Below are 51,951 nucleotides of genomic sequence, written 5' to 3' on the forward strand. Positions count from 1 at the left end.
GACCAGTCGGGAGAGAACTGGATCTCAGTCCCGTTTGGACTCCCAAACGCGGCTGAAAGTTACTCCAAGACCATCTCAATCGAGTCGGCTTCAAACCACTCGGCTGAGATTGCATCTTCTCCAACGTCACCAGATCAAGATGATGGGGCTTACCCACCGATCCTGATGAAGCTCCCCGACGATTTGGCGGCCATCTCCATCACGACAGCGTCTCCATCCCGTAGGCCTAGGCGGAAGTCGGCTTCAACACCGATTTCACCTAGCTTCAGGGAAGTCGGTGTCATCCTCCAACCACTCGGCACGGTTTCGACGGATCAGCTGGATAGCCACTACAGCTCTCCCACCGTCGACTCGCGTCCCACCGACGTCGTGGAGTACGACGAGTTTTGCTCTCGCTACCACGACCCGGATCTCGACGACTTCGACGGAAGCCTAGATGACAACTACACCCCACTCTACTTTGGCGTCTTCATGGCCAATAACGAGACGGAGGAGCAACGCCAAGCCCGGGAGACCGAAGCGCGTCGCGAGACTGAGCGTCGCCGACTGGAGGAGGAGCATCAAGCACAAGAACAAGAACGGCTACGGCGTGAGCAGCAGGAGCGTGAGCGGACCGCGAAGGAGGCTGAGGATCGACGGCAGCGAGCTTTGGAAGCAGGGCGCCGAGCGCGTGAGCTCATCGGCCAACAAGATGTTGAAGGGACACCAGTTTTCCGCACCCCTCAACAGAATGCGGTTGCCGCGATCACCCTCCTCGACACCCTCCTCAAGGAAAACGAGCTCAATCAATCCAATCACGTCGTCAACATCTTGAACCAGACGAAGACCATGATTGCGGCTTCGGTCCCAGTTAACTCCGAAAGCGTCCACACGCCGACTGGTAGCCGAGTCCCCCACTTCCGATCTCATGACTACCGTCATCCAAGCCTCAGCATCACCGGCGCAGGATCTAATCGCAGGAGCAGGGGTCACGACGAGCGGTCTGTTCACTCACCTCCCGACCATCATAGGGAGCGCCGAGTGGAACGGCCTCGCTCACCGCCTCGTCGCCGCCCCGTCGATCTTCGCGATACAATCATACAGCGCCGAGCAGCTCGAGGCCTTCATCATTCGCCGGACCGCCACGACGACGACCTTGACGGAGTAGCAGCCTTCACCGACGACCTGCGTCGAGCGGATTGGCCAGCCGGCTTCAAGCCGACTGGAATAGAGAAGTACGACGGTACTACTAACCCTGAATCGTGGCTTACTGTCTACGGTCTCGCAATCCGCGCAGCAGGAGGAGACAGCAAGGCCATGGCGAACTATTTACCAGTGGCTTTAGCGGATTCCGCCCGATCTTGGCTCCATGGATTGCCCCGTGGTACAATTGGATCTTGGGCCGAATTACGCGACCACTTCATCGCCAACTTCCAAGGCACCTTTGAGCGTCCCGGCACACAATACGACCTCTACAACGTTATTCAGAAGTCCGGAGAATCCCTTCGAGATTACATCCGGAGATTTTCTGAACAACGTAACAAGATTTCCGACATCACCGACGACGTTATCATCGCCGCATTCACCAAAGGGATTCGCCACGAAGAATTGGTCGGCAAGTTCGGACGTAAGCCTCCCAGGACAGTCAAGCTCATGTTTGAAAAAGTCAACGAGTACGCCAAAGCTGAAGACGCCGTCACCGCATCAAAGCAGTCGGGTCCCGGTTGGAAGCCAAACAAGGGTACGCCGGCTACGGGAGGAGGTGGAAGTAACAATCATAAGGACCGCAAGCGTAAGCCTGAGGAACTTGTTGCAACCGCCACTCACTCATCTCGACAGCGTCCGCGCGTCAACACGTTCGACAAGATCATGAACTCCCAATGCCCGCATTATCCTAACTCCAACCACGTGGCCAAAGATTGTTTCGTCTACAAGCAGTTCGCGGAGCAATACACCAAGTCTACACGGAAGAACTCCGACGAAGAACAAAGCACGTCAAGGAAGAAGGACGACGGCGACACCCCGGCAGGATTTCAAGACCACCGCAAGGAGCTCAACCATATCTTTGGCGGCCCCCTGGCTTATGAGTCCAAACGGAAGCAGAAGTTGACTGAACGGGAGATCAACGCTGTTCAGCCCGACACGCCCCAGTATCTTCGATGGTCAGAGATTGCAATCAAGTTTGACCGCTCGGATCATCCCGACCGAGTGGTCCACCCGGGGCGGTACCCCCTGGTACTAGACCCAGTGGTCCGTAACGTCAAGCTTCGCAGAACCCTCATCGACGGCGGCAGTGCACTCAATATCCTCTTCGCCAAGACCTTGGATGATATGCAGATTCCTCGCTCCGAGCTAAAACCAAGCAATGCGCCTTTTCACGGAGTAATTCCAGGATTATCCGCAACTCCACTCGGCCAGATCACTCTCCCGGTCACTTTTGGCACTCGGGAAAACTTCCGCACAGAGAATATCAGCTTTGAAGTCGCCGACTTCGAGACAGCATATCATGCCATACTCGGACGCCCGGCGTTAGCCAAGTTTATGGCCGTCCCGCACTACACTTACATGATGATGAAGATGCCTGGTCCCCGAGGAGTTCTATCCTTACGGAGCGACATCAAGCAAGCCGTCACATGCGACAAGGAGAGTTGCGACATGGCCCAAACCCGCGAGATGGCGTCTGCCCGAGAGGACATCCGACTGGCTGCAGCCACGGCGAGCGAAGGAGAAGTACCCGCTACCAAGACTTCAAAAAGTGGAGAAAGCGAAGCCAAGACCAAGAAGATTCCCCTAGATCCTTCTGATCCTACTAAAACTGCTGTAATAGGCGCCGAGTTAGATTGTAAATAGGAAAGCGCGCTCATCACCTTTCTTCAGAACAATAAAGATATCTTTGCGTGGAAACCATCTGATATGCCCGGTATTCCTAGAGAGGTGATTGAGCACTCCTTACATGTCCAAGAAGATGCCAAGCCTATCAAACAACGACTCCGCCGATTCGCACAAGACAGGAAGGACGCGATCAAGGAGGAATTAACCAAGCTGTTAGCAGCAGGCTTCATCAAAGAAGTCCTTCATCCCGACTGGCTGGCAAACCCGGTTCTAGTTCGAAAGAAAACAGGGCAATGGCGCATGTGTGTTGATTATACTGACCTCAACAAATCCTGCCCTAAAGATCCTTTTGGATTGCCTCGCATTGACCAGGTAGTCGACTCGACCGCCGGCTGTGAGCTTCTCAGTTTTTTGGATTGCTACTCGGGGTATCATCAGATCCGACTGAAGGAATCCGACTGCTTGAAGACTTCATTCATCACGCCCTTTGGAGCATACTGCTACGTCACTATGCCATTCGGACTGAAAAATGCAGGAGCAACTTATCAACGAATGATCCAGAGATGCTTCTCAACGCAGATCGGCCGCAACGTTGAAGCCTATGTGGATGATGTAGTTGTCAAGACCAAGCAAAAGGATGATTTGATCTCGGATCTAGAAGAAACCTTCACGAGCATCCGCGCTTTCAGGATGAAATTAAACCCTGAAAAGTGCACCTTCGGAGTACCGTCAGGGAAGCTGCTTGGTTTTATGGTGTCTCATAGGGGCATCCAAGCCAACCCGGAGAAAGTTACAGCTATCCTCAACATGAAACCGCCAAGTACCCAGAAAGATGTTCAGAAGCTGACTGGATGCATGGCGGCGCTCAGCCGATTTGTTTCAAGACTTGGCGAGCGGGGGATGCCCTTCTTTAAGCTACTAAAGAAAACAGATGATTTCCAGTGGGGACCCGAAGCACAGAAGGCCTTCGAAGATTTCAAGAAACTCCTCACCGAGCCACCAGTCTTAGCTTCACCACATCCGCAGGAGCCGTTGTTGCTGTATGTATCAGCCACCTCCCAGGTTGTGAGCACAGTCTTGGTCGTTGAGCGCGAGGAAGAAGGCCATGTCCAGAAAGTCCAGCGACCGATTTATTTTGTCAGCGAAGTCCTAGCCGACTCCAAAACGAGGTACCCTCAGGTTCAGAAGCTGTTATATGGTATTCTAATTACTACCAGGAAGCTATCTCATTACTTTCAAGGTCACTCGGTAACGGTGGTCACATCATTTCCACTCGGTGATATACTGCACAATCGCGAAGCAAACGGACGGATTGCAAAGTGGGCTTTGGAGTTGATGTCTTTGGACATATCATTCAAGCCCCGAATCTCAATCAAGTCCCAAGCGTTAGCTGATTTTGTCGCCGAATGGACCGAGTGCCAGGAGGATACCCCCGCGGAGAAGATGGAGCACTGGACCATGCATTTTGACGGGTCAAAACGACTTTCGGGCACTGGAGCAGGAGTGGTTTTGATTTCCCCGACTGGAGAAAGATTAAGCTATGTGCTTTGGATACATTTTTCGGCGTCCCACAACGTCGCCGAGTATGAGGCCCTCCTTCATGGGCTGCGGATTGCAATTTCCCTCGGGATAAAGCGTTTAATAGTTCGAGGCGATTCACAGCTGGTCGTTAACCAAGTTATGAAAGAGTGGTCCTGCCTTGACGACAACATGATGGCATATCGACAAGAGGTACGCAAATTGGAAGACAAGTTCGATGGACTCGAGCTCAGTCATGTTCTTCGACACAATAATGAAGCCGCCGACAGACTTGTCAACTTTGGATCCAAGCGCGAGGTGGCACCTTCTGATGTTTTCGTCGAACACCTTTATACGCCGACAGTACCTCACAAAGATACTACTCAAGCTGCGGGCACTCATGATGTAGCTATGGTTGAAGCCGACTGGCGAGAGCCCCTCATACGATTTTTGACTTCTCAAGAACTCCCTCAAGACAAAGATGAGGCCGAGCGGATTTCAAGGAGGAGCAAACTTTATGTTATGCATGAAGCTGAGTTATACAAGAAAAGCCCTTCAGGAATTCTGCAACGCTGCGTATCTTTAGAGGAAGGGAGACAATTGCTGAAAGACATACATTCTGGGATATGCGGAAACCATGCTGCTGCACGCACCATTGTCGGCAAAGCTTACCGGCAGGGTTTTTTCTGGCCTACTGCAGTGTCCGACGCTGACAAAATTGTGCGCACATGTGAAGGTTGCCAATTTTTCGCCAGACAAATTCATCTACCAGCTCAAGAGTTGCAGACTATCCCGCTGTCTTGGCCGTTTGCGGTTTGGGGGCTCGACATGGTTGGCCCGTTTAAAAAGGCAGTCGGCGGTTACACGCATCTCTTTGTGGCCATTGATAAATTTTCCAAGTGGATTGAAGCTAAACCGGTTGTCACAATCACAGCAGATAACGCTCGAGACTTCTTCATCAACATTGTGCATAGATTTGGAGTGCCCAATCGGATCATCACTGATAATGGCACACAATTCACTGGCGGAGTTTTTAAAGACTTTTGTGAAGACTTTGGAATTAAGATTTGCTATGCCTCAGTGGCGCATCCTATGAGCAATGGACAGGTGGAGCGAGCCAATGGCATGATACTTCAAGGGATTAAAGCGCGTGTTTTTGACCGGCTAAAACCCTATGCCGGCAAATGGGTGCAACAGCTGCCATCAGTACTTTGGTCTTTGCGAACTACACCCAGTCGGGCCACAGGCCAGTCACCTTTTTTCCTTGTCTATGGGGCAGAAGCAATGTTGCCAAGTGAAGTTGAATTCGAGTCTTTGCGCTTTCGAAATTTCCATGAAGATCGCTACGAAGAGGACCGAGTGGATGACTTGCACCGATTGGAAGAAGTCCGCGAAGCAGCTTTGATTCGGTCGGCTCGATACTTACAAGGGTTGCGACGTTATCATAATCGCAATGTTCGATCCCGTGCCTTTCTAGTCGGCGACCTGGTTTTGAGGAAAATTCAAACTACACGAGATCGGCACAAGTTATCTCCTTTATGGGAAGGGCCATTTATCATCTCTGAAGTCACCCGGCCAGGTTCCTATCGACTCAAGCGCGAAGACGGTACTCTCGTTGACAACTCTTGGAACATTGAACATCTTCGTCGTTTCTACGCTTAAGCTTATCATTGTACTTCCCTATCTTGACTGTCAACATCAAGTTCTCTTCTTGAAGTTGTCAGTCGGGGGCTATCATCATAATAATGGAGTGTGATTTTTTATCAATTTAATTTGCTTACTTGGTCTATCATTGCCTTGTTTGGTTTTTTCTACTTAGTCTGCGAGGACTGAAAGTTTTTAATAGCTTCTTTGGGTTTTAGGCTCAACAAAGCTTGATAAAAACTTTTAAGAAATCAAAGACTTGGCTAGAACTATCAAGCACAGCATAAATATACCAGTATTGTACAAATTGAGCCTCCATTTGTTACATTCATACTCAGTCAGAATCAGTCCTTTCATCATCAGAGTTATTGTTGCTTGGCTGAAGGTCGTTGTTGCGGAATTGCTCTACAACGTCACTTGCAATCTTGTCAGCCGCATTTTGAGCACTACTGATAAGATCAAGAGCAGCTTCTTCGCTTGTCCCGTCTGCAAAGCCATCAATGGTGTCAATTTCAATTCTCGGGTACAAGGATTTGGTCATCGCCAATGCCATGCTAGCTCCCATACTTCCAGCTTTCTTGATATTCTTGAAGTATACATCCGGTGCAACTCTCAGCTTGTCAAAGATTTCGGTTGCGTCAAGTGCACTCGGACCACTGTTATTAAGGAACATAGCTTGGACGAGTGGTGTAGCGACATTGGCGACTTCATCTCTTGCTCCTTCAAGCCTCTTGATCTTACCAACCAGGACGTCAAACTGAGCTTGAGATTTGATTTTACGGTCTACAAAACACATTTATGATAAGAATCTGCTGCATTTAAAAGAGAGAAGTCCAGATTGTTAGCTGGCGGTACCTTCAACCTCCTTCAAGGCCGAGTCCCTTTGTGCAGCCAGTTCTATTTTGTCTTTTTTCAAGGCTTCAATTTGTTTCTCCATTTGAGCCATCCTGGCGGCTTGCGCTGTTTGAAATCCAAATGGTTGAGGACACAGTTACGACAGCGTAAATAAATGGGACAGATCTAGAGATTACCTTTTGATGAACCACTCAGCTCGAAATTTGAATCCTGGAGTTGAGCAATTCGCTCCCTTAATTCTTTTTCCGTCTTTTTGGCGTGCTCCTTGGCCTCATGTAGCTGGTCCCTAACTGCTTCAAGGGTTCCCAAATGAGGAACCAGCTTTTCCAAAGTTGTAGTCTTGGCCTCATTGCGAAGATGGATTCTCTGCATGATGGTTCATGGTTTAGTTCTGCTAAAGAGAGAACAAAGTTATCAAAGGCAGTCACCCGGAAGATTTACATTCACGATGCGAGTGGCTTCTCCAAGTACTTTCTTCAGCTGGCACACTTCTTCATCTTCTTTTTGACGATTTATGACGATACCGGCAACTTGTGAGTTCTCGTCCCACCATTTGAGCAAGATAGGAGGACGAGAGTCATCAGCCGCCTTTATGCGAGGAATTGCTTCTTCGTCATCGCCTGGTGCCCCTGATGTGTTTCCAAGACATTAGACGAATAAGTTGAAGTTATTTAAATCGGCATCACTTGAGAAGATGGGTTACCTGAGGATGTTCCTAGCTGAGCGTGAGGTGATCTTTGTTCTTTATTTGGAGACCCAATTATCGGGTCGTTACCAGCCTCTGGTCCTTGAGAAGTTGTCGTCTGCGTTTCAACTTCGGGGATTTCTTGGTCGGGACCTGCATCCGACTGGTTTCCAGTCGGGGGCTCTTGTGTTGTTGCAGTTTCAGCTGCTGCCGACTGGTTTCCAGTCGGCGGCTGGTCACTCGGATCGTCCTTGTCACCTGAAGCATGGGCGTCAGTCGGCTGGCTTTCGGTAGTCGGCTCGGGATCCTTGGATAAATTTGGCTCTGTTGCAGCTTGATCAGGATCTTTTCCAGTTGGATCTATGTCGGATGGTTTCCTGCAAGGTGTTCTTTCAATATTCAGTATTATTTCTATTAGAGAAGCATGTCGAAGGGAAATGGTACCAAGAGGTTTATACCTGGAAGATGTTCTGATCTTTGGCATTGGACGGCCAGCCAGTTTTTTTCTGGGCATGGTACGCTTTGGGGGTTTATTAGGCGAGCCCTTGTCCTCAGATTTGTTGTCATCGCCTTCATCGTTGTCAAGCACCAGTTTTCTCTTGCGAGAACCTGTCTGTCCAGTTGGATTGGAGATTTGAGGGTGTGGATCTAATCTGATTGTTGGTCCTCCACCTCCCTGAACAGTGTGTTGGCGAGGAGACCGGTGCTGAGCGATTGGGGGATCAGATTTCATCAATACATATTCCTGAATGAGATGCCTTCACGGTTAGTTAACTCAACATGAAGATAAGATTATGTTTTGATCATGGGTTGAAGATTTCCGATACACACCTGTGGAGGCGGATTGAATGCGTTATATGGCACAACCGGCAGCTGATGTGAGTAGCTGACGACAATAGCATTTGAGAAGATTTTATACATCCTCTCCTTCATGATTTTAAAGTCCAGAGAGTCTGGTTCTTCACGATTGGGATCATGCTTGCCGTCAAACTCGAATGCTGTACGGGATCTCTCTTTGATTGGTGCCAATCGGCATTTTATGAAGTGCCGAGTGATCTGCTCTCCTTGTAAGCCTTGTTCTTTGAGTTTTAACATGCGATCCATCAATTCCAAAGCTTGAGCAGCTTCATCCCCGATCGGAAGAGAGTTCCAAGTATCTTGGTACACCGGAGGAAGACAAGAGTACTCGGGAAGAGCAGGCTCAGGATTCTGAACATAAAACCAGTTCGCATGCCACCCTTTGTTTGAGGTCTTGAAGGGCATAGAGAAGTATTTCTGGCTCAGGGTTCCCCTCAACTGAAATCCTGCCCCTCCGACTACACATGGCTTATTCTTGTTCGGTTGGGGCTTGAGAAAAAAGATCCGGCGGAACAGAGCGAAGTAGGGTTTAATTCCCAAGAAGGCTTCACAAACATGGACGAAATTGGCGATATGGACTATGGAATTTGGGTTTAGGTGATGCAAGCTGATTCCATAGAAGTTTAATATTCCGCGGAAAAATTTCGAGGTCGGAAGAGCGAAGCCGCCATAGAAGAAATGAGAAAAAACTACGACCTCGTGTGTATCGGGGGACGGAAAAGCCTCACCGCACGCTGGCCGCCACCCGATGATCTCCTTGGCAGGGAGAACGCCGTGCGCCACCATCTCCTTCAGGTTCTCCTCCGTCACGTCGGATGGCGCCCATTGGCCTTCGAAGCTCTCTTTCTCTTCCGCCATTGATTTTACCCGAATGCGCTGATTTGATTTGAGGGATGGCTAGGGAGAGATGAGGGATTGAGGCGGTGGATTACGGGAAGGATTTTGATGCACTTTTCGAAGGTGGATTCGAGCGGAATGGCGAACCCTAGTTTGCCGGCGCAGTTCTTTACTGTAGCAGGGAGTGGGGAAAATGGCGAGAGTTCCGGCGGGGAAGACGAAGCGTCGCTTCAATCTCGGGATTTCTTGTTAAGGGTATCGGAGGTGCGAATGGGCTTAGGCCTGAACAGTACCTCAGCCCAGTACTTTGACAGCGTGGCCCATTGTGCTCCTTAGGGACTTAGGCATTTTTTGCTTTGGCAATTTATGCACACAATAGTGTTGCCCAATGCTGATAAAATCCTTTTTATGCGGTCATATAATTCTTTGGAATTATTGCAATGCAAATTAAAAGGTGCCCGACAGAAAGGTGTTATACTGTTTTTGTCAGCTTTATTAGGCTACAAAAGCTGTCTGGGTTAACTTGGAATGACTTGTTTTTATCATAGTCATTTCCTTGGTATGTTATATGCCTATTTTCATTATGGTGAATAGTTATAGCCTAGGCTATTAGACTTATTTCATTACCATAATTTTTATAATACTTGGTGGGTAATCTTTAGAGTTTTTTATTCGGATGCCTGTCAAGTGTGTTCATTCGTGAACCTTTTAGAGTGTTAACCACTCGGATTCCTTTTGTTATGGCTAAAAAGCAGTCGGCTAGAATGCCTCTTTAGGCGCCGCATATGCTTTTGTCATATGATGCGCGATTGTGCTATTATTTTGTTCTCAACTATATGTTTAGTATGTTAACTAATCACATAGTTGGGGGCTACACCTAATTAGGTGCATCTATTCGATGCACCATATTCTTTATCTTTTCGCCCTTTACAGTCTTCGTCTTCGCTACTCAGCAGGCCTTGGCATGAAAAGTTTGAAGCACTCGGATTATTATCTTTGAGAAGGCTATGATGGTTGACTGCAAAGGTCTCGGGGGCTACTGTGGAGATTATGGATACCCCATATCTACACGGCAATGATATTTGGGCTGAATACAGGATACCGAATATACATAGAATATCTTATTTGTATCTCGGGTTTGTTTCTTAACTTGTACATCAAGGAAACACCTTGAGACTTAGTCGGTTACGACTGTATTTTATCTGTATTTGCATATTCCGTTAGGGATATGGATTATCTTTTGTAACACGGACTCCTTCCCATATATAAGGGGGGTCCGGGTGCCTCTAGGGGCAGATGTTGATTTTCTCTAAATCATACAATCAATAGTACACTCGGCGGATTCATCCCCGGACAGGAGTAGGGTATTACTTCTTGAATAAGAAGGCCTGAACCTGTATAAATCCTTTGTCTCCAAACCCATACACTTTTCCAGCTTGATAGCCACCCCCTTTTATTATTGCCGAAATCTAGTTTCGACAATTGGTTTTCTTGGAGAGAGCGGTGTGATAAAATCGAGTTGTTTGTAGTCCGAGTGTTTGATCATTTGCTTGCTTGAGCTAGGATTGAATCTAGGCTAGGCCAGCAATTTTGACTAGTACTTTGGACTATTATTCAATTTCGCAAATCTGTTTGATTTTTGCTATTCCTTGTGATATAATTAAGCCTACCAAGATCCACATACTACTAACCTTTATAGGTCCTGCTTTGCAATCGCTCCACTCATCAAGCTTGTCATTGTGCCACGAACCAGCCACGGTGATTGACCTGTTTTTGCATTCTTTGAGAACATTGTAAGAATTTGGTATATGCTTGAGTGTTGAGTGCCTTCAAAAGCTCCACATATCTATAGATTGTTGTTAGGAACTAACACTTTCTCGTGAGTTTCTTTTGCTTACTAACAATGACAGGAGTGTATAAAGAGAACGAGATTGAACATATAAAGCGTTGGCTTTCACATCAAGAAGAGGTACATGATGAGGTTTGTGAAAATAAGATATCGTTGCCTTTATTTGTTGGTAAGTTTAATCCTAAGGACTATATTGATTGAGAGTTAGAAATGGAAGATGAACTTGAATATTATGAATGGTCCGAGGAACAAAAGATTAAGGCAGCAATAAGTTCTTTTACTTCTTTTGCATCTCTTTGGTGGAGTGATATTTGTCTTGTCGGTAATAAACCTTGTTCTTGGAATGACTTGAAAACAATGATGAGAGCTAGATTTGTACCCGATTATTATATTCGTGATTTACAAAAGAAAATGCAAAATTTGAAACAAGGGAATAGAACCGTGAGAAAGTACCACCGGGAGTTTAAAATTTGTATGTTGTATGGTGGTATAGAGGAGTCTAGAGGAGACACAATTAAAAGATTTTTACATGGGCTTAATTTAAAAATTCAGCATAGGCTTGAGAATAAAACACATAGCCATCTTTTTCAATTACTTTTGCATGCTTGCGATATTGAAAGTCAGATTGAGAAAAAAACAAAAATGCCTATAATACATGAGAATATTCTTGCGCCTTCTATTGTATCTAACATCATGCAGGAAGGTAAAAACAATTTTGAAGGAAATAAGAATGAAGAACCTAAAATAGGTGAAGAGAGTGTTTTAGGTAATTTAACTGATGGTCAACTGGATCAAGGTAAGAAAGATTGTGATATGCTACAATTGTCCACTAATTATGCTATGTTAGAGCAACCTCTAGTGGAACAGATTTCTAATTTGCCTTTATCACAAGCTAAAAATTCAGATTGTGTTAATATTGATAATGCTTGTAATGAAGAAGAGTTGTGCAATGCTTCACTTATATACATGCCACAACTAGTGAAAGAACATGTTATTTCTATTTCTGAATATTTGGTTTCCACTCAAAATAAACATGTCTTTGTTATTGCTGATGACCAAGAAGAGCTGGAACTATTGTCTTCTTTATGTACTTTAGGTTATATCGAATTTGATGCTCCTTGTGATCTAAATACCTTAGAGAAGAAATTTTATGATTTTCCATGTTTTTCTTGGAATAATTATCATGTCATTGGTAAATATAATAATAGAGGAGATTATATGGTGCATCGTGTTTATATATGCTTAGATGTGAATACTCCTTTAAATATGAAAAAATGTGAGAAACTAAATGGATCGTACAACGTTGATGCTATTTGGATAAATTTACCTAACCCTGTTTTGAAGATCGATGACAATATTCAAGAAGGGGAGTGTTGTGCACCATTAGATTCTATGGTCAAGTCACGCTATTGTTTTAAGAAATGTTCATTAAGTGCGGTGAGTTGGTTTTCTCTTTATGTAAATTTTATTTATGAGGAACAAATGATGCTACATAATGATTTCTTGTTTGCTATTTCTTCATGTGATCTCTCCTACGACGACAATTGCAAGAAGAAACCGAGGACGGTTTCCAGACAAGAAGGGGAGGATGATGTGACCATCAAGTATATGCATACAACCAAGCATGAGAAATATAAAACATTGCCAAAGAATACATCGGATAAATGGAGGATCTACAGGATATTAAAGTCCAATGAGTTTTGGAATCCAGTTCGGCCTCCGGAGACAGCATTGATTTCAAACGGACCTAGCGCCTTCATGCCAACTCCGATTTGGGTGATCTTGGACTTCGTGGAAAGCTTATCTCGCTACCTTTCAAATGCATCCAGTCTCACGTCCAAATTCATCTCGAGTCTACGGGAATCGCCAAAACAAGACAGTGCTGTTGCTGAAACCGAACTTAGGCCTTAGGCCTTGTAATAGACTAGGCCCATCTCGGAAGTGTCTCCCTCCACCTCCACGAATTAGCACTTAACCCTAGCTTTATTTTCCTCTATAAATAGCTTTGTACATTCTCAAAAACATTTGGGTTTTGTTTAGTTGAATTTTGCCAAGTGCCATTCACCTTGTCTCTAGTCCTCGCTCGATTAGTCGGCGACTATTGATTCAGAGCCCCCAATAGTTGGCGTGTTGATTTGCCGGGTCGATTAGATCTACCACTTCAATCGCAACTATTTCTTTGTGCTTAATCACCTATTCGCAATATTTAGATTGCATCTTATCTTGTTCTTGCAGTGTTCTCTCGTTTGCATTGCAGGAATCATCAACCGCGCGTCACGGTTGGTACGACATCGTTTGTGGTGTAGCGATTGCACGGCGTCCTGGACTTGTTCTGGTTGGTAGCCACGTCGCAAACGTCGCACTCGATAAAAGCGAGAGTTATCCCCTCACCAGAAGATCGGGCCACGTGAGAGAGCGTCATCAACACCCCGGGTCATTGTAATTTATCTCACAGATCAATACAACTACTCTCGGTGCATCGCCACCCTCTTTTCCGAGGTTTTTACTTATCACCGGCAGAACTTGACACCTGACACGGGGCTGTATCGGCTTCGATCTCTAGCGAAGGGATAAGATGCATCAATTTATGTTCAATATAATCCCTAGGGCTTCCACTTAGAAACATATTCATTCATGATTGCTTAGAGTCCCTTTTCGATCAATAGATACTCTGAAGGTGTTGATTGCTACATATCACTGTGAGCTACCATTCATGAAGGGCAAAATTTGCTACAGGACACGCACAAATCGTGTAATTAGCTGTAAGACACCAAAAAACGCGTCGCTGCCCACGGACACTACGAAAGTTGTGCAATTGGCTGTAGAACACTGGAGTTAATATTTTATAATTTCCGAGCTTTGAGAGGTGAGAGTTTTTTCGTAATGCCCGGATTGCCCCTAGCGCTACACGTTGTAAACCCAACTGGGTCGAACCAGACCCAGTCGTCCCCATCTCCTCCACTTGAGTTCCATTCCCCAAGCATCCCCGATCCCTAACCTAGCTTGTGTCAGCGGCGGAGGCGGCGGCGGCGGCGAGGACGGCTTGTGTCCACGGCGGCGGCGGCGCCGCACTCGCCGTAAATTTTTGGACAGCAACTCTCTGTGATGTATACTTCTGCAGCAGCTCTGCATAAACATTGCCAGTATTGGTTTGATGTTGACACAAATTTTGGCAGCATGTCTGTATAATGTAGACAAAAGTTTACATCCCAGATTGGCATAATCATAATCACACAGCAATATGACAGTTTGGCAAAATCACAAAGCAAAATTCCAGAAATAATCACTGCCATTCCACATAAACTAGGAGCTAACATCATCTCATTGAACTTCAGATGGCAGGAGCTGCCTTGTTGCTTGGAGCAGCAACATCCGCAGGGATGCTTTCTTCCCTGCACTATTTTTCCTCGGTGACATCATCCCAGCTGCTGCCTACCAATATAACTGCTCCATCACCCAACGTCGCCGTCGTCGTTGATGCTTCCAGCGCTGCCGTCCTCGCCGCCGCTGTCGCCGCCGCCGATTGGGGAAGATTGGGGAATGGAACTCGGGATTGGGGAAGATTGGGGAATGGAACTCGGGTGGGGGAGATGGGGATGACTGGGTCTGGTTCGACCCAGTCTGGTTCGACTCCAATCACAGGGGCAATCCGGGTATTACGAAAAAACTCTCACCTCTCGAAGCTCGAAAATTATAAAATATTCACTCTAGTGTCCTACAGCCAATTACGCAACTTTTGTAGTGTCCGTGGGCAGTGACATGTTTTTGCGGTGTCTCACAGCTAATTACACGATTTTTGCGTGTCCTGTAGCAAATTTTGTCTTCATGAAGTATCATCTAGTACGCCATACAAAAATTATATTAGCACTTTTAACGGTGACAGGATACCCCACACTACTACAGAACGATTTTTCTATACGAGAACCCCTATAGTTTGCAGCGGACAGTAATTGGTCGCGTCTGTAAAAATCAACTTGAGTTTTTGTATACGGCTCCTTAAGAGACCCACAAGCAAAAATCAAATTTCATAGACAAGCCTCTTAACATACCTGTATACAAAAATAAGCCTATTTTCACATATAGGCCTCTTAAGTGACCGTATACGAAAATGCATTTTCGTAGGTGGGAGGAGCCCGACGGAGGAGGGAGGGGTGACGGTGGCAACGGCAGGGCCGTCCCCCAAACGGATACGGCTGCAGTGGATTTGCACCTAGCTAGGCTCTTTATTTTTTTGGGATTTTTATCTTTTTGGTTTTTTATTTTTGCGTGCGGACAATATAAGCACCCGTATGGAAAAAAAACAATTGAGTTTTTTACATACACTTTCGTGCAGACGGGCAGGTCAACCCTACGGAAAAATAAGTTTTGCCCGTTTGGAAAAAAGTGCTGTTTTTGTAGTGCCAATTGTACACGCGGTTAAATTTACTAACTAGAACAACAAGGCCATTTATTTATTTCGTTATTTGTAGCTCATGCAAGCAAATACATGGAAAAAAAGGTTTCTACGGATGCCATCTGCTGATAGATTGTAGAGTGGTATGATTGTCTAAAGATTTTCTAAGGACGTGGCCCTAACCCAGCATATCCAGAACCACCACCGTTACCGGCACCGCTTCCACCATTTTGAGTATCAGTGGTGCCACCACCATTAGCGCTAGCACGTGCATTTGTAAAACTGGGAAAATACTCATGCAGCATGGATGAACCTGAGCCCATGCCACTACCTGCCCCATAACCTTTAGATCCAGGGTTGCCTCCTGCTTGTCCTTCACCATCACCACCACCGGTACCACCAGCTTTAGAGGATCCTGCAGAATCGAGGCTACTAAACACTGAGCCTGACCCAGACCCACCGCCAAATCCAGCTCCGCCATATGGTGCACCTCCACCGCCTCCACCTTTCCCTTGGGCAACCGCATGAGATCCTTCAACCACGCTGTTCTCGCCCGAGCTGGCCCCGCTTCCAGACCCTAAGCCATGACCGTTTACATAGCCGGCACCCTCACCTCCTCCGGTGCCCGTTGCGCTCGAGATAGAGAATCTAGCCACTCTTGCAGCGTTGGCTAACCCAATGCATAATAGCATAACAAAGCCGAGAGATGCTAGTTTTGTGATAGCCATTGTGAGCTAAAATGTGTAAGTATAGATGATGAGGTTGCTAGACCAAAGACGACTTACACCGATATTTATAGTGCTCGAGAGGCCATGCATTACGCAACGGCTTACTGACCATATATAGCACACGCATGAGGATTGATATAGTGAATGGAGTAGGGCAGGATGAAGTTGATAAACTAATGGAGAATCACTGGCGACGCAAGCATAATTAAGGAAGAGCATCACCGCCTTTTCTGTACCCTTCATCTTTGGATCCTGTGTTTTATGGCTGACTTATCAAGTTTTTTTTTTTATCTAGGGCTTGCTCGTATGCCATTTGCTTAATTTCTTTCATGTGATCCATGTCGGCAGCTTAGCACCGGCCATAGAGCCAGCATGTACAACTGCAAGCTTGAATGTATATGTGATAGTATATATATTTTAGGTGGTATTTAAAACAGAGTATTCAGTATTATTATCACAACAAATTGTCTACCGGCCGATTATAGGAATACACATTGAATATTGAAAGGACCATCAATAACTTCCAAATATTTAGTTTGAAGATTAGATTTGTGTTTACAATTGTTTTTGCAATAGTATAATTTTATTAATTATTATTATTATATTCTAATAGAAGAATAGCAGTTAAAGTTTTACCTCAAGGACCAAATAAATTTAATAATATTATATATTTAAATACAAAGGTACTCCCTCCGTTCCAAAATATAAGGCACAACCACCCTTAACCCAAATACCAAAAAATAATTATTATCATATCCTAGTTTGGATCACCCTAATAAATATAATACATGCATCCAATAGAACTAGATATCTTGTGGGTGGAGGATTTAAAAAAGTAATAATTTAATGGAGAGGAGGTCCTAATTAATTGTATGCATGCCTTATATTATGAAACATCCAACAAAAGTAGTTGTGCCTTATATTATGGAACGGAGGGACTACCTTTTAAGGCAACATATATCGATACTAAAATTTTATTTTTGAACTGAATATTTCAGAAGGTATTGGTAATCAAAGTTAGTTTGATCAATTCTTATTAAAAATAAATACTCCCTCCGTATTTTAATGTATGACGCCGTTAACTTTTCGACCAACGTTTGACTATTCGTTTTATTTAAAATTTTTATGCAAATATGAAAATATTTATGTCATGCTTAAAGAGCATTTGATGACGAATCAAGTCATCATAAAATAAATGATAATTACATAAATTTTTTGAATAAAACGAATGGTCAAACGTTGGAAAAAAGTCAACAGCGTCATACATTAAAATATGTAAAATATGGAGTTGAGTATTCATGATCGAAGATAGTACTACTATTTAGCCTTGGGGTGTAGATGGTGGTCAGCCCAGATAAAAATTTGGAACATGATGATGCTCTGCTTCTTGGTTTGATCAACCATAATGGGGCGATGGATCAAGCTAGTTCAGCTTTCAAAAACTTTAATGGACACGATTATCCTTGCATCCTGTAATGCAATATTAGTCATCAAAAGGGCACTTTGCTATCTTCATCAATGAGATGGGCGTATTTTGCTGATGTGAAGAGAGCAACGACGATTGTCTTATATATGCTTTAGGTGGTGTTTGGATGTAGTCCCTCTCACAATAATTTTAGTCCCTCCCATAGGGATTTATATTTTTGTTAGAAGGACTAAAATAAGTTTCTCCCATCCCAAACAGCTAGCCCCTTATACATATCCTAGTTAAGCCGGGAGAGAACCTGAAATATGGTTAAAATAATACTCCATCTGTTGTCAAATAGATCATGACGCTGTTAATTTCTTGATATGACTTTTGTTCATTCGTTTTCTTAAAGAAACTATATAGTATCTAAGTATTCCGTTGTGGTTTGTGGTTTGTTTTCCAAACATGTCTGGTATTTTGCATATTTACACTAGATTTTCAAATAGGATGAATGGTTAATATTGTACAAAAGCTAATAACATTATATATTTAAAAATAATAAAGGAAGGATTCACAAGTTGATCTGGACGTACCTGAGAATCTAAGATAAATAGAGTGTTTGAGTGTTGACTATCCATAACTATCGATGACTGTACATGACTGCTTTATCAGTGCGACCGGATGCGACCTTGAAATTTGTAGTTGACTTCATTTATAATAAGCAAGTTAGCAACCCGGAACAGGAAGAACTGTAATTAAGGACACCTGTGAACAGAGATCTGGGGGTACTCTCTCGATACCACTGAGAGATAGTAAACTAAGAGCAAATACGATAGCAGATTATAAGTCATCTATAAACACATGCATGTTAAGAAGATAAGAGAGAAAAGAAAAGAGAAATATGCTATAGATTTATAGCCAGCTACAGCACGGATTTCAACATATTGTATGTATGAGAGGTGGAACCATGTATTAATGGTGCAGCATATAGTTATAGGCAATTATTGTATGAATTAACTACTCCCTCCGGTTCCATTTTAATTGACGCTTTGGACAATGACACGCTCTTCAAGATATACCTTTGATCTTATTTTTCTATTATAATATATACAATAAATAAATGCATGTTTACTTTTATTATAGTGTTTTGAAAGATAAATCTATATATGTTTTTCTAGTTTTTTTAAACTAAATATTTTTAAAGTTATTGATGGTCAAAGTTATAAAAGTTTAACCTCAATCTTGTCCAAAACGTCAATTAATATAGAACCAGAGGGAGTATTAGATTGACTATACATGGGCTCTCATCGTTTGGCTTATCCACGGAATAAGCCAAACGACATATTTGTAAACGAAAAATAATTTGTGAATAAAAATTTTATATACGTGTTCTTAATGATCTAAAAACAAAGACTGAAAAATAAACTTCGATTAAAAATCACCAAAACCACCTCAAAATTTAGGTTGAAAATTTATAGTTGGTTATACTATTATAAACCTGCTTGATGTTTAGATGAGTTTTATATTAGAGTAAATTGCGCTCATGGTACATAAACTTGCGTGGTGGGTGTAAATAAGTACAACAACTTGCAAATTGCTCATTTCGATACAACAACTTGCCAAGTCCGTGCGAACCTGGGCCAAAACAACCTCTGCAAGCAAAATTGATCTAATATGGTACATATTGATGAGTAATTTTTATTACACATCAAAATTTGGATTGATAAAATGTGTAATCACTATTCACTTGATATTTTCAATATTTAGGTTGACAAAAGTGAGACAATTATCAATGTCCAACCATGGAAATAAACTTTTAAAATAAGTTTTCGGTGAAATGGAGTGTCTGAGAATGAAAAATAAAATAAATTTTCTAGGAGGCTAAGGCATGGACGAAATTTTCCTGGTCCCAACATTATACGAGTTATACAGAGGACAATTTTTTCCAAGACATGAAATAAATTCTTTTCTATGCATCAAAAATGAAATTTTACACATATAATTTCTCTTTTTCTTTGGATTCTAAATAAGATAACCAAAACATGGTCATACATGTAAGCTGTCAAGCCATCTATTTGTGATGTTTTACAACGATTTGGTTTGCATTGACAATTTTGGCCCAATTCGCACGGACTAGTCAAGTTACTACATTAGGATGAGCAATTTGCAAGTTGTTGTACGTATTTGCACCCATAACACAAGTTCATGTACCACGAGCGCAATTTACTCTTTATATTATGAGAAACAACTCAAGAGTATCTGAAGAAGCTGGAATTATCAGTGGCATCTGAAGAAGCTGAAAAATCCAATATGACTTATAGTTTATTAAAGTTTACTTTTTAATTTCATAACTAAACTTTCTTAGAATCTGAAAAATTGTTGGACTGTTTGGGCAGTTTTAGATTCCGTGTGAAACTGCAGCTTCAAGAAACTCTTCAAAATTACATTTCTTTTAAGGTTGTGAGACCCAACAAATTAATTAGATGGTGATATCTTTCTATCTATACCTCCCCACCTTCCTTCTAATCAAGTTTACTTATAAAATGTGTGCACGCAATGTGATTATCAAATAAGGTTAATGTGGTCATCTGTATGTGACGCTAATCTGTCTCTAATTTTCTAGAAATGTAATTATTTTGGGATGGAGATAGTAATTTCTAGTGTATTCCTGTTTGTCCTAATGAAACAACTTGGAAAAAAAAATATAAGAAGTCCTAGTGGTTTCTTTTTTAAGCTTTCAAAATGACTTATTTTTTTAAATGAGTTGATAATGCTAAAACAATTTAAAATTGGAATCCGATTGAACACTTCATACTACTGCTGTTGATTTGGCTAATATTAGAAATGGATGTAGCTAGATACTCCCTCCGTTTTAAAATATAGTAGAACACAACTATTTTTTTATATGTTTCAGAAATATAAGGCGTGTAGGCATCTAAGTAATTAACTAGCACATCATCTTCATTAAATTATTATTTTAAATCCTCCATTTTCAATATCTCTAATTCTATTAGAAGCATATGAATTGCATTTATTGAAGTGATCAAAATGAGAAGATGATAATAAATGTTTCTTGGTTGTTGGGTTAATGACGGCTATGCCATTTTGTTACGTACTACTCCCTCCGTTTTAGGTTATAAGACGTTTTGACTTTCGTCAAAGTCAAACTATTTCAAGTTTGACTAAGTTAATAGACAAATATAGTAATATTTGTAATACTAAATTAGTTTCATCAAATCAATAATTGAATATATTTTTATAATAAATTTGTCTTAGGTTGAAAATGTTACTACTTTTTAATTTCTACAAACTCAGTCCGTTTTAGGTTATAAGACGTTTTGACTTTCGTCAAAGTCAAACTATTTCAAGTTTGACTAAGTTAATAGACAAATATAGTAATATTTGTAATACTAAATTAGTTTCATCAAATCAATAATTGAATATATTTTTATAATAAATTTGTCTTAGGTTGAAAATGTTACTACTTTTTAATTTCTACAAACTCAGTCAAACTTAAAAATAGACTAAAGTCAAAACATCTTATAACCTGAAACGAAACGAAGATAGTACTACCTAAGGAAAAAAGTAGTAATGAGCAAAATAATCGGTGAGTAGCCCACAGAGATAATCTACATGCCAAATTAAGCAATCTAGCCCTGTGATTAATTAAGACAGTCAACCGGGCAATTAATGTGCGACGCCAAGATCCGAGATGGGTTAATAACTTGTTTATGATAGTAGCTGCATACCTACTCATATGTTTAAGAGTTGGAGCTCGATCATGATTAGAGAAGTACAAACTGTACTACAACATGGCAACATGCATGATGTACTATACGTGGTTTACTCTTACCCATGCTGTTTCAAGATCAGTGCAATTTAGTTTGAGTAGGAGGATAAAAGAGCTAGCTAGCTGGACAATTTGTGTTAATTTAAAAAATGGCATATCCCACAATGGTACTATTTCCTGACTCTGTACTCCAATTTAATCCATGTTTAAATCTCAAATACCTTAGAAAGATGTGTGAATATATATAGTTTGGATATTTCATCATGTTTTATATTATCCATCTAGCTCGGGTAAAAGTTCCAAATAAGATAACACTCTTCTCTTCTGTTTGAGCATAACATTATTACTCTCCAAAGCCAGATTTCTATCTTTTCAGTTAACTGATCTAGAACTTGCATTCTAATGATCACTGAAGTTCATTAGTTTCTAGAGGTTAGAACTCTAGCTAACTTTTATCTAAAATCTCTATAGGTTTTCATTCCATTGAAATTTCAAAGTGAAGGATATAATCAATCCTCTGTTTCAAATAATTTTCTAGGAATTTTTTATAGGGTTGAAATCCTCTAAATTTTCTTTTCATATATATATATATATATATATATATATATATATATATATATACACATACATACTCCGTGTAGTGAGCTATTTGCGTTGGAGTGAACATTTTTCTTTCCCTTATGTAGGTTGATTGGAATTTGTTAGTGGCAATTATCTAGACTCTAGAGTTTTCTCGACCTGTTCAAAACCGGAGATGATTTATATTAGGCAAGTAGTTACGTACCTTATTAACCACCAGTTTTGGAGGCATATGCACCAAAAAGTGACTAGGCAGATTCTGGTCGTTTTGTTGAAATGGTGATCTCACAGCTCTAGAATTTGCCACCACGATGTGTTTATTCAGTAGCCAGTTAAGCCTACCAGCTACTTGCCTAAAAATTATTGCTAAATGAGAAACAAAATTTTGGTTCGTAGGAAACTTACATTGGTAGTTTGTTGCTATATATTTTTGACATGTTACAAAATCTCAGCTTTTTTTTTTTGTCTCCGTTCTAAAATTAAGCTATTTACCGGCACTATTTGTTTAGGCTTATAAGCCAACTTATAAGTCGAAAAGTTAAGCCTAAACAAACAAGCAGTTTTTTCGTTTGGCTTTTTTTAAGCCATAAGCCACTCTAACACTATTAAGCCAAAAGCTAGGTTGGAGGAGCATTTTTGGCTTATGTGAGGTACATGTATGACTCCACTACTAAACTTAGGACATTAAATCTACCGTCTTATAAATCATATAAGCCAATAAACTGACTTAAAAGTCTAAGCCAATAAACCTAAGCCTCAACAAAGAGGGCCACAGTATCTTATCTCAAAATGAAGCTATTTTTCACCTACACCCTCCTCTCAACCAATTACAACCAATCTACATTTAATTTTTTTCCTACTCTTTTTTAACCAATTACAAACCTTCTTTAATATTTTTTATCTATTTTTTAATACTCGTGTTTATCTTAAAAATGTTTATATTTTAAGAGAGAGGTAGTAATACGTTGTCCCACGTGTCTATTACACCTGTTTTAGCCAACTTTCACCTAACTTGTGCCTAACTAATTTCAAGTCACATAATCAGCTGTCAGCGTAAACGTTCTCTACATAGTATATACAGTACCAATAAACTCTTCAAGAAAAACTTCCTCTGTTTTGTAATAGAACCGTTAATGTTAACTTAAACACATGTTTAATCATTCGATTTGTTAAAAAAAATTATGTTTTTATGATCATTTGTTTTGTTGGGAGTTGTTTTTTCACGAAAAATATTTTAAGTAAGATTTAGCGTTTGAATTAAAAAATTAAATAAAATGAATGGTCAAGTGTCAAAAATCAATGGTGTTATTTATTAAAAGCATGAGGAGTATATTACTACGAAAGTACCACGCACTAACGCTAAATCCACATGTGTATCATTTTCATGTGTTCAATCTCAGTATTTAAATTTGTGACAGAGATCTCACTATTGAATTAATTACTTCTGTTTTTAGAAAAAAAAATCAAGTGCACGCAGCCATTCTTCTTTTTCCTTGACTATATAAGTAGTATTTGACACAATACAGTTATATGTACACACGAGATTACATTATTTAAGAAAGAACAATCATATATTTAGAGTGACCAAATGCCATGTTATCAATAACTCAAGTGTTAGTCATCACTGCACAAGTTGCATAAATTGCACCGTACACAAAAATTTATGAACCTAAAACGCTGGAGAAATTTATTTATTGATACTTACTGATGCATTTTCGAGCAAAAGTACAAATTTCATACATCAGCTTATGACACTGACTTAGTTGACTTAGGTAACATCCTACGCATCGGTTGTACAATAAAAATTCTATGGATGTGCTTTAGCATACCCAGATCCACCACCTCCACCGTTACCATTCCCACCATTTTGCCCAGTACCATTACCACCACCATTTCCTTTCGCATTTCCTTCTGCCTCAGTTATTGGAACAAACACATACGTGTTAGCCATACCAGAACCTGATCCGGTGCCACCACCACCTCCTTGACCGTAAGATCCATACGAACCCCCGGCTTGTCCTCCTCCACCACCGCCACCATTACCAGCAGCGCTAGTGGATCCACCATAACCAGTGGATACAGTATCAATATTTTCCCCAGCTCCAGAAGCAGATCCGCCACCCGCGCCGTTTCCGGATCCACCATCCTGACTAGTGCTAGAACTACCTCCTCCAGCTACAGCAGTTGCATAGGAACCAAAAGGATTCCCACTCTGAGCAGACCCAGCACCACTACCAAACCCAGACCCTCCACCGTTTAGATAGCCACCACCCCCACCCCCTCCTGCGCCAGTGCCATCAGAATTAGAGAGTCGAGACACTCTCACAGCATTGGCTAATCCTAGAGTCATTAGAGCAATGAAGCCAAGAGCTAACACTCTAGTGCCTGCCATATTATGAGCTTGAGAGATTTGTGGATGATGACATGGGTATTTATAGATCATCAAAGCTATGATGTGGTTAGTTGTTTATCTCAGCTAGCTCTTAGTAGCTAGCACCACCTTGTAGTGTGTAGGATTGGCATCTTCCATGGGAAACGAGACAGAAGCTTAAAATATAACTAGAGTAGAAATGGAGCTTGTTGACTAGATTGTAAAACAAATCTTACATGTGAGCATTATTAGGCACTGATGTTGTTTATCACTTGTCTCTTTTTAGATAAAGGATTATATTCGACCCGGCGTCTACATCTTTGAACGGTGTATTAGTAATATCTCCTTAGAAGGTTTTGCAGGGCTTCCCATGCATGATACATCGCGAAAATTTGGCCTTGGCATTACTTATTTGATGGGGAAATTATGTGCACTATAAGGAGGAATGGAGTATTATTCTAGCTAAACATCTAATTGACCGGAAGGCTATTACTATGTTAATTAGGATATTTGTCAGGAAATTGTGCTCATCAATTCTACATACTAATTAAATAGAACTAAAACCCTGCGGACCTTGTAATATACACAATAAAATAGATATTGATGATCTCCACGCTCTGATCAACTATCTATACAAATTAATGCCTTTTATTTTATTTTACCTTCAATTCAGTTAATGCCTTCTGTTACCAATGGATTTTTAAGAAACGGAGAGAATTATATCTTCATTTTTTATCTTACCATTTAGAAATATTCAAGAATAATTTATCATATTCACTTACTTATAATAGGAAAAACAATATGTCACCACTAATTAAAATAACCTCATATGAGATGCCTCGTTTCTAACGACTTCTGAAACCCGTGACATTAACCTAATGTATATGTGTCATCATGAAATGAGTACTGTTCGATTTTAAACCCTCCTTTCAACTCTAGTCTGAATAGCTTGGCCCAGTTCTCATATCATGTATATTGGCCAGCTCAACTAACCCATATCCGCTAGGAACAAAGCATACGGGGTCCCCCGCTTCGCTCCCTTGGGGCAGTGACCTCCGCTGCCGCACCACCACCCCCACTTCCCTCCATCCTCCGCCTCACCGCCACCTGAGCGAGCCACAGGAATCTGCGTGGCCGCAAAGACGGCGGTGGCAGGGCCTTCCTTTTCCCAGAGGTCATGGGGTCGGAGCCCACAACCCCGATCAGCTCCGGGGCAACAACAGCTGCAGCGACGCTGGGCTGGAGCTGGCGCGCGAAGGCCTGGCTGCCGGAGTCAATAGGAGAAAGGAAGCGTTGACAACTAGGTGGACAGCGTCCACTGCTAGATCTGGCCCCTTCCCGTCTGGATCCAGTCTCCCCAGCATGGGAGGTTGGTCCACGAGCTGCCGCCAGCGGCGAAGCGGGTGGTGTGCGGCTGTGTGGAGGTGGCAGAGCGGACGAGGAGGAAGAGCACAACGGCGCGCCATTGACAGTGGGCACACCCAAGTGGTGTCGTCTGCGGGAGGAAGGCGGAGGTGGTGGGGATGGGAGGAAGCCGGGCGGCGGCTGGCAGTGGCCGGTGGCGGCGGTAGGCCGGAGTGGCAGCGCTAAGAGGCGCGCCTGACATCGCCGGGAGAGGTCGTTGATGCGTGTAGCCCGGTGCGGGTGACACCACCGGCAGCGGAAGGCCGTCACGGACGGTGTCGGGAGGTTGGCGTGGGCAACAGAAGGGAGGCTGGCCTTGCCGATGACGTGGGAGGTCGCGCGGTAATGGCATGGAGGCTGGTGATGGCTATGTGGCACAAGGCATGGCGAGGCTGATTGACGAGGGGGTATCAGTGCAGCAGTGGCCATGTGCTGACGGAGGATGGCCGGTGGTAGAGCAATGGGGCGATATCTGTGGATCGATAAGGGGTGTGTGGTAGACGTTGTTTTCTCTCTTGGGGGTGCTGTCGAGCCATCCCTCTCGTGGGGGGGGGCTACCAGGTGAAAACCATGTCTTGGTTCTTTGTGACCTTGATGAATGGTGACGGTGGTGTTCATCGTCGCTTTTCACTTTAGAGACGTCATCTGAGAGGCCCCCCTCCAATCCCTTTGAGATGGATAGAGTTGATTGTTGTGCTTGCTTTTTAGGTTTTGCTTTTAGGCAGTTTGGTGGTAGTTTCTTTGTTGGTTTAGCGATGGCCAGCCACACTTAGCGGCAGTTGGTCCGGTGGTAGTTTTCTTCTGGGTCATGTATAGGCGCCGTCAGTGCGTGGTGGCGATGGTTTTTTTTTCGCTAATGCCTTTAAATGTGCTAGCCTTATATTTTTTTTCCTATCTATTATATACTACTTAAAAAATCAAAGAGCTTTTCGTCGTCCGTAACTTAAAAGGGCGAAAAAATTCACGCAGTAAAAAAAAAAGAAAAATAGCAAAAACAAATTCGATTCGTACTTGGAAAAAAAAGTGATTAACAAAAGACGAAAAACTCTAGGGTTAGCTGACTTAGGATAGGACTCTATTCCCAACTTGATACGATGCGGTGTGCTCCGATTCTTAGGAAAACGGAAAGAGAAGGAGATAATGATCGAAACCCCTCGGTCAATTTTGGATTATCTCTTAGAATGTGGTCGGATTTCATGGAGGAGGCGGATTCAAACAGGGTTGGGCAGATGCGGGAGTCCGGCTGGAGGTAGGAGATGACACTGTAGCGCTGGGACACGCACGATAGAGAGAGAAGGAACATGGGGACGATTATTAGACTTGTGGTTGCTTGATGGGTCTGATTCGCACTTGTGGGCCAGCTAGTCTGCGGGCTAAGGAAATAAGTGGGCTGAAAATGTCCCAGAGAGAAAGGAGGGGTTTTATTTAGATTTTTATTTAAATAAATGCTAAAAAGATGTTTGTATTACTAAAATTAGCAATTGAGCTCTGAATATTCTGAAACAATTTCATATAGTGTAATTAATAATTCAGCCATATTTTATTTGGAAAATTTTATTTCCCACATTTACTTCACAGGTAAATTAATTGAACTTTAGTATAAATTGTAGACATAATTTATAAATCCATAAAATGAAAATCAAGGTATGACAGTTCATCCGGTTCTCAATTTGGATTAACATGATACATACGTATGTCTATGTCCCTCACAGATCACAAGAATCTTGCATCATTGAAATTTCTATAGTCACTGCTCATCAAAATAGAGATTAATAAGATCAATTCAATGAAAATGACTTGATGAAAACACGTTCCCAAGATTTTTGAACTCAATGATGTCATCTGTTTTTAGAGAGGATGTGCAACTACGATGCAACATTACATGCAACTCCAATCGTTCGTCCGGGCGTTTTTGATTCGACAGATAGTACGGGGATGTTAGACCTATCATATAGCCAGGTTAGTCCAGAATTCACCTTGATTCTTATGGGCCTTTTTTTTCTTCAACATCGTATATATGTGCAATTATGATTTCATATGTAGCGTTATATAAAGAAGGGAAATTTGTATTTCAATTAATTACAGAATGTAAATATTTCTCAACGTTTCCTCAATTTTCTCGTATTTTCTTCCCGTTGCAACGCACGGGCACTTTTTCTGGTTCTATTTTATTTAATAAATCATCCCACGGTCTGGTCGTTCAAAAAGTAAACAAAAACCTAACCCATGTCCCCCATCAGTGCTCCTTGGTCTACAACGTTGCGAAAGAAATAGGAAGAGCTAGCAGTGTCTCCTCCACTGCCTCTGTTTAGTTAGTGTGGTGCCTTTCGCCTGTTTGGGTTGATCTTTGGCCACCGAAGCCAAAGAGAGGCGTATAGCACGTCCACCCTGCAAACGCCGTCTCACAAACGAGGAGATGCTAGTCTGGACTCCATAGCACTGTAATACTAAGAAGAAGGCTGAGTCACGCGTGTGACAAACTCACATGATCCCCATTTCTCGAAACCATAAACAAACGAAGACAATACTAGAAAGTCTTATAACCTCAAACGGAGGTATCAATTAACTCATATGACCGCATGTAACTAATTAACTTTCGCTCAAATCGCTGCCTCACATACCACTCTCTTCGATCATGCCGGTGTTCACCTACTGCATCAAAACGGCCTACATCCACAACGCCAACGCGAGCTCATGCAGGCCTATGGCTTCATCAAGTACCGGTCAGTCCTATCACCTCATCAATTCGGCATAAGCTGCTTTTTATGTGATCATTGTGTATAGAGCAAGCTCATATTGTGTTTTATGGAGATTAATGGGATTAGCAAGAAATCGACTTAATTAATTGTACACGCATGTGGTGCTGACTCTGACCGACAGTTTCTGTTAAATTAAACATGTTTTATGGAACTTAATCAATAAATAATTCGCCTCAATTCACTGCTACAGAAATGATTTTTCTATGCAAGGGCTCCCACAGGTTGCAGACGGACCGTAACTTCGCATCTGCAAAAATCAACTTCTATTTTTCATACGGCTTCTTATGAGGCCCGTATGCAAAAATCAATTTTCACAAATGGGCCTCTTAACTGGCCCATATGCGAAAATAAGTCTATTTTCAAAGACAGATCTCTTAAGCGGCTACATGCGAAAATTGATTCAATTTTCGCAGATGGGCCTCTTAAAGACCTTTCTACAAGTCTAGCCGTCCTCCCCTTTCCCTCTCACCATCTTCAAGAAGAAAAAAATTCTAAGTCACCTCCCCTTCTCATTTCCTCTCCTCTCTCTTCCTCTCTCTCCCTCACCTCCCCATCCCAAGCGGTGGGCGGGAGAGGCCGGCAGCGGCGCGCGTACGACAAGGGCTAGCGGCGGATCCGCTGCCGCTTCCTCGGGAGCGGCTACAACGGGCGGCAGATCTGGCAATGCTGTTGTCGGAAGGACCGGATCCACTGCCCTCGGTAGCGTTAGCGGCGACAATGATGGTGGGCTCAAGTGGCAGTAGCCAGCTCGAGCGACAGCGGTGGTGGGCTGGTCGATGGCGGATCCAGTGGTAGCGGTGGCACAGCAGCTCCGTCCCCAATGACGATGATGACGAGGTGGGCGGTGGCGGCTGTGTGCGGCGGCGGTCGCGACGGCGACGACAAGGAGGCGGTGGAGGCTTTGTGCGACGATAACAGCGACAACGAGGATGGCGGCAGTGGCTGCGAGGTTCTAGGGTTTGGCTCTCGAGATTTTTGGAATTTTGCTTTTCGATGTTTCCTTTTCGCAATCGGACAATTTAAGCGTCAACATTTTCGCATGTGGTTGCTCTAGTCATAGACCTTTTCGTGCATGCGGTTAGAGAAACTGCATGCAAAAATCTGTTTTGATCGTATGAAAAATCAGTTTTATAGTAGTTACTTTGGAATTAAGTTAATTATGTACTTCGTATTACCGCTATATATAATTCTATTATAGATATATAAATACATCCTTGATGTATAATCTTCACTAATACGGAGAGAAACGGTGACGAGGAGGAGGAAATGAGAAGGAAAGAGAGTGCTACTAGTTCGATATCTAAAATAAGAAGAAAAAGATACAGTAGATGTTAAAGGTATGGTCAACTTAAAAAGACAATCTTCTCGTGGGAAAATTTTCAAGCGTAAAAAAAGTTTAAATTATAATTAGTTTTACAAAAGTTATTATGGGTGGAGAAATGTCCATGCATATTCACTGATGAATGCTGAGAACAATAACACAATCTTAACCACGCCCACCCACACAAGTCATCAATACAGACTTTAGTACGTTTACCAAAATAATAGAGCCCTTTATTTCTTGCTAGACATAAAAGAGTACAAATAAAGAAAAAAATACTATAACTTCAAAATACAATATTACACATTAGGCTCTATTCAAGTGTATTTTGGTTGGATGGTGAGGAGAATTATGGGCTGGCATCACCATATCCAGAACCGGTACCTTGGCCACCACCGCTCCCACCATATGTACCGGTGCCTTTACCATTACCATTACCATTAGCATCAGCATTCGCGTAACTCGGTCCACCATAGTATGTGTTGGCCGAACTAGAGCCAGAGCCAGCACCACTGCCATCACCAGAACCACTAGATCCCCAGTTACCCCCAGCTTGTCCTCCACCACCACCTCCACCGTTACCTCCAGCGCTAGAGTAACCACCATAACCAGAATAATACCCGGTAGCATACTGACTAGAGCTTGAACCAACGCCGGATCCACCACCCGCCCCATATCCACCGTATTGGCTATTGCCACCACCTCCACCTCCACCTCCAGCAGTAGCGTGGGCACCATTTGAGCCGCTCTGTGCAGCCCCAGCACCACTTCCAGACCCCGAGCCACCACCATTCACGTATCCGACACCCCCGCCCTGTCCCGAGCCATTTCCTTCAGCATTCGAGTATCTAGCTACTCTCGCGGCATTGGCTAACCCAATGCTCAAAAGAACAATAAATCCGAGAGCTACAAGTTTAGTGCCTGCCATTGTGGACTTACTGGCTAGCTAGGTTTGTTAACCTGAGATGAGTGCTAACCCATGGATTTAGTACGTATTTATAGAGAGCGTAAGGCTAGCGAAGTAGAGTACAGTGCTGCCCAGTGAAGTAACCTTCAGCTAATAAGCTTCTTTAGGGGATCATGTACATGTGGTGGTGATAGAAAACCTAGACCAATTAATGGAGTGCTTATTGACCAAGACCAATTCAAACAAGTGATCGAGATGACCATGAAGATTATATATATCAATTACTGCGTATAGCGTACCACTTGTTGTGTTTCCAATACTCGGTTTTCCTTTTATTAAGTATATATAGATGCTCTTCTAATCATAGCTACTTAGCTAGTCCTATACAACCTTCGTAAAAAAAAAAAAACCAAGCCTAGATTTAAATCTAGACATAATATTTATCCTGATTCAAATCTAGGATTGGGTTCTTTTTGGGACATGGGAGTACTCCATTCCATATCCCTTTTTTTTTCCCACAAGATGTTTTTCTTCTTGGCTAAGTTTTTCTATACATCTGGACAAGTATATGTTCAAATAGATAATCAAAAGTTGCTTATATATTTTGGATGGATGAAAAGTTACTAAATTCTAGACGAATGTGTATATCTCTATCGCTAATTAGATCATAGGATCGATGGAAGGAGGAATTGTTTTAAAGAGATCAAACCTAATTAATTTACCTCCATTTCATCTTCCATCTCATCAAAACAACCAATACACTTAGGTAGGTTGTTTTTTTCGAGTATAGGTCAGAAAGGAATTGAGGTAGATTAGTAGTAGTAGAAGAACCGGGTTAAACTAACTCATAGTGGCATGAGTTCACAGATCGAAACAAGCACATCCTCTGATGGGCAGAAGATTTCTGCTACCTATGGCAGTTGACATTGCAGAGGGCGACCTCGAAGTTTTCGCAACTGACTTTTGACTTGTTCGTAATGAGCCAAGCAAGTGGGCAATCCGACCACGCAGCACAGATTTGAGATGTGATCGAACCCGATGCACGCGGAGATTAGGATAAGCAAACCATCGAATTAATTAATCTTTTAATTGTACCGAGGTGGTGCTGACTCTGACCAAAATTTCTCTAATTATGCAGATAAAATTTTCATATGAATTTTACTGCTTCGGAAACAAAATTAGATGATTGAATATAAGAACCAAGTCTACGAGAGAGGGGGTAAATATATGGTACGAACACCAAAAACAAAAAAAAAAACATTCAGAGGAATTAAAAGTTTTCCTCAAATTCGATGAAGTCGCACCGTAGCTCAGTCTGACCTCTAGATTAACTCTAGTCTGACCGCAGCACTCTCGCCGGTCTAACCGTCTGCTCGCCGGTGGTCTGACTATCGTCTTGTTCCTTTTTAGACCGTATGATGAACTCCGGTTAAACTGTCGGGATATAGAAAAACGCGTATCGACAAAACTTTTAAGAGCAGATTAATTTTATTGCATCCATATATGTTTATAAAGTCCATCTAAAGCACCCATCTCTCAACTCACAAACTAGAATCGAAATCTTAAAGCAAACTCTAACTCTTTCTCTCCAAAAATCAATCTTTTCCAGCCTCAATCCCTATTCTATTTATACCCACAACATGACTGTCTCTAGTCACGGAGGCGATTAGAATTAGGACTCCTAATCACATATGAAATCTACCAAACGTCCAAACCAGTGAGCACATCTCCATATAATTCAAACTTAGGATCCAAGTTTAACTTCTCTTTCCACACGTAGAGAACATCACGTGTATGACATATAGGGGGTGGATATCGAGCTGGCTCGGCTCGGCTCGCTCTAGCTTAGCTCATTAGGATAACGAGCTGGCTCGGATCGTTATAAATGCTGCCTCGGCTCGCTTCTCGGCTCGAGCCAAATAGCCAATACACCGGAAAAAAAAACTTGCGATGCAAATACAAATTATACAAACAAAATGTCCAAGAATGCAATGGTATCTTTGTATCAAACCAAGAAACCATGTGCTAGCTCAAGTGTTCAACAAATGCATCATTATTCATGGTAGCTCTACCTTTAACAAATCATAATCTCGTTTGCTGGTGGGCAATATACAAGATCGAGCACACAGGTGGTTGTGCTCAACCACCTGCAGGATCCATCGCCCCGTGCCAGCAACCTCCTAGCAGGCAGCAGCAGTGGCTGGGATTGGCGGCTCGTTGCAGCGCTCCATCTCTATCAACTCCTCCTGCCCCGACCATGACACCACTCGACCAAGCCAAGAACGGGAGAGACGTGCAGGTGGTCGAGGCGCAACAGATGTCACCGCCGGACCTTGAGGAGGTGCGCCGGATGGTAGGAGCGTGACGCAAGGACGCGAGGCGCGGCAACAAGCCGGGGCGGCGCGCGGCAGAAGGAAATCGATCTGGATTGGGAATTTGGGATGAGGGGAAAGAGGAAGATGAGAGCTACACTGTCCTTTTTGACTGTTTTCTTGGGGCCTACCGTGTTTCCTTCATATGGGCCTTGGCCTGCTAACTTGTCTGCCTATATCCTTCCAGCTCGTTTAAGCTCATGAGCGGCTTGCGAATCAGCTCGAGCTGGCTCGTTACGTGTAACGAGCTAAAACAACAGCTCGGCTCGTTTCAAAAACATAACGAGCCGAGTCGAGCTAACGAGTCAAGAGCTTTTTGTCCAGCCCTAATGACATATGGAAACCTTTACCTCCAGATGCATTGTTCTCTAGTCTGAGCATTACGCTGAATGTTGAGTGTTGAATGTTTACATGAAGTATATATGATTGCTTCATGTTGAATGCTGAATGTTTATATGTGGGCATGTGGTTGAATACTGAATGCTGAATGTATACATGAAGTATATATTGTTGCTTCATGTTGAATGCTGAATGCTGAATGTTTATATGTGGCTGAATGTTGAATGTTTATATGTGGGTTGCTGAATACTGATATATACTGTTTTATCTATTATATGTGGGTTTTGTATGAGAGATGTAGCAGCATTTAAGATGTGCAATTAATATGGGCAAATCAGTCTTTACTAGTAAAATGGCAAAACTTCACCATGCATCTAAACATCAACTAGCAAAACTTCAATGCCAATCTTTTGCCACCAAAACTTTTTTAAAAAACATTGCCACAGCAAATTGATCTAAACAGATCCTAAAGCCTCTACAGAACAAAACAGTCTGGCAAACTGGCACGAAAAGTCAGAACAACCTCGATCGTTTTGCCTTTTCTTTGTACACCCTACCACCCATTGCATAAAAAAATAAATGAAGCAACAAGAATAATAATTATGTGAAATATTTTTATATCTATGCTATTAGCGATTTAAAATCCAAGGCAAGAAATAGACAATGTTAAAAGAACCGCGAAATTAAATCTAAAATTAAGCTTTAATATTTTGATTTTGGGTACAACTAATAAAACCAAGAAGCAGAGACAATCAGAATTGGGTCTTACAAACTCTCCCACCCAGCTGCTAGCACAGGGGCCTCCTATGCGCCAACCCATGCATTTTGATCTTATGGCTCATATAAGGCCTGAAGAAAGCAGATAGTTAGATCATAGGCCATTTTAGCCCATGCGCACTATTGGCCTGTCCATTAATCAGATTGTCAAAGGCCGAGCAGCAGATGGAAAGGCTACGAAAGTCACATTTTCATCGACGAATTTTTTTTATAAAGCTAGCTACCAATGGAGCTAGAAAATGAGCAGTACGTTATACGCATATATATTCACGTACGCCGCCTAGATGAACATCCACTTCCACATATGATTAATTAAGTATTATTAAAAAATTAAAAAAATATTAATAAGATTTTTACACCAACTTACATATAAATGTTTTTTTTATAAAGATATACCATTTAGAAGTTCGGGAAGAGCGCGCATGGAAAACAATATAGTAGAGGTTGGGAACTTGGACTCCCTAACACAGCCTAAAGAATTAACATATTATACTAGAGATCAATATATTCATGCACTAATTCACATAACACGACAGGGATTGTATTGTGTGTAATATTACGAGCAAAAAACTATAACTCCATTCTCATTGTTTTTGTGTATAGTACCCTCTGCCTTCTTGCACCTGTGGTATTCTCCAGTGGCGAAATTATATCCATGTTTCTTGTTTCTTCTCAAATTTGTAACAATGGCACAAATTTATAGAGCACGACGTAACGCATGGATTCTGGATTATTTGCCAGCATTGTCTTTAATGTCGCACTCTCAAATTATAAAGTCTTTATATTGCAAAACTTTATTTATTTATCATCGGCCTCATTAAATTATTTCTGCTTTGCCATTTTCATCTTAGTGCCCCTCATCTCATCTCTGCTCCACCCACCACTTCCTCTTCCCCCACCATCTTCTCCCTCTTCCCAACGCCACCTCTAGCATCTCCCAGCTAGCAAACCATGTCGATGAAGAGAGAACTTAACATATATTCTCTATGTCCTAAAATAAACCAACATCGTACAAAATGTAAATATGACGCATCCTAATACTATGAATTTATTAGGATGTGTTACATCTTATACGTGGTTAATTTATTTTAGGATGGAAGAAATACATAGGTTCAGTCCGTTAGTACAAACATAGCATGGTTTCGATATCATTTATCGGTACGAGATATATAAAACCGATACTGATAGTATATATCACTGCTCGTTTTCACTGTGTGCCAGCAGTGATATTAAAGTTTTTATAATAAATGGACAGTGATAAAGCGACATGTATTGCCATCTCTGTGCTTCATATCTCTCCCACACGAAAAGTTTGTAGCTTTGACAATTTTACCCTATATATGTACCTTGGATGAAAGATAATTAACCTTAATTAATTTTTAACCGTTAGATGTATAATTAATTTAATACATTTCAAAAATTCGATCCATGGACACATTGGTCGAAATATATATACCATCGATTTTATAAATTATAAGACGTTTTGAATTGTAATAACCCGCCCTCTAAATAAGCATGGCCCAGCCCATCCAGCGGACAGGTCCACTTATACATCACACCTCACTTATAGTTTTGTGCTCGTTTCGTGTGAAAGGGATAACCATACTGTCATATGGTTGGAGGGCCAAGACCATATATAATTGGTTTCACCTTGTTAAACTAGCGATATAGTACTAAACATGTACGTCCAACTCTGATAAATCATATAGGCCAAAATCCAAACCGGATCATAATATCAAATGAATAAATCATGAGATCAATTCGCCGTATTTACAGCACAGGGACGAAAATAATTGGGATCACCTATACATTTATCGACAAATTTTATCCTTAAAATTTGACAGATGTAATTATATTACAATCATGATGTACTTACATGTAACTTTTATGTAACTTTCAAAAATCTCTCCATTATATGCTATTTTGATGAAACATAGGTCATAGGAACGAATCCTCTCACATATGTGCGCGCATTGACTTTTTTCCTTTTTCACTTGTATAAATCTTGAAAGAAATCTAATGGTTCAAAATTAAAGTTACATACAAGTTACAGTGTAATTACACTACGACTGTGCTGTAATTACATCTGCTAAATTTTTAGGAGAAAATTTGTCGATAAATATATAGCAAAACTGAAACAATTAATTAACAATCAACTGCACCACAGATCGGTCCAATAACAGCCAAGTAAACGACATCCCGGGGTTAACTCTTAATTGCAGTGAAAATATGCAGCCTCGGATCGATCGCTTCAAGATCTCTTCCACGTAGGAGTAGTAGTGTAGTTGACATCTGCAGAGGCGACCTCGAATCTTTCGCAGTTCACTTTGACATCGCTGCGTGAGCTTCTAGTGCCATTGGCGACCCAGCCATGCGCGTACGCATACATATATGCAGTTTTTGACGCTCTGCAGGCAGAGGCGACCTCGAAATTCTCGGGGCCAATTCTTGCGGACAAATTAAACAAACGCTAGCTGTCTCTCCTCCTTTTTTTGCTCATCGCGTAAACGATGTACTGTTTCAATTTTATACTGAACCAAACACTGATACCTTTTGTCCATTAAATTTTAAACATTTATGCAGTTTAACAACATGTGGTGAATGAATTACATATTATTGAAACATTTCTCTCGTGGTGAATCTTACCGATATAAATCTCCTGTGATGTAAATTTATATAAATTGATAAAAATTGATGGTTAACGACGTAAAATGTTAGATTGTACTATCTCTAATGGGTTTTAAAAGGAGATGTAGCTTCCGATTAATGTTCATGATTTATCATATTATTATTGTTGTTGATAATATCAGGGGCGGAGCTACATATAGCTAAGGGAGTGCCCAGGAACCCGGTTCAAAAGAAATTTAGCTATAGTTTATCCATTTTCACCATATATATACTCTGTTAGTTCAAATTTAGGCACCCATATCAAGCTAAATTTGATTCAAACCAGAGTAAAGCAAGCAAGTGGAACCCCCCCTTTATTTTGTGCTAGCTCCGCCCCTGGATAATATGTTTTTTACAGTTGAAATTATAACTATATGAGAAAGCATTGTTCACAACAAGTTAATGTATTGAAATAAATTGTAATATACAAGTTGATGTTTTTGTGCAGATTTAGATGATGTGAGGTTTGATTAATTGCAAGCACCCTAGAATGACGACATCCATGCATCTTAAACGGAGGGAGTATGTTATGTACTATATGGGGAATCTTTTGTTGATTTTCTGGATGATTGCATTGATTTCATAATTAAACTGCATTTAGTTGGTCAGGGTCGTCCCGTTTACTTCACTGTTATCGAAGATGATATCTATGTGATCATGTAATTAATTTTTTTGTGTTAAAAAATGAACACGTGATTGCACTCTTTCGCCGAAGCTTCAATAAACACATGGTCAAAGTAATTTGTGAAATGTGTGTGTTTGGATGATACTCATCTCCAAGAGATTAAGGGTAACCTTAGTGCTTGACAGAGCACGTACAGATGAATTAATTAATTAGGCAGGCCGTGCATGGAGATGTGCTGCAAAAGGAGAAACCATATCATGAAAAAATATCATTTGTGAGGCTTTCACTATTATTCTTTATTGTGTCCTAACTCAAATTATTTTCCTTTTTATTTATTAGTTATGTGCACTGTATGCAAAGGCCGGCCGGAAAGATTAACTCTCTTCTCCATTGTAAAAATATGTATAGTTCTGAAGACATGAAATGTGATTAACCAAGCTATATATATGGCTCTTGGTGATACCGGGTGAAAATTGCAGAGTGTATACCACTGAGGAACAGCCTTACCGAGTGTTTTAGCCCTGTTGCTGTGTTTTTGACACTAGGTAGAGTCTCCCATCCCAGTAGTATAAATAGCAAACTATAATTTACAATTACATATGCTTGGGTACGGTTTGTTTCAATACTATTTATAAAGAGCAATTCTACGGTCCTTGAGGAGGTGTAAAATTTGGTACCTCATGGTACCTCATAGTACCTAGGTACCAAGAGGTACCAAATTAACAATAGAAAAAATGGTACCTCATGGTAGCTCCTCAAGGACCGTAAAATTGCTCATTTATAAAAGTTCAATTCACAGATTCTAAAGCAAACCAAATGTGAAAGTTAATCTTACATAAATGTACTTATTGTGTACATATATTTGAGCCTTTAATTTGAGGAACAAAACTAACACACAGGGAGAAATATATATGTATAATATCTGTACTCCATGAAAAGAATGAATTTTCCACCCTATCTACTCGATCACCTACTCGTGTCGTAGTTTTAATTTATGAGAAAATCCATGAAATGCCATTGACAAACACCCTGATCCCAGAAATGCCATCGACAAATACAACTTCCTGAAAATGCCATTGTACAAGTTCATTTCTTCCAGAAATGCCATCACACCGTTAGTCCACACCGTTAGAGCAAAAAATTTTACAAAAATGACCAAATTGCCCTCACTCCAAATAATACTATCCTAATCCATCGGTAAAAAAAGGCGAGCAGCTCAGTCGATCACGAGCTCTCGATCGTACTTTGCCCAGATGGCGTCGAGCGGGCATGGCCTGCCGGCGTCGAGCCTGTCCCATGGCTTCCCCTTGCTGCTCCAGTGCAGGAGGCTGACCGCGACGGCGTGCAGGCCGCAGTAGTTGTCGCCGCCGAGGTCGTGCTGGTTCCAGCGGTGGTCGACCGCGGCGATGCGGCCGGCGAACACGAGGAGGAACGGCGGCAGCGAGCCCAGCTCGTAGATGCGCACCCGCTTCTGCAGCTCTATCCACTCCTCGATCTACGCCATGTAGCCGGCGCGGCATCACCGGGACAGGTCGAGAACCATGACGCCCGCGAACGCCTCGAACAGCGCCAGCGACGCCCAGAACCCCGGCGTGAAGTAGGCAGTGAAGTTGGCGCCGCAATACTTGGGCGCCGCCACGGCCGTCTCACCCGGGAGCGGCGTCACGGTGAGCGCGGCGATGTCGTCGGTGAGGACGACGTCGGAGTCGAGGTAGACGACGCGGCAGACGCAGGAGGGGAGCGTGGAGGCGAGGTAGGAGCGGTCGTAGTTGAGCGGGCGGTCGAGCGTGCCGCGGATGGAGGTGAAGATGAGCCCCGCGACGCAGGACTCGTCGAACGGGTACACCCGGAACACCAGCGACGGGAACGACGCCCGGACGGTATCCCTCAGCTCCCTCACCGCCGCCTCCGAAGAGACGGCGAGGAAGTGGAAGTGGACTGACCCCGGGCAGGAGGCATGGCGGAGGACGGAGAGCACCGCGGCTATGGTGCCCCTCAGGTATGACGCGTCCAGCGTCATGGCCACGTGCACCGCCGCGTGCGGCGAGCACGCCATGTCCGCGTCCGTCGCCGGCAGCGGCGGCGCTGCAAAGTTGGTGAACTGCAGCGCCTAGCTCCCTGTACTCCGGCACGGCCACCGCCACCGACGCGCGGCTCGAGCGCGGCGCGGTGGATGACGAGGAACGCGGGCGTCCGCGACCGCATGAGCCCGTGGCATGCGTCCACGACATCGTCGGACGCGGTGGGCCGCCCGCCACAGCAGCCGCTCCGCCACTGCCCGCAGCCGCCGGCTCACCCTAGCCACCACGCACAGCGCCCGCGGTCCCAGTTCAGCGCCCAGAACACCAACTCCAGCACCTTCTCGTCCATGATCCGCGGCGGCCCCAGGCGGCGGAGCGTTGGCCGCAGGCGCGGTGGTCACAGGCGGCGGCGCGTCGGCAGCAGGCGTCGTCCCAAGTGTCGAAACGACGGGCGGCGAGGAGTGGCAGGCGGCCTCCTCCTTTACCTATGGTTTAGGATAGGATTATTTGGAGTGAGGGTAATTTGGTCATTCTTGTAAAAAAATTTGTTCTAACGGTGTGGACTAACGGTGTGATGGCATTTCTGGGAGAAATGGGCTTGTACAATGGCATTTTCAAGAAGTTGCGTTTGTCGATGGCATTTCTGGGATTAGGGTGCTTGTCGATGGCATTTTATGGATTTTCTCTTAATTTATAGATAACCCATAATTAATTAAGATATATTTTATTCGACCCATAGAAAAACACAGGCGTTTAGCTACTTGCTCTATATATAAGAGATTACAACAATGGCTAGCTACGTTTTCGTTTAATTTACAGTTAAATTAACTTAATCTGTAAAAGGGATGGCAAAGATTTATACATTAAAATTACTAGTGACTACCTGTGAAAAAATTACTAGTAATTACTTAAGAAAATAAATCTTCATAAAATATGACAAAATAAACTCATGTGCTATCATTTTTGTGAACTATTGTAAGTGGGCAATCTCTTCACTGCTGACATGATACAGTGAGGTCAATAGGCACCATTACAAGTCTATGCTCTTTAAGTCTCCAGTGTCTTGATTTCCTAATAGTAGTACTTGACAGCCTATCACTCCACCAACATGCCATTAGGATATAGACCAGCTGCATGGCCTCGGGCACTATAAATACGCCAGTAATCTTCTCCTTAGCACTCACAACTCATCACATCCAAAGTACCATAGCAAGTAGTTTCACAATGGCTAGCACTAAGCTAGTAGCTCTTGGCTTCGTTGTTCTCTTGAGCATGGGACTGGCCAATGCCGCAAGGGTGTCTAGATACTCGAGTTCCGACGGAAATGGCAGCGGAGGGGGAGGGGGTACTGCGTATGACAATGGTGGTGCCGCAGGGTCTGGGAGCGGTTATGGCGTCAGTCAGGGTGGTAGTAATGGTGCCCATGCAACTGCTGGAGGGAGCGGCGGCGGCGGTGGTTCTAGCCAATATGGTGGATCGGCATATGGTTCTGGAAATGGCTCAGGCTCAAGCTCTAGTCAGACTAGCAATGGGGAAGGAGGTTATGGTGGTGAGTCCGATGCCGGTGGTGGTGGCGGTGGAGGAGGACAAGGACAGGCTGGAGGATATGGTTCAACTGGTAGTGGATCTGGTAGTGGATCTGGCTCTGGTTATAGCAATGCTAATAATAATTGGTATGGGTCAAGTGCGGGAGCGGGTGCTAGTGGTAATGGTGGAGGCAATGGCAATGGTGAAAATGGCGGGAATGGTAGTGGTGCAGGAGGTGGGTCTGGGTATGGTAATGCCTCTCCATAATTACCTTTATTCAATCAGTTCAAAGTTGGAGCCCAACTAATAGTGTTGAATCCGTGTATTTTTATCGTACTTGTTATGTCTACTTGGTAGCTACAAATAAAGGGCTCTGTTGCTTTCGAAGATGTACCCCTGTACTTGGTAGATTGTGTCACTTTACTCGGTTATTTATCATAATGAAAAATACTTGTTCTACACATGAACTTTTTCAATGTGCGTCATTATGCATGTGTGCTACAAATTTGTCATTCTTTTTATTGCGTGGAGACAGTCCTACGAATAAGTACATGCATGATTCGATTGGAGGAAACACTAGTAAAAAAAAAGCTAAACCTTGCCAGTTCGTAACTGGCATCGCTGCCGGTTTTCAAACTAGTTTGTCCAACCAACCGGCACTAATGCATGTTTATAGAACAAACAAATATGATTGCTGCAGTACAAATTATGTGGCATCAAAGACAAATTAATCACCCCAATCAAAAGTTCATCAACATTATCTTACAATCACCAACAATCACAAGTGACCAACATCAAACAAACTTATATTTGCATCAACATTAATTACCACATCGACATCGCCAACAAACATCACAGATAAAGAGAGAGAAGGATCAGGAGAGATGAGCTTAGCCGTGAACCACCGTCGGCCATGGTCATCACAGAAGGCACATTGTCACACCCCCAGAAGGTTCCCCTTCCTAGCTAGCCTTTAAATTCATTCAATAAATTGCCTAAAAGAAATTATTTAATTTAACCTAGCGCTAATCCCTAATTAATAATCTCATTTAATAAATGGAATTGGCTTGGTGGGATACTTCTTGAGTTCCCCATACTGAAATACATTAACTGGATTTTTAGTGGAAATTTCAGAACAAAGTAATTTTAATAATTCAAAATTGATTACCGGAATTAAATAAATCCAAATCTCCTTTATTTTTCTTTCTCGCCCGATTCGGCCGCTTTTGGCCCAATCCTCCCCGCTGGCCCCCTCGCGTCCGCGCCTCCCCTCCCTGCTGTTGGGCCGGCCAAAGGCCCCGCGGCCCGCAAGCCACTGCGCCACCTCCTCTCTGGGGACATTGACAGGTGGGGCCCACCTATCCCCCCATGTCTCCGGCCATTTCGGGCTCACCCCGGCCACATCTGTGCTCCCTCGAGGCTATAAAAAGCTCCCCCGAGCTCCGCTCTCCCTTTTCCCCATCGCCACTGCTCCCTGCTCATTCCTCTGCTCTCGCACCGTCTCACCTAGTGCTGCCGCATCTCCGCCGCCGCTCGCTGTTGCTCAAGCCACCGTCGGGTAGCACCGTTGCTGCCATCGGCCTCGCAAGGCCGAGGAGCATCCTGGCCGCCACTTGGATGCCGCTCCACCTGAAACCCATTCCCCTCGCTCGCCGGTGAGTTCTTCCTCCTTCCCGTCCTCCGGCTTGCAATGCCCATCACTGTGCACCCTCTTTCTCTCTATAATCCCTTTCCCCTCCTTCCTTAGGTGTTGTCGATGCCTGTCCTCCCTCTCACCTGCCAGGTCGCCGCCGTTGTCTTCTTCCCCGCACCGGCCGCTATCATCTCAGTGAGCTCCTTCCCCTCTTTTTTGCTCTTTCTTCGCGTGCGTCGCCAACCGCCGCTTCCCGCATCACCGCCGATGGCCACGCCGTCACTCGCCCGGGCTGGCATTGAGCCGCACCCATGACCCGGCCACCCGCTCCGCGCCACCTGATCGTCCTTGGACTGATCATGCCCTCTATCATCATGGACTGGCGGTGGACCACCTTGGTGGTACCGGTCAATGGTGGACCAGCCGCTCCATGTTGCCGATAGGCGGGGCCCTCTTGCGGGCGCCTAGTCCCCCCTTCGCTGATGTTAGCCCCCTTTTTTAATGCGCAATAAATCACTAAGGTTTTTTTATTAATAGTAAAAATCATAGTGAATCTTCTAAAATTTGTAATATATTCATCTGAGCTCCGTTTAAGTCCATTCAAATTGTAATAAATTTATAAAAATACCTAGAATCCATTAAAAATGCTTTTGTTCCCTATTTCAGTAGACTTATAGCCTGGTTGCTTTGTGTGCTTTGTTTGTTGCATAGATTCCATTGGTTCCGAAGCTCTCGTTTACTACGAAGTGGTTGCAAAGGTTCTAGTAGCACCCGAGCAAGGTAGGTCATGCACCCTCATTAAGCATATTGTACCTTGTTTGCAAATATCTCACACTTTCTGTTAAATTTGCATTATTTTATAATGTCATGTGGGATGGTTTCTCCTAAATGTTATCTCTAGAGAGCACACTAGCAACAAAACTCTCCAACAAAGCGCTACGTCATGATTGTAGCCCAAATTTATTATCACATCTCCTACTTAACTTGTGATAACGCAATTCTTCCTCTGGCCATAAAAATTGGACGTTTTTTTTGTGTAATTTGCTCAGATGTTTTAAAGTTTAATTTGAGCATCGATAATTTCTGGAAGCTCAGCTACAAGAGAAAAATGCATATGTTTGCCTTCAAAAGTACTATCATAGTACTTATATTTCTTTAGATTTTATATTCTAATATAAGTCAATATTTGAGCGAATCATATCTTAAATGCCAAATATCTATAATGGTGTTTTGCATGTATCTATGTATATGGGAATTGTCTCGTTTAATTTAATATAGATCATTGCTTATATTTTCTCTTTTCTTTACCTCGTTAGAATTTAGATATGGGCATATATATACAGCAATACACTTCAGCTGTCTTTTTGCCCTTGCAACATTAGGATATGTGAAGTAGACAGAGTGCAAAAATGACGGGAAATATACTCCAATCCATTGCACACATTCAGGAAATCGTATTGATCAAATCAAACACACCAGGTAAAATATTAATTCGAACAGTCAACCGATCGATCATACCGATCGAGGGATAAGTGCAGGCTAGTTAATTGTAGCTTGTACAAATCGACATAAGCATTCTATTCTACTGAACACAAAACCTGCAGCTGGTGCTGGTATACATCATAGTTGACATTGTAGAGGAGACCTCGATCGAAGCTCTCGCACGTCCTGTCTGACGAGCTTAAGATTTTTTGAGAATCTATTGGTTTTGGTAGTTAGCTTCTGGAAATGTAGAAAAGCTGGGTTTTCTAACTTGTAAGTTCTAATTCATTTTCTGGATTTTACAACCACGGTTTTTCAGAATCCGGGTAATAACCTGAACTATTTGGGAGAACTGAAGATTCTAGAAGAAAATACAGCTGCTAGAAACTTTTCTAAACGGACCCTCAGACCCACGACACATTTGGCCTTTAACACGTACGTTCAAATGTGGCAACTCTCACTACTGGAGAAACCATCTTTGGTCGGTTGCCCAAAATCCACAATAATCCCGGTTTAAATAGGAACCGGGACTAAAGATGGGTTGAAAGATCTGACGTCACTTTTTGATCTTTAGTCCCGGTTGATGTTACCAACCGGGACTAAAGATCATTTTTAGTCCCGGTTTAAAAGAAGACAGGCTATGTCAGACCCCTCAATTATCTTTAGTCCCGGTTGGTGTTATCAACCGGGACTAAAGATCCGGGAAAAAAAATCAGCGAACTGCCCCGCCTCGTCCTCCCCGCCCCTTATCTCTTCTCTCTTCTCCAACTCACCCCTCATTCTTATCACATTTCTTCCCCATCTCCTCCTCCTCCTCCTCTCATCCCCCTTCTCTCCCCCTCTCCCCCTCCTCCCCTCCCCTCCGGCGGCGGGAGGCAGCCGGGCAGCGGTGGCGGCCGTCGCGCACGGAGGGCCGCCCCTGGCGGCGGAGGCAAGCGCAGAGGACCGGGCGCAAGACGGCCGGCGGCGGTGGCCCGCGCGGCGGCCGGGCGCAAGGCGGCCGGCGGCGATGGCCCGCGCGGCGGTGGCCGGACGCAAGGCGGCCGGCGGCAGCGGCCCGCGCGACGGCCGGGCTTCGGTGGCCTTCGCGACGGCTGGCGCAAGGCAGCCGGCGGCCCACGGCCGGGCGACGGCGACTGCTACTTGATTTTTTTTTATTTTTTGAATTTTTGTAGTGAATGATGAATTATTTGTATATTTTGTCGATTTGGGAATGGTCTCACAAGATTTGTGGATTGTGGATGTGTATGTATTATTGATGATTTTGTTGTGTTGATTTGTGGATAATTTTATTGTGCATGATTGATGATTTGTGGATGAATTGAGTGGATTTAGGGTGGAGGAATAGATACCAGCAGCAAAAAAAAAAAAAACAGCCGTGACGTGGCCCTATCCATCTTTAGTACCAACCGGGACTAAAGATGGATTTTTAATTCCTGTTATTTCACCCGGGACTAAAGATGGGTATATTTAGTCCCGGATTCGTCCTCCCGGTTGCAAAACCGGGAGTATAGGGGGTTTCCGCGAACCGGGAGGAAAGACCTTTTCTCTACTAGTATCTCTGATCATCACATGCACATATTTTATATATACAAAGCATGCAAAGAAACCCAATGCACGCGGAGATTGGGATAAGCGAGACAGCTGACATGATCATTTTAATATTTTACTGTAGAGTTGAACATGAAGAATGCCACGCCATCATTCTGTCAGATGCCGATCGATTTGACCAGCCGCCGGTAGCTCAGGAAATGTACATATCCAGCAAAATAGGGTAATTCACCTGCAATAATGAGTTTTAACGTTTAATTAAATCAGGCCATACATGATTGGTTATAAAATAGTACTAATGATCATGTGAAAATGAAAGTACTAGTCAAGAACGTACGGCGTGCAATCCGATCGAGTTGCTTCAAGTTGGCCATGATCGAGTCCTATGCGTATCCTTGAAGAGGTCGATCGATCTCACTCTTTTTTTTTTTTTTTGAAGATGTGCAGAGGTTGATCTTCGAAGTGAAGATTTGCTTGCTCGAAATTCATCGCGATCGTACGTCTTGGAACTATCACCGAGTCGATCGTTATACCATTAATTACGATGATGGCGATCGCTCACGGTTTTAGACTCCAATCTCGCGATCACAAGCTAAGTAAACTGTGGCGACTCTGGCGTGCGCCGACAGGACGGAGACCCAAAAGCTACTTTACAAAATTAGGACCCGGATTTATATACGCACGAGATACTTTGCAGTCAGGAGGAGAAAATTTGACTTCGTTTTGAGAGTTGAGACCATGTGTTTTTTAGCATCTTTGCTAATACAAAGTTCACAAATCCCATTTCCGATTTGTTAGAAAACTTATGCAAGTTTTCTTCCCCCAAAACTTTGAGATTTGTGACCATCAGATCATTTCAAGATTTGCGCATGAAGGGAAAAAAGTGCTAAAAAGAACTTCTCACACATGTCATGCATAAGATCCCAGTGTGCTAGCTAACCAAACCATTTCACGTATAAGTTTAATATAAGTTATATCATAGTTATAGGATAGTTACATTGCAGTTACAGTGTAGTTATAATATAATTATACTTAAATTGTACTATAGTTACGTTTGAAAGTTTTTGACTAAAAAAACTTGCGACGGTTTTTCTGACTCAAAAAACTTCCTTTCTATTTAAAGTCGCAAGACAAGTAGAGGAAAAACCTCTCCTGTAGCAGTCCCAACACTATCAACTCTTCCAAAGGCTCTGCTGATTGCCTAGGCGTTATCTTCTGCACTGATGCGCTCATGCCCATAACACGACTCTTTCCTTCTGCTCGGCAACACGTACCACTTATGGTGAGTTTGGATGATATATATATATATTACTCCTTCCTTCTATCACTTCCTTTCAAATGTATTTCAATCTACTACAATAATTGCCAGTAATAAAAAGTGAAATGACACTCTCAAAGGGTTCTCTTATATATATTCCTCAATGATGGGATGTAAAACGATGTCCATATTTTTTTTACTGTTAAATTTATTTATTTCTCCAGTGCTGCTATACTAGGCACACAATAAATTTAGCATTAGAAACGATCGCACTCTCCGGTAACATCTCAAGCAGCGTAAATTTACTCGGACTAACTTAAAGAATATAGCACTTCTATATTGCCAAAAATGTTTACGTCATACAAGTAGTTCTAAACATCCTTCGTATAATCAGGAGTATAAATCATGACCTTCTTATAGCTCCAAAATATCGTTCTTTCACTCCTGTCTGGTGAGAATGCAAACATCAACAGGATTACACGGAGTACGACTGTGGTGAACTACGGTCTGAGCGAAGGTATACATCCGGTCAGATACGTAGCTCCGAGTCCGAGTCATACAATGATTCTTGTCTCAGCAGTTAATGGTAATGGCTATTCTCCTGTTTCCTTGCTTGGGCCCAATGATTCTTGAGTCCTAATATTGATCTTTAAGCTTAATAGGACATGGAGAAAACCCTATGGAGGCAAGACCAATGATCTTTATTAAAGCCTATGGTCGATTCAAATGAAGTCCCCAACCACAACCCTTACCCAATCAAACCTCCACCTCATCATTCAATTTTAGATGGCACTCTTTGGGTTGAGCCATATATGCGACTAGTGTTTGTTAATTTGCTCAAGTTTACGAAAACCACGTAATATCATTATAGATATCAGCCAAGAACTTGCCCCTAAATTATTGGAGCAAATGGTTCACAACAAGTGATCAGATTGGTTAAATAATATAATTTTCACCACAGTTATGCAATATCTCTCCTAATTTGTTACATGTTACTGCATTGGCAGAAACTTTACATGAAGCCCTTTATTTCTTGAAACGTGATGCATAAAACAGGTGTGAAAAAAAAAAGAAAAACAAATTTCACAACATTGACATGGCACGGACTAGGTTGGGCTTCAAGTTTTCATAATTTCCAGTATAAAGGAAATTAAGGATTGGCATCACCATAGCCACTCCCTGAACCTCCGCCGCCACCGCTACCACCATTTTGTCCATAGCCATTACCATTACCATAGCCACCAGCATTTGCATTTGCATAACTTGGTCCACGCCAGTAGTTAGAATTAGCGTCACTATAGCCAGAACCAGTACCGCTACCAGATCCTTGTCCAGTTGACCCATAATTTCCATTGCCTTGTCCTCCGCCACCACCGCCACCGCTACCGCCTGCACTAGAATATTCACCACCAGAGCCATAATAATTTGAACTATACTGACTAGAGCCTGAGCCCGAGCCTGACCCACTACCAGACCCTGATCCACCATACTGGCTACCGCCACCGCCGCCCCCTCTGCCTCCACCACTTGCGTGTGCACCATTATAACCACTCTGACCAGATCCCGTACCACTTCCGCCCCCGGATCCCCCACCATTCACAGATCCTGACCCCTCTCCACTACCACTGCCTGATCCTTGGGCACTTGAGTATCTTGCCACTCTTGAAGCATTGGCTAATCCAATGCTCAAGAGAACAATGAAACCAAGAGCTACGAGTTTAGTGCCTGCCATTGTGAGCTAACAAGCTAGCTGAGTGTGGGAGGAGATGACTGGTAATGAAAGGGTTGTATGTGTATTTATAGTGCTAGAAGGCTGAGCACAGGCCACAATTAATAGTTATTTAACTTAATAGCACCCAGTTGGCAACCTCCTTAGGGATGCTTAGTAAACTGCACAAGTGGAGAGTGCATTTACTTAAAGATGAATCATGCAATGGAAGTAACAAAGAGATATATATTGAACACATTTTGTCAATCTAATAATATGTCAGGGTATATGTACGTGTTTGTTCACAGGGATGAGGATGTGCACGTGTATATGACTTTCTTTTGAAAAAAAAAGAGTTAGTGCCTAGAGTTTAGATAATACATATATCCTACTTAATTACTAGTGTATTACCAGCTACAAATACACATTATGGTATCACACATTCTGTGTTAAGATATGTGGCATACTACTAGAAACTTGACACGCGTGCTCGTATTTACGGCTAATTATTGTTTTAGTGATAGGCGAAGTATCCACCTATATCGAGGTGTCTGTGATAACTTCATTAGTCTCAAGATATACCAGCCTAGTCTTTCGAAGGTGCTCATAGCAATACGGTGTACGTCTGTTGCATCCATGGGGATGAGTGTGTACGTGTTGTGGAAGTCTGTGGACGTTTGTATTGTGTTTCTATTTAGAAAAAGAAACTTGCTTTCATAATGTAAGTCATTCTAATATTTTTCACATTCATATTGATGTTAATGAATCTAGATATGTCTAGATTCATTAACATCAATATAAATGTGGGAAATGCTAAAATGACTTACATTGTGAAACGGAGGGAGTAGTTAGCATTGATCTTACTTTCTTGATTGCCATATGAAAAAATTCTGTCAAAATATATAGAACTTCATCATTATGAGATAAAAGGTGTAAACTGCATGCACAAGTCTTCAGCTAGCATAGTTAGCTAACTAAGTTATTGATTTATAATTTTAATTTTTAATACAAATCCTTAGCACATAGTTCAAATAGTTGTAATTTATTTCACATTTGCAGACCACTGAAGCACATTAATTAAGTCCATCATGTCGCAAGTGTCATCGAAGCTAACATCTCCTTTTAGTTTATGTCTTAAATATAACTTCCTCCGATCATGAGTATATAATATTTCGAACAAGAATATTTTATTTTAAAATAAATAAAAAGATCAAATACTTTTTATGATATTTATGATATATGGTATGTAGTATTTTGCAAGGCAATATTTTATACATTTCTTATATGAACAAACATTTGAGAAGTTTTTAATGAGAAATATTAAAACTTTTGACTATCTTACGGTAAATCTTAAATATTTTATGATCGAGTTTGTCTAGAAAATATCTCTTAATTATCAAACAGATAGTTTACGCCCTGCCCAACAATCAAAATCGGCCAAAATACACCCCATAGACAATGCAAACTGGTTTTGATAGTTGTTTTCATCATTTCAGCATCACAATACATATATTTCAATTATAACTATTTTTTCAGATGGCTAGAGGTTATGCCTTATATATTGATACCGAAGTGTATAAATATACACATTATATTATTGGTTTTTTCATTAATATACAATTAAAGGGTTTATTCGATCAAAGGGGTTAGCTCCAGGAGGCAAATATCGTCCGCTAACGCCCAGGACCTCGTCTCCTCTTTGATCTTATATATGCATGATCTGTGCTGGTTTAATGCAGGCAAAAAAAGAAAAAGGTTATATGATACTCTTAAATTACAGCTACTATTTACATCTCTATATAACTATCTAGGTTTCACGCAGGTAAACAAAATACTATTTAGATTCAGAATTACTTAAAACCAGATTTGTGTTGTCTATACCCTATAATTAAAGGGAGTATACTATGGACTCTCCCTAGCTCTAGCAGCTGAGGCATAGTACAGTACAAGTTAATTACTAGCTTTACACAAATTAACACAAAGCACTCTACTGAAGAATATAATCCTGCTGGTGTCGTAGTTGACATTGTAGAGGCGACCTCGAAAAACTCTCTCAGCCCATGACATTTTAAGCCTTTGACATGTACATTCAAATTAAGGTGGCAACTCGAGCACACATATTATAAGATATAATCATACAGGTGCCCGATGCACACGCGGAGAGATTAGCGAGATATAGCTGACATTGATCATTTTAATACTACATCACAATCACAGCATATAGTTTACCATGCAGAATGCCACACCATCATTCTGTCAGATGATCAATCTGATCAGCCACCGGTAGTGATACTCACACTCCACTGACTGCATGTACAGGAACCGTATATATCCAGCAAAACATAATTAACCTGCAATAATTATAGATCGAGTACGAACTAAATCAAACCGTACAAGATTGATTAACCTAAAAAATGTATATAATCATGTGAATGTAGTACAACTAGTCAAGAACTTACGGCGCGCGAGCCGATCGAGCTGCTTCAAGTTGGCCTTGATCCTGCGTGATTATAATTCTTTCAGTGGTCGATCGATCGATTCTTCTAAACTGAAGATTTGCTTGCTTCTCATCGCGATCGTCTTGGAATTATCACCGACTGGTATGGCGATTGCTCGCTGTTTTAATTAGATTCTGAAGCTCGCGATGGCAAGCGAAGTAAACTGCGGCAGCGGCGGCGACCACGCGCGCCGACAGGATCGAGACCCGGCTAGCACATTTACAACTCGATCAGGTTTTTTGATATGTATAATATCCTTGCAAACCATGAGGAGAGAAATTTTGACTTTATATTTGAGACCATGTGTTTCAAAGTCTTTGAGGTGTCCAAGAATGAACGATTATTGAAGGTAAGTGGTTGTGTTGATATTGACAAAGTTATATATATTGCTTTCTGGGTGTGGTCGGTTTGGATCGGGCTTATGGTGAATAGGGTTTCGTCGGTGAATAGGGTTTCGTCAGTATAGGACCAAGGTGACGTCAGTCAGACCAGAGGTGTTGTGGTGGTCGGACCGACAGGCCCGACGGTTCGACCGACAGACTCCAGGAGGGAATTGATTTTAAGTTGTTTTTCGTGGATATTTGCGATTGCTTAATGCTTACGACTTCTCGATGGTCTATACGTATGTGATACTATTGTGTGCTAATAATGTGAGTCAAGTTGGCAAGAACTTGTAGTCGGATATGGTTTCTTTGGTTGTTTATGTGCATGTGTTGCTTGAGCCCTCTAAGAGTATCGCTGGTGAGGGATCAGAGGACTAGAATTGGGAGAAGTTG

The 51,951-nt window shown here is 42.5% G+C and overlaps 6 protein-coding genes and 1 pseudogene across 6 annotated transcripts; 1 reads left to right on the forward strand and 6 right to left on the reverse strand.

Annotated features, from left to right (window-relative positions):
• Positions 1-6,307: 6,307 nt before the first annotated feature.
• Positions 6,308-8,246, reverse strand: LOC136353555 (uncharacterized). Its single transcript, XM_066304561.1, has 5 exons — positions 7,972-8,246; positions 7,532-7,890; positions 7,353-7,457; positions 7,005-7,118; positions 6,308-6,459 (listed from the first exon to the last, which is right to left on the reverse strand). Exons 1-5 carry the CDS (start codon positions 8,244-8,246, stop codon positions 6,308-6,310), a joined length of 1,005 nt encoding a protein of 334 aa, XP_066160658.1.
• Positions 8,247-15,487: 7,241 nt separating this feature from the next.
• Positions 15,488-16,282, reverse strand: LOC112936610 (putative glycine-rich cell wall structural protein 1). Its single transcript, XM_026020745.2, has one exon. It carries the CDS (start codon positions 16,176-16,178, stop codon positions 15,615-15,617), a length of 564 nt encoding a protein of 187 aa, XP_025876530.1. The 5' UTR covers positions 16,179-16,282; the 3' UTR covers positions 15,488-15,614.
• Positions 16,283-23,615: 7,333 nt separating this feature from the next.
• On the reverse strand, positions 23,616-24,355 carry LOC107276158 (putative glycine-rich cell wall structural protein 1). Its single transcript, XM_015757553.3, has one exon. The coding sequence runs from the start codon at positions 24,345-24,347 to the stop codon at positions 23,763-23,765; it is 585 nt and encodes a 194-aa protein (XP_015613039.1). The 5' UTR covers positions 24,348-24,355; the 3' UTR covers positions 23,616-23,762.
• A 5,556-nt stretch (positions 24,356-29,911) lies between these two features.
• Positions 29,912-30,781, reverse strand: LOC4348779 (glycine-rich cell wall structural protein 2-like). The gene has a single exon (XM_015757554.3). It carries the CDS (start codon positions 30,736-30,738, stop codon positions 30,160-30,162), a length of 579 nt encoding a protein of 192 aa, XP_015613040.1. The 5' UTR covers positions 30,739-30,781; the 3' UTR covers positions 29,912-30,159.
• Positions 30,782-38,586: 7,805 nt separating this feature from the next.
• Positions 38,587-39,988, reverse strand: LOC107279138 (probable galacturonosyltransferase-like 1; annotated as a pseudogene).
• Positions 39,989-40,696: 708 nt separating this feature from the next.
• On the forward strand, positions 40,697-41,506 carry LOC9270523 (glycine-rich cell wall structural protein 2-like). Its single transcript, XM_015757563.3, has one exon. The coding sequence runs from the start codon at positions 40,743-40,745 to the stop codon at positions 41,310-41,312; it is 570 nt and encodes a 189-aa protein (XP_015613049.1). The 5' UTR covers positions 40,697-40,742; the 3' UTR covers positions 41,313-41,506.
• A 6,398-nt stretch (positions 41,507-47,904) lies between these two features.
• Positions 47,905-48,735, reverse strand: LOC4348782 (putative glycine-rich cell wall structural protein 1). The gene has a single exon (XM_015758285.3). The coding sequence runs from the start codon at positions 48,699-48,701 to the stop codon at positions 48,120-48,122; it is 582 nt and encodes a 193-aa protein (XP_015613771.1). The 5' UTR covers positions 48,702-48,735; the 3' UTR covers positions 47,905-48,119.
• Between the last annotated feature and the right edge of the window lie 3,216 nt (positions 48,736-51,951).

Source organism: Oryza sativa, chromosome 10 (assembly GCF_034140825.1).
Source record: "Oryza sativa Japonica Group chromosome 10, ASM3414082v1".
In the NCBI taxonomy this organism is placed as follows: Eukaryota; Viridiplantae; Streptophyta; class Magnoliopsida; order Poales; family Poaceae; genus Oryza; species Oryza sativa.

What these genes read in the sequence shown, in the direction of transcription:
- LOC107276158 (XM_015757553.3), bottom strand. Translation starts at nt 24,347, where the DNA reads ATGGCAGGCACTAGAGTGTTAGCTCTTGGCTTCATTGCTCTAATGACT.
- LOC136353555 (XM_066304561.1), bottom strand. Translation starts at nt 8,246, where the DNA reads ATGAAATCTGATCCCCCAATCGCTCAGCACCGGTCTCCTCGCCAACAC. An exon ending in CGAGAACTCACAAGTTGCCG is followed by an intron (nt 7,119 to 7,352) that starts GTATCGTCATAA and finishes CCCTTGAAGCAG; the next exon opens with TTAGGGACCAGCTACATGAG. An exon ending in GCTGAGTGGTTCATCAAAAG is followed by an intron (nt 6,460 to 7,004) that starts GTAATCTCTAGA and finishes ATGGCTTTGCAG; the next exon opens with ACGGGACAAGCGAAGAAGCT.
- LOC9270523 (XM_015757563.3), top strand. Translation starts at nt 40,743, where the DNA reads ATGGCTAGCACTAAGCTAGTAGCTCTTGGCTTCGTTGTTCTCTTGAGC.
- LOC112936610 (XM_026020745.2), bottom strand. Translation starts at nt 16,178, where the DNA reads ATGGCTATCACAAAACTAGCATCTCTCGGCTTTGTTATGCTATTATGC.
- LOC4348782 (XM_015758285.3), bottom strand. Translation starts at nt 48,701, where the DNA reads ATGGCAGGCACTAAACTCGTAGCTCTTGGTTTCATTGTTCTCTTGAGC.
- LOC4348779 (XM_015757554.3), bottom strand. Translation starts at nt 30,738, where the DNA reads ATGGCAGGCACTAAACTTGTAGCTCTCGGATTTATTGTTCTTTTGAGC.